Genomic DNA, 72,089 nt, shown 5'->3' on the forward strand with positions numbered 1-72,089 from the left:
AAAGCAGCTGTACAAAAAATAAAGGAACAGAGCGCACACCGCCCTAGTGTAACACCATTTATTTGAAGTTAATAGAAGCCATAAAAACAGGTACTCACAAACAGATAGGAAGTCATGCATGGAAATAAATATCCCCCGATGATGTTTACAGGGCTCTCTCCTCCTAGCCTCGGCGGCTCAGCTGTTCGTCCTGCACTAGTCAGTGAGTATCGTACGGCTAAGCCAACCGCCTCGGATTATTACTCAAGGAGACTCGATGTGGTGAGCCTGCGCACGGTCCAGCCGCCGCCGCACACCCTCCAAGAGCCGGATGCTATAGCCGCTCAGAGAAACTGACAATGCGGTTAAGCAGAGGGAGACTCCACGATCTGGTCCAGAGCTGGCCGAGACCATCCAAGTGCCTGCTACAGTGTGTTCAGGCAGCTTCAGGAGGGAGGAAGGTGTCTGAACACACTGTAGCAGGCACTTGGATGGTCTCGGCCAGCTCTGGACCAGATCGTGGAGTCTCCCTCTGCTTAACCGCATTGTCAGTTTCTCTGAGCGGCTATAGCATCCGGCTCTTGGAGGGTGTGCGGCGGCGGCTGGACCGTGCGCAGGCTCACCACATCGAGTCTCTTTGAGTAATCCGAGGTGGTTGGCTTAGCCGTACGATACTCACTGACTAGTGCAGGACGAACAGCTGAGCCGCCGAGGCTAGGAGGAGAGAGCCCTGTAAACATCATCGGGGATATTTATTTCCATGCATGACTTCCTATCTGTTTGTGAGTACCTGTTTTTATGGCTTCTATTAACTTCAAATAAATGGTGTTACACTAGGGCGGTGTGCTCTCTGTTCCTTTATTTTTTGTACAGCTCCCATATGCTCATGAAAGTGTAAGCACAACAGGGGATACATAGCGTAATTCCATAAAGTTTATTTGAAATACACACAAGTCCCCCAAACCCCTCAGAGTGCTACTCACAATCTCAGTATAACATAAAGGCATTCACGAATGCATAGGAACAGCGCCCATCCGCCTCTGTTATCCACCCGACCGGCCTTTCGGTGACTTGGAAGTCGGATCGAGCAGCGTGGCATGGCATCTCTCGTTGCTAAGGCGACCGCGCACTCACGCCCTGACGCGTTTCGTCATCAAAGACTTCCACTGAGGGCATCTTGATCAGGTTGTAGACGCTATAAATTTTGCGCAACCCAATCAATATTTACGCTTACTTACTGGGATTTTTTTACAAAAATATGAGGCAGAATACAAATATGCCTTAATTGATGAAAGAATTTGACTTTTTACAATTGTGTATTGGATACATTTTATAGCAGAATTATTATTTTTTTCAAAATTGTCTTTTTTGTTTATAGCACAAAAAACAAAAACTGCAGAGGTGATCAAATACCACCAACAGAAAGCTCTATTTGTGAGGAAAAAAAATGGACAAAAAAATGGATTTGGGTACAGTGTCGCATAACTACTTAAGTTTCAGGCAAAATAATGCAATGCCGCATCGCAAAAATGGCCTGGTCATGAAGGGGGTAAAACCTTCTGGTGGTCAAGTGATCAAAGTCAAAATTGGCTAAAATTACTGAACATATTTATGAGATGATGCTCTGTAGAACAATGTGAGGTCCTGTGACCAATATTTGTCTATTGTTTGCCCAAATATCACAAAAGAAAGATCAGGGTTACATCTGTAAAGTAAATCAATACTTGAACAAATATAGCTATACTCCGATCTATGTTTAGATTGCAATCAGAATCACAGGTTATACATGGTCAAAACAGAACTAGGTTATTGGAAAACATAAATCGAGGGGGGTATAGGTAGAATACAAAGCAAAATGATGCCACCAATTAAGTTGTGTAGGCAATGCACAGGTTACTATTAGAGCTCATTGTTGGGCAGGGTACCAGCCTAAAAAACATTTAACCACTTCTGGACCAGAAGGATTTGGCCCCTTAACCACTTAAGCCCCGGAAGATTTTACCCCCATTCCGACCAGGGGGTATTTTGCGATTCGGCACTGCGTGACTTTAACGGACAATTGCGCGGTCGTGCGACGCTGTACCTAAACGAATTTGGCGTCCTTTTTTTCCCACAAACAGAGCTTTCTTTTGGTGGTATTTGATCACCTGTGCGATTTTTTGATCACGCGCTATAAACAAAAAAAGAGCGTCAATTTTGCAAAAATAGCAATATTTTTCACATTTTTTTATATGAAATTCCCCCCCAAAAAAATTTAAAAATCAAAATTTTTTTACTTTTTCGGCCAATTTGTTTTATGCTACCTATGTTTGGTAAAAAAAATCGCAAAAAGCGTATTTTGATTGGTTTGCGCAAAAGTTATCGCGTTTACTAACAAAGGGAAAGATTTCTGTCATTTTTGTTGTTTTTTTTTTAAACGTGTAATGGCGGCGATCTGCGATTTTTTTTGCGGTACTGCGACATTGGGGCGGACAGATCGGACCTTTGACTGACATTTTTGACACTTTTGGGGTTACCAGTGACATTTCTACAGTAATCAGTGCTATATATATGCACTGTTACTGTAAAAATACACTGGTAGTGAAGGGGTTAACTTTATTTGGGAGGGAGGGGCTGTGTGTATCCCTAGGGGCGTGCTTTCTACTGTGATTGGCTGGGGCTTGAGCTGTATGGACACTGATCAACGGATCTACATACTAGATCCGAGTGATCAGTATCCTAACAGCAAGGAGAATGACAGGTGGCTTGTTTACACAAGCTGCCTGACATTCTCCCTCTCCCCCGCCGATCGCCGAGTGACCGGCGGACATCGGGTCCGCCGGTCACACGCGCGGGGGGGTCCGTGACCACGCGGGAGCGGGAGCGCGCCTCCGGGGGCGCACGCTCGCTCCCTAGACCCTCACAAGCTAGTGACGTAGCCCTACGTCACTTTGCCTGTGAGGGGCTGACTGCCGACGTAGATCGGCGTTAGGCAGTCGGCAAGTGGTTAATGACCAGGCCATTTTTGTGAGTTATTTTAACGAACAATTGCACGGTCGTGCGATGATGTACCTAAATAAAATTGATGTCCTTTTTTCCCACAAATAGAACTTTCTTTTGGTGGTATTTGATCACCTCTGCAATTTTTATGTTTTTCCTCTAAACAAAAAAAGAGCGACAATTCTGAAAAAAAAAGAAAACAGTAATTTTCCCATTCTGCTATATAACATTACCAAAAAAAACAACTTAAAAATCTAATTTTTTTTAACATTTTAGGCCAATTTGTTTTCTGCTACATATTTTTGGCAAAAAAAAAATTGCAATAAGCGTATTTTGATTGATTTGCCCAAAATGTATTGCGTCTACAAACTACAGGAAAGATTTATGTCATTTTTATTGTTTTTTTTTTTAACTAGTAATGGCGGCGATCTGCGATTTTTAGCGGCACTGCAACATTGGGGCAAACAGATCGGACCTCTAACTAACATTTTTGACACTTTTGGGGGGACCAGTGACATTACTACAGTAATCAGTGCTAAAAATATGCACCGTTACTGTAATAATGACACTGGCAGGGAAGGGGTTAACGCTGTGGGGGATCAAGGGGTTAAATGTGAACCTAGTGGAGTGATTCAAACTGTATGGGGGTGGGGCTTGTGAAATTATCACAGAGACCTGTGATCCTATATAGAAGGGTCACAGGTGCTCTGTGATCATTTCAGAGAGAAGAACGGTCAGCTGTGTTTACAACAGCTGACCGCCCTTCTCTCTCAGCGGGGAACGATCTCGGGTGTCAGGCGGCAATCAGTGCCGCCACTTGCCCCATGCATTGGAGTCCTCGCTGCGGAGTGGGGGCGGGAGCGTGCCGCCAGTGTCACGCGCTCGCCCCCTAGCTGCAGGGGCGCGACCGACATATACCTACGTCAGTTTGCGCAGGGGTTAAATACACAAAACCTTGTGATTGAGTATCAGCATCATTGGTTTAATGCTACCCTTGGAGGTTCTGTCATCCTTTGCACTGGTTTATATTGTCTATGCAGAAATCTAGCCCTTACTATGGCTCCGCCTCCCTTGCTGTCCCCGCCCCTCCCCCTTATTGGGAGGAGCGGGTCCACCCTTACATCGGCGTCATGCCGCACCTCCAGCGCCACACGTCGGTATCCTTACTGACGTGCCCACGCTGTTGCGTGCCGTCATATCTGCGGGATGGAGAGGTCTGCATCGCAGCGTTCCTCTCACACACGCGATCACAGTTGCCTTGGCTCTGTTAGATCGGCATCCACCCGTGACATGACGTTAGGGTCCCTTTTTGCTGCCAGCCTTGGAGATACCTGACAGGTGAGCCACCCACCATTCCTCTCACGGTTCCACTTTCTCCCTCACCCACTCCTCACAGCTGAGCACTCCTCTTTGACTCTTTATTCACCCACATTTCTCACATCACTTAACCCCTACCATCACACATCACCACTCCATCCCTTGTCATCACCTTATAGCTTTGGTCTTTCCCTCTTTCTATTTTCCCCCTCTCCCCCCCACCCCCTCCCTCCCCCCCTCTTTCCCCCCTCTTTCCCCTCCTCCCCCCTCTTTTCCCCTCTTCCCTTACCCTCCTCCCCATCCCCCCCCATCCCCCCCTCTCCCTCCCCCTTCCCCTTTTCCCCCTTTCCCCATCCATCCTTCCCTCTCCCGCTTTTTCCCTTCCCCCCTCCTCTCTTCCTCCTCTTCCCCCTTCCTCCCTTCCTTTCCCCCCTCCTTTCTTCCCTTCTTCCCCATCCCTTCCCCTCTCCCCCACCCTTCCCTCTCTTTCCCCTTCTTTCCCCTTTCCCCCTCCTCCCCCCCCTCTCTCTTATCTTTTATCCTTTCCCACACTTTCCTCATCCCCACTTGACATCCCCCCCCCTCACACATCTATCACATTAGCCCTTCCCACCCCATTAATATCATACATGTTTAGAATATTGGTAGCCTACACGCTACATTTTGATCACTTTGTTACTTCGTATATAAAGAATAGGTATGGAAGGTCCCCCATCACACATACACTTGCCTGCCAGGAAACCCCCCCCCTCTCTGGCTGCTGTCATATTGGGACCCTTCAGCTCCTGGGTTAGACGAGACGCACCACTGCCATACAAGAGTACATCCTTGCTATTCGAGCTCCGTTGATTGGTGAGTATATAGTACTCCCTTGAGCTCCCATTTTTGATGGAATTCTTTTTATTCAAACTCCATCCCTACTGCAGACTTTAATATATTATATTTTCTATAGAGATACTTTGAACGCATTGGTCTCTGAGGAAGGGAGATGTTGCTCCCGAAACGCGTCAGACTACAATGTACATTCCAATATCTCATATTATCCATTATGGTATTTTTCATCAAGAGGATACACCAAGATGCATACTAAAACTTGTGAACATATCAATCATGTCATATGCCATTCATATTTGAGCTATATCATGTGTATTTGAGCATATATTGCCATGTTTGTTTATAATGCAATAAAATGTTATGTTGTTTTTATTCATATACTGTGTATGTCTGTATTATTTAGCCACTGAGCACGCACCTCATATAAAGTCCCACGGGCCATTTTTTCTTGTTTTGATACATATTTCGGGATGGAGGAGTGCTCTGGAAGAAACCAGCCCATTACCCCGTTTGTACTATGGGGAGGACAGGAGACTTTAAACTCCATCAAAGTGCACTTTCTGTTAAGCACTGCGGTGAACCTTAAAATAATAATTGTGTGCTGCTATAAAGGTATTCATCTTATCCAAACTTGAGTTTAAAAGAACATTATAGTTTAAAATGTTCCAAATATATAAAGCAAATGACTATTTTTCAGTAACATGGTTAAGTGGGAGTGAAACTGATTCTTTTAAATTAAACTCTAGCATAGGATGAGAAACTGCTTGCAGCAAAAATTACACAGGCAGTGACTCCAAAGCAGTGACACTCATAAAAAGAGATTGAGCATTGACACACATAGATCTGTGCCACAGAAGTATTAGCTTGCTCAGCAAGCCCAGCAAGATCTCTACTTAACCTTTATGGCATAATTATGCAGTGCTTTTATTATGTATGCCACTTGTGTTCTCTATTTTGTTATTTAGGTAATGCTACTTTCAGGGAATCATCTGTAGGTCATTTTATGTTACCGAATCAAACTGTTTCTGTAGGATCTTAAATGCATTGCATTTGAAATAGTTATGGTTCCTTTTTTATCCTCTGCTATAAAGTAAACATCAGCGTTTTTTTTTTTTTTCCGAATGAACCAACTCTTAAAATGTTGATGATATTTCTATTCATGAAAATGCAATAGTTATGTCTTTTGCATATTACTAAAAGGCAAAATGAATTTAAAATAAATGAAAAAAACATTTAATATTTGAAAATGATAATACCTAATCTTCTGCCTAAACATAATAACTATAATACATATCTGATGCTTGGGGATATGTTTGTGAAACTCTTCAAATAAGTTCAGTGTTCAAAGCAAGCAATCATTTCACAGTTTTCATAATACAATGAACCCACAGTTTGAATGAACGAGGCAATGTGCACATCAACAGACATAATATTTTTTCAGTAAAAAATGTTAAATAATACCACTTCCTTTTTTATTTTCTTTGCAAAGATTTAACATCCATAACTTTAAGAATTATGTTTACAGAAAATGTATTTTTTTATTTTTACATGAATTGTATTAAAACACCTAGAATGTATACTTTGTTTTATTAATACTAGCACCAATAATCATCATATATAGTTAAATGTTTTAGATTGACATTTAGAGCCCATTCAGAGAGGGGCGACAGGACTTGCTGGGGCGACCTGTGAAGTCGTCGTGCACAGCGTGCACCGCGACCTCAGCACGTCATGCACGGACTTCATATAATTGAAGTCAATGCAAGTCACCTCCAGGTCGCCCCAAAGTAGTACAGGATTCTTTTTCTAAGTCGGAGCGACTTGTGTCGCTCCTATTAGAACGGGTCCTCTGCTAATCAATGGCAGGTGACCGACCGCGACTTGTCAGGCAAACAAGTCGCCTGACAAATAGAAAAAAAGGAGTAAGTAATGAATTACCCACTCACCCAGCGCTAAAAAATATATATACTCTGATAGCAGCCGCTATATATAAACCAATGTAGACAAGGTGTAAAATGAGATTACAAAATGAAAGCTCACATACACTAGCAGCGCTAAAAAACACATAAAAGCCCTAAAGAAATTGTGTAAAATATTAAACACCATAAAATGTCTCATAAAAGTGCAAATAGTCCATGCATGCAATAACTTCACTTAAATGCTGCATAAATGCATAAATGCAAAGAGTTCATAAAGTGCACTGGATCCCAAACTTGAATGCCCATACACAACGATAGTGTCTCTCACGTATCTGGACCACCTCCGTAGAAGTCCGGTGTGACAAAACATGTAAGGGCATGAGCACGCAACCATCAGCTGTCACGTTGTAGTCGGGATTCCCGGTTCTCAAGTTCCCGCTGGTGGACAGAGGTAGCGGTGAGTCACCGACATACAGCAGACTTTCAAGTCTGCTCATTCTACATGCGATTATCAAGTTCTTTCTTTGTGAGTGCATTGTATATGGGGAATGGGGCAACATTAATAAAGTGTGTGTTTACAGAATTACACTATTAGTCCTCCCCTTCTTTCTTCACATGGTCCTATGGGCATTTCTGCTTACATACCGCATTGAGGTTCAGGTGTAATCATACAAAGATTGGAGTTTCCGTTGGATGGTCCCTATAGCCGCATACTATACCACAGAATTGAATCCTTCTGAAGGCTGTGTTTTACCCAGGTTCTGGTGAGTGTTCACTACCAAGGGGGACACGTTTGGAGGTGTGGTGACGGTGGTCCAGATACGTGAGAGACACTATCGTTGTGTATGGGCATTCAAGTTTGGGATCCAGTGCACTTTATGAACTCTTTGCATTTATGCATTTATGCAGCATTTAACCGGTTGCCGACCGCCGCACGACTATATACTGCGGCGGTCAGCCCCGGCCAGGCAGAGTGACGTATGGATACGTCACTCGCCTGTCACTGACTTGCGAGCCTATTGCGCGCCCGCCGCGGCTCGTTCACAGACAAGTCAGTGCGTGTGTCCGGCGGACTCGATGTCCGCCGGTCACACTACGATCGCTCCTGTGAAGGGAGAAAGGCGGAGCGGCTTATGTAAACAAGCCGCCCGTCATTCTCCCTGGTGTAAAAATGAAGATCTGACGGTTCTACTACTATGTAGAACCGTTGATCTTTGCTTTTACACCAATAGCCATGTCCCTGCACAGTTAGAAACACGCCCCTAGGACACACTTAACCCCTCCCTGTCCAATAAAGTTAACCCCTTCCCTGCCAGTGTAATTTTTGCAGTAACAGTGCATATATATAGCACTGATTACTGCAGTAATGTCACTGGTACCCCCAAAAGTGTCAAAAATGTCAGTCAAGGGTCCGATCTGTCCGCCGCAATGTCGCAGTACCGCAAAAAAAATCGCAGATCGCCGCCATTACTCGTTAAAAAAAAAAACACCAAAAATGACAAAAATCTTTCCCTTTGTTAGTAAACGCGATAACTTTTGCGCAAACCAATCAAAATACGCTTTTTGCGATTTTTTTTACCAAACATATGTAGCGTAAAACAATTTGGCCGAAAATGTTAAAAAATTTTGATTTTTACATTTTTTTGGGGGGGAATTTCATATAAAAAAATGTGAAAAATATTGTTATTTTTGCAAAAATGACGCTCTTTTTTTTGTTTATAGCGCATGATCAAAAAATCGCACAGGTGATCAAATACCACCAAAAGAAAGCTCTGTTTGTGGGAAAAAAAGGACGTGAAATTCGTTTAGGTACAGCGTCGCACGACCGCGCAATTGTCCGTCAAAGTCACGCAGTAAAAAATCGCAAAAAAACCCCTGGTCTTTTAGCAGCCAAATCCTCCGGGGCTTAAGTGGTTAAGTGAAGTTATTGCATGCATGGACTATTTGCACTTTTATGAGACATTTTATGGTGTTTAATATTTTACACAATTTCTTTAGGGCTTTTATGTGTTTTTTAGCGCTGCTAGTGTATGTGAGCTTTCATTTTGTAATCTCATTTTACACCTCGTCTACAAGTCGCCTGACAAGTCGCGCTAGTGTGAATGGACCCTTAACATTGAGTTTGCCAAAGCATCGAGTATAATAAAATATTGCCCTTTTTAAATAAAACACTGTTCTCATTTTTTTTTCATCCATTGTTATCTCTCAATGTTGCTTATCTCCTGCAACCATTTTGCAGCCACCTCAAGCCTACATACATGCATTACAGCAATGTTTGCATGGCATTTCCCACCTCCAGGATTCCTGAAAGTGACATCAGTAGACCATGTCTGTATAATGTACATTAAAACAGATGCAGTACTTGTAATCTCCATCAGAGTCCCATAAATCAGGCTGAAATTGCAGGAGTCTGAATTAAAGGTAGTTGCGCAAGTGTACAGCACTGTGATGCCATCACGCATTGTGGGCAGGCACTCGCACACTCGGAGCTAGTGGTATGAATTAGTGCAGCCTGGAAGAGATTGAGCTGGCATACCTTAGTGCTGGGAGAGCACTTATGCTGTGAGTGATTTTAATAATTTTAAAATTTTTAATGTAGCACAATTCCCAGCCATTTTGCTGGATATGGGTCCCCCTGGGTTACCGCTAACAACAACAGCACATTTAAGCATGTTTCTCCAAGTGTGAGCACTGAGACAATGACCAGTCCAGTATCTTTGTGTTTTCGATTTTTTGGGGAATTTGGATGAGAGAAGGGATGAGTGGGATACTCCTTTAACTCAACTATGCACAATTGGGCGGAGACACTTAAGGCCCCTTTCACACTTATGCGACGCGATTTTACCGCGATTTTGCGACGCGATTTTGCAACGCGATTTTGCCGCGATTTTGAGCAATGACTCAGGGCTATATACCTCAAAACGCATTAAAAACGTGCCAAAGTAGTGCAGGAACTACTTTGAAGTCGGTGCAACTTCAAAACGCACTGATATGAATGGGGCTCATTGAAAATAATGGAAAATGACTTGTCATGCGATTTTGCGGTCCAAAATCGCGGGACAAGTCACACTAGTGTGAAAGGGGCCTAAGAAGTACTGTTTGACTCTGGCTTGATGCTGGCTGAATGCCCGCCATTGCCGCCAACACTGACTTGACGCTGGATAACGCTGGCCGGATGCCGGTTAATGCTGAACTATTCTTGTAACTGAGCTTCAACTAAATAAATCCTCTCTTAGCAGCCTTAGGTACTCCTTACTGAGGTTGCTACTTGTAAACTTTTTTTGTGTCGCTAAACGCTTCAGGGCCTACACTGGCACCCCTTTCACTCCCTTTTCTTCAGGGCTTAACACTTGGCACCCGCTTTCTATGTCACCACTACCGGTTAGCTGGCTCCTGGATCCCTTTGACCTTCTGGAGTGGCCCCCCTGTCCTAGGCAGATCCCTGGGCAGATTTTGAGTACTCACAATACTGTTTTTCCTGGAAACATCTGCCCAGCAGCTTCACTCAGTCAGCAACATTCTGGATCCCTTTCTGTAGCCCAGCTCAACATCCGGTCCTTCAGGCCGACTGCCCAAGACACCTTCACTCGCTCTGACAGGAGGAGAGATAGCCATCAGCCTTCTTCTGGGACTCTGTTTCCCGCCAAAGACGCATGCTCACATGCTCCCGCCAGGTTTATACCCAATCCCTGGGAGCACTGCGGAGACCTTCGCCCACTGGGACAGTTATAAACCCTGGTGCGCTATTGGCCAGGTTTCCTCCACTGTCCAACAACCATCCGTCCTCATTGGATACAGTGGGGAGACTCCCCAGACTCAACAGACTACACCTGGAAACACATGACAGCCTAACTAACTGATCAAGGCCCCCTGATAAGCAGACAGGGCCATACATATACTTTTCCTAGCACCTACCTAGGAGGGTGCTACATCAACTTAAATTAAATTGGTCTCCTCTTTCTTCTCTTCTCTCATCCATTCATAAGTGTTAAGCTCCTTTCACACTTGACTTGAAGCAATGCCTGTGTAATCTTGAGGTCTCTGGACCTCAAAACGCATCAAAAAGCATCAAAGTCGGACCAAAGTTTTCAAACTTAAAGTGGCACAGATATAAACGGAACTCATTGGAAATTATGGGGCATGACATGTCAGGCGACTTTGCAGTCCCAATTCATAGGACAAGTCGCACGAGTGTGAAGGGGGCCTTATTCTGAGACCTCTGGAAGAGTATTTCCTGTATTGACATTAGTATATCTATGAATTGTATATAAGAGCCTGTTAAGACCTACTTATTATTTTAATCACTTTTACCCCCTTAATGACCAGGCCATTTTTTGCGATTCGGAACTGTGTTACTTTAATAAAAATTCGCGCGGTCGTGCAACACTGTACCCAAATACAATTGATGTCCTTTTTTTCCCCCACAAATAGAGCTTTCTTTTGGTGGTATTTGATCACCTCTGCAGTTTTTAAAAGTTGCGCTATAAACAAAAAAAGAGCGACAATTTTGAAAAAAGCACCATATTTTTTACTGTCTGCTATAAAATATATCCCAATAAGAAAAATTAAAAAAATCAATTGTTTTTTTTTTTTTAGCAGTTTAGGCCAATTTGTATTCTGCTACATATTTTTGGTAAGAAAAAATCCCAAAAAGTGTATTTTAACTGGATTGCTTTAACCGCTTGCCGACCGCCGCAAGTACATATACTGCGGCGGTCAGCACCGTGCAGGCAAAGTGACGTATGGGTACGTCACTCGCCTATGAGCCAATAGGGGGCAAGCGCGGGCCGCCGGAGGTGCGCTCCCGCCCCCACTCGTTCACGGATACCTCCGCGGATGTATATGTCACCTTCTTTTTTTGCATACCTATTTACTTTTATACATTTAAATATTGGGCTTTAGGTTTTATGCTCTTACACTTTATTCCTGTTTTTACCTCATTTAAAACCTCACTTATTTATTTAATATCCATTTTTTCAAACGTGCATAATAGTTATAATATTTGTGACATCTGTGTTGTCTATACTAGCTTCTACCTTCCACACTTCTAAACGCATATATTGGCAGCGCCAAGCACTTCTTCTTTTTTCCTCTAGGTGATTTTGTGCATGCGGTCTCCGTGGCACGCGCGGGCCGCAGGAGGAGCGGCGGCGATTGCCTCCTGCAATCATCAGAGAAACTGACGGAAGACCCGCCTGCTTATGTAAACAAAGCAGGCAAGTCTTCTGTCACACAAGCAGGGAGAGATCAGGAGTTTAAGCTAAGCTGAAACCGCGATCTGTCTGTGCCTGAAACAGAACCCCCCCACAGTGAGTAAGCACCAACAGGCATACATTAACCCCTTTGATCACCCCCAGTGTTAACCCCTTCCCTGCCAGTGTCATTTACACAGTAACAGTGCATATGCACTGATTACTGTATTAATGTCACTGGTCCCCAAAAAGTGTCAAAAATTTCAGTTAGGGGGTCTGATCTGTCCGCCGCAATGTCTCAGTCCCGCTAAAAATCGCTGATCACCGCCATTACTTATAAAAACAAAAAAAAGTCTGAAAATCTATCCCGTAGTTTGTAAACACTATAACCACTTAAGCCCCGGAAGATTTTACCCCCTTCCTGACCAGGCCCTATTTTGCGATTCGGCACTGCGTGACTTTAACGGACAATTGCGCGGTCGTGCAATGCTGTACCTAAACAGATTTGACGTCCTTTTTTTCCCACAAACAGAGCTTTTTTTTGGTGGTATTTGATCACCTGTGCGATTTTTTGATCATGCGCTATAAACAAAAAAAGAGCGACAATTCTGCAAAAATAACAATATTTTTCACATTTTTTTATATGAAATTCCCCAAAAAAATTTAAAAATCGAAATTTTTTAACATTTTAGGCCAATTTGTTTTCTGCTACACATGTTTGGTAAAAAAAATCGCAATAAGCGTATTTTGATTGGTTTGCGCAAAAGTTATTGCATTTACTAACTACGGGAAAGATTTTTGTCATTTTTTTTATCGAGTAATGGAGGCGATCTGCGATTTTTTTTGCGGGACTGCGACATTGCGGCGGACAGATCGGACCCTTGACTGACATTTTTGACACTTTTGGGGGTACCAGTGACATTACTACAGTAATCAGTGCTATACATATGCACTGTTACTGTAAAAATGACACTGGCAGGGAAGGGGTTAACTTTATTGGAGAAGGAGGGGTTAAGTGTGTCCCTAGGGGCGTGTTTCTTACTGTGCAGGGATATGGCTTTTCATGTAACAGCAGAGATCTACGATCCTACATAGCAGGACCGTATGATCTCTGCTGTTACACAGGGGAGAATGACAGGCGGCTTTGTTTACATTAGCCGCCTGCCTTTCTCCCTCTGTAACTGACGATCGCGAGTGACCGGCGGACATTGGGGTAGAGCGCAGGTCGATATTTGTAGGGATCGCTCCCAAAGCAGAGGGGTACCTGCTTTTATCTTGGATGTTTTTAATAAAAGTCTAGCGGTATTTCACCATTTGGAGGCATCTTTCTTTATTTATATACATGTCCTGGAATGGCTTGGTTGGAGCATTAATGTTGGAACACCCCTACTAACACGCCAATTAGTTGTGACTCGGGCAATTGGAATATTAGAAGTGGACCAGGTGACCGGAAAATACCCCTCTGCTTTGGGAGCGATCCCTACAAATATCGACCTGCGCTCTACCCCTGTAGGGGTAGCACTTTCTGGTAAGCTCGGTATTTACTAGAAAGGGGAGCACCGGACCCACTGAATAGGGGAGCACCATAGTCCTCACTCTAAGAATCATCCAACCGGTCGCACCTGTGATTTTGGCACCTCATCACTATTTTGGACTGATATACCTCTATGCGCTTCTTAAGGACTCAGTGGATGTTTTTTCTTATGCATTTTTGACCACTTTCTTTGCGCATTTTTTCACTAGCACACTATTGATTTTGAGATATTCTGTGTACCAATCACTTAGCCACCATTTTATATATTTTTTTCAGCATTTTTTATTATTAATTTTTTGGATTTATTTTCCTCCATCTGTGGCCCACCCCATTGTCATTTTTGGGGAACCATATTGGGCACTCTCTCTTCCCAGGCTTGGGATTGAGGTTTCTTTTCCTTTTTTGCACATGTCACTTTATGGTCACTCAAGTCACTGTAAAATAATTTATATATACTAATTTTTTCTACTCTACCTTTTTATTATCACTTATACACCTGTGTTATATATCACCTAATAGTCACTGCACTATAATACCATTTTTGAATTTATATATTTATTTATTGTTTTAACACCACCACTTCACCCTCACTTGAAGGGCACTATATATATATATATATATATCTTTTACTAGAGTATATTGTGGATGTATATGTCACCTTCTTTTTTTGCATACCTATTTACTTTTATACATTTAAATATTGGGCTTTAGGTTTTATGCTCTTAAGCCCCGTACACACGTACCGATCGTCGGCCGACGGAACGTCCTACAAATGTTCGCGGCTGGTGTGTTTGTTGTTTGTCTGTTGAAAAGTGCTCCAAACTTGCCCAGGACATTTGTCTTCCGACAGAAAATGACGTCACTACGTTCCACGCACGTTCGCCGCTACAAAAGAGGAAGTGAGTGTTTGGCCGTGACCCTTCTGGGCATCTCGCGCTGATTTCGGTAGCATTTGTTTGGTTGACGACATTTCGCTATTTTCCGAGACATCGTTCGAGAATTTATTATGGCGACCGTGAATTCGTCCGTTGCTGTCGTTAGTGTTGGAGTTTTGGCTCTGAGACGACGTACGAGCAATAGGAAGAAGAAGCGGACCTCCTGGACGAAAAATTGGTTGCTTAACCGTGATCAATTTTCTCATATGTCCTTGCTGAGGGAGCTCCAGGAAAATAATCCTGATGACTTCAGGAATTATTTGAGGATGACGGATCCCATCTTTTACCGTCTTCTTGCCCTGGTGTCCCCCTATATTCTGAAGCAGGATACTTGTATGCGGCTTGCAATTACTCCTGAGCAAAGGTTAATTGCGACGTTGAGGTATCTTGCAACAGGGAGAAGCCTGCAGGATCTGAAGTTCACCACAGGCATCTCCCCCCAAGCACTGGGAGTCATCATCCCTGAGACCTGCTCTGCCATCATCAAGGTCTTGCAGAAGGACTATATCAAGGTATGTTTGATTTTTTACATTACATGTATTACTAGTTTCACCCGAATTATGATGTTTTTGGATGTACAGCAATTGACACAGGCCATTATTTGTAAACTACCCTCTGTCCGCATGCACATAGTAGTAAAGATGTAGATTATCTTTAACCATTTGTAAAATTACCCACTAACCACCCCACCATTCTCTCCTATGTGTCCCTAAACGCATTGCCTGTTAACAGTATTTTGAATTTGGGTCATTTTATTGCTTTCCCTCAAACAATTATTCCTTGGCCAATGTTTTAGTACCTAGTTAATGATTTATCTAAAATACATCAGTCCATCCATTCCCACCTATGATTCTGTATGTTTATGTAATGATGTTAAAACCTTCACTGACCACAAGCCCTAATTGATGTATAAATGCCCAGTTTTACTTACCCATCCCCCCACCCACATGCTAAATCTCAAAGTCAGCATATACCAAAGCTCAAGTTCAGAGGTCTTCAAACTATGGCCCACCAGTTGTTCACGAACTTCAATTTCCATCATGCCTAGTCATGTCTGTGAATGTGAGAGAATTACAAGGCCTCATGGGATGTGTAGTTCTGCAACAGCTGGAGGGCCGTAGTTTGTAAATCTCAGCTCTAGCTGGTGAGTATAATGGGCCATACACACTAGAAGATTGTCAGAACAATTTATCCTTCCGATTTACCAAAACCAAATAATATGAGGTCCAACAAACACTTTCAAATCCTATGCAATCTGGTAGGCCCTTGCACTACATAGAAAAGTTAAATCTGCACGAAAAAGTCTTCAGAGAATCTTCTAGTGTGTATGGCCCTTTACAATATAAGAACAATAGGAGGTTGAAAAGAAATGTATGTAGATGTTACATCCCCATATCCAAACCTTTGCCTTCCTGTTGTATATTTTTTTAGCAAGTTGCATAAGCATTTAACAGACAACTGTGTGTGTAATTAATAATGTGATGTGCTCAAGCACTAATTTTTTTTTTTTTTTTATTTTTTCCCCACAGTTTCCTTCAAACGCAGAGCAATGGCTGGAGATTTCTGATCAATTTCTGGAGAAGTGGAATTTTCCCAATTGTGGGGGTGCTATTGATGGGAAGCACGTCCGCATTGTCCCCCCTCCGAATTCCGGCACATTTTATTATAATTATAAAGGTTTTTTTAGTATAGTCATGCTAGCCATAGTTAATGCAAACTATGAGTTTATTTTTTTGGATATTGGCAAAAATGGCCGCAATTCGGATGGGGGAGTTATTGATCAGACGGAGTTCGCTCGTCGTCTAAAGAACGGCACTCTGAACCTGCCATCCAGGGAGCAAACTGTTGAGGGTATGAGCTTTGTGTTTATCGCAGATGAGGCTTTTGCGCTTGGGGAGCATCTCATGAAGCCCTACCCTCAGAGGAACCTCACCCCAGACCAAAGGATTTACAACTACCGGTTGTCCAGAGCTCGCAGAGTTGTGGAGAATGCCTTCGGGATAATGGCCAACCGGTTCCGGATATTCCTGACGTCCATAAACCTGGCACTGTACAAAGTGGATAATGTGGTCTTGTGTTGCTGCATTTTGCACAACTTCCTACGCAGGAATGCACAAAATTATGTCTTGCAGCAACTGGATACTGACCCTGCTATGCCAGGTACAAGTGGAGAGGCCCAACCTTCTAACCAAGTGGAGTCCATGACGTCAATGGAAGTTGGACGGTCAGCATTGGCATCACACAGGGCCCGTCAGATCCGCCAGGAATATCTGGACTATTTCGTGGGGAGAGGAGCTGTGTCCTGGCAGCAATCACTGTCACACACCCATTAATCTTGTTAAAGATTGGACACACAAGATAAATGTCAGAGATATATTATTTTTCAACACATTAAACAAAAATTGCAATGATTCTGTATTGTGGATTATAATCATTTGGGCACATATGCCAAACACAATTATTTGGGTTAATCATGTGTTATATATGTGTGACTTTGGAAGGGTTAATACATTCATCAGTGTGTTTCTTGACTGTAGTCTCTCACCAGCTGATCCAAAGTGATGATGGCCATGTGTTATTTTTTAGCCAGTGGTGTAAATACAAGGGCCTTCTGCACCCCACAAAATGTACACAAACCCTGTCACATTGAGAACTAGGTCACACCCAAGGTTCATCTAATGTCACCTTACATTGGTGTTCATTGTCCAGAAGTTGCCCATACTATATATTTCATATAATACATTAGGGTATTAACAAAGTACCTACACCTGTTATGTTGTGTTCATTTATGACATCCTTCTCACTGCCCACCAATGTTAGGATATGTCAGTGTTATGTGAAACTTGATCATTGTTCATCTCAAAGTGTTATATATATAGGTAATGGAAAGTGAACTAGAGCAACGAACAAGCAATACACTATAGATTACACTGATCTCCCTACACTGATTTCTACTGCCAATATCAATGCCATATTGAATCCTAGGACTGCTAGTACCTTGAGTGTTGAGTCACACTTATGCGATGCGGGAAGTCTGCGACTTTGCAGCCTTCCAGCATTGCATAAGGGTGACCCGCCACTTACTTTTTCCACAGGATTGTATTCCACAAGTGTTAAGCACTGTGCGATCCAATCCAGATACATCAGAAATAAAGGGTCATGTGCGACTTGTATGCGTGTTCAGTGCGAATGTAGGCATACAAAGTGTATGTCTCAATTCACACTGCACATCTGATGGCATGTAATATCGTAGCGCACTGCTCCTTTATTACATGCGATCAGATGTTCATGCGAAAATCAGCTATACAGTTTGTATGGCTCAATTCGCACTGCACTCGCACAAAAGTCGCACATGATGCATTTATTCAGCCGCATCAGGATAGGATCGCACAATCGTTCAAACTTGTGTGATCCGATCCTGTGTGAAATGTCAGATCGCACTGTGATATGCGTTAAAACTGGGGGTATCTTTAACATTTCATTGACACCTCCAGCAACTCGCATATGGCAGTGTCCAAAATGCTTTCATTAACATGTAAATATGGGAATAGGACAGCCATCATACATTTAGTGCTTCTTTACACAGCTTTAGACCTCGACCCCCCAACTAAAGTCTAATAAAGAATTGAACACACATTGTTGAATGTAAAAACGTTTTAGTATCAAACATTCACAGGGTTAGGGTTAGGGTTAGGGTTAGGGTTAGGGTTAGGGTTAGGGTTAGGGTGTTGTAAAGTGCTTTTCCCAAACTTGGGTACACTCTTTAACATCTGAGTGTAATTAAAATGCCCTAAAACATTCTAAAAAAATTGTAACATCAGGAACATCCCAATACAAACATTAAAAACCTAGTAAAATTGTGGCTTAAAATTTGCCAATCATGTCCACAAAATTGCGCATTTTGATTTGTAATGCCGTTGCAGTCTCCTTTATTTGTTCCAGGTCTGCGCAGCATTGGAGAGCCTCACGGGTCAATTTGGCTAATGTGCAACTATGTAAAACATGGTCTGTAAAAATTAAAAAAAAATGAGTCAATGTGAATCACCTACATGAGGTCATAATAATAGAGAAACATTTGGTGTCCAGGTAATCTTAAATTCCTCTCGAGTTAATACCTACCCTGTTCTTATGCTCTTTTGCCCTAGGCTCTTCTTCTTCCTCCTGTCCTCCTCCGATGCTGTTGCTGATGATTCTGCCGGTCTCCTGAGCTTACTATATATTCATTAGGGGTGTGAACGCATGATGACGTCATTGTGAGGGCATGGTTGTAATGTATATATATTAAGATGCAGAGACCAGAGACGGGCAGAATGCACGGCAACAGCATTGGAGGAGGACAGGAGGAAGAAGAAGAGCCTAGGGCAAAAGAGCAGACAACATAAGAGCAGAAGATTGGACAGCAGAAGAGTGGAGAGGAGAAGATCCAAAGAGCAGAGTGGAGAAGACCGGATGAAGATATTTAAGAACATTTCATAAACGTCTCCTGTCGTTATTCACATACACTTCCATTTATGTGGTTAATGTGTAGGGGTACTATGTACCCCATACCCATTCACATAGTGATTGGGGTCTGGGATCTGGGGGCCACCCTTTGTTAAAGGTTGCTTCCAAAGTCCTAGGAACCCCCTGTCCGCATGACCCCCCAAAACCACCAGACAGGGTTGTGGGGATGAGGCTCTTGTCCTCCTCTACATGGGAGTAAGGTGCTTTTGGGTGTGCGGTGCAGAGGCCCCCTGGCCCAAAGCAACAAAACCCCCCCATGTTGAGGGCATGTGTCCTGCTGTGGTCCAGGGGGTGTTTGTTCCGCTTGCTCGTTCTCTTTCCTGGCCTGACAAGCTGCATGCTTGTATAAGGGTCTGGTAGGGGTTTTGGGGGTAACCCACGCTGTCTTTTTGTTGTGGGCATACCCTCAAACTCAATACCACACACAAAAGGCCTGGTTGTGAACTTGGGGGGACACCCACGGTGGGTTGTTCAATTTTTGGGTGTAGTTCCCCCTCAAAAATCTTCACAACGCAAGTGGCCCCGCAAGTCAGAGCATCCTGATCCGACTTACGGTGCCACTTCCATTCAAATAAAGAGGCTCCCATAGGGAACTAGTGTTGTAAATTGGAGGCTAAAAATAACACTGATAAAAATCATTCTGAAAAAACCTACGTGGGCACACAATTGGCTCTTGGACACTTGGTCCTGGTTCCTCCACAGTTTCTGAACTGGCTTCCATGCTGCTTGGCACGTTGCCAGGAGATCGGGCTTCTGACCTGGCTGGGGATGCCACATCCTGGCATGATGCAACATCTGCAATGTAAATTTGTAAGGGAATACAAGAATATAAGGTTAAACAATCATTGCAAATACACATATTTCTATGATACCACTACACAAAAATCTGTGCCTACCAACCTTCATGTTGCTCTGATGTCTGGTCACTTGTTGGCTCCACCAGTATTATTTCTGGAATAATGTCTTCATCTACATAATACAAAACATTGGCCATATCATAAAAGTCACCAGAGGTACATTTGTTAGGACATGGTGCCCTGCTTGATAGCTCTTTTAGTAACAAATATGAAGACATGTACATGGTTATCTACGAAAAATATGGTACATTAATGTTTGACAGTGCATAGGAACCAATTACCTTTAGTGGAATCTGTGCCACCTTCTGTGCCCATGTCCTCCTCTTCTTCCTCCACTGCAGATGGAGCTGCCAAACCTCTCCTCCTCCTTTCCCACTGTTTGGCACGGAGTTTACGTTTTTCTCCTATTTAAAGGTTTGAATAATAATCTGTGATTAATAGGAATGTTTGCTGAGAAGATTCGTGCAGGAAAGAACGTTCGTTGCAACACAATACATATATTTTTCACTATGGCTTCCTGACTTTTAATGTCATATACTAAAACATCAACAATAGATCGATCAAATCACGACATGACAACTAAAATGAGTAATCTAACTTTTTACATAGACATTATAATCTAGACATGTTAATACAACATACACCAAATTATAAAAAACATATTGCATGATTAAAAAAATAAAGAAAAAATAAAACTTACTTTTTTTCAAAATCCGATGGATTTGGGAAAGCTGATCCTGCTCACGGTGTTTGAGGTCAGACCATCGTTTCCTAATCTGATCTTTCGATCGCTCGACACCGAATTTTCTGACCAAACAGGCCACCACCTTGTCCATGATGCCATCTTTCCTGGCATTGGGCCGCTCGTAATTTGCCAACTTTCCATCGTAATCCGTTTTTTCTAAAATGGAGACCATCTCCACCATTTCTGCCTTTGACATGGGTGTAGCCCTTGATTTTCGGGTGGCCCAATCACTTCGGCCCCCACTAATTGAGCTCCCAGATTGTTGAGACATGGTTCGTAATTAAACAATGATTATTCCACTGCTTCAGGTGTGAGTGTCGCATGTAGGCCTGATCTTCGGCACGTACACACCCCTGCACAAGCCCGCCACTGGAGGAGGAGTTGACGCCTGCGCTGTATTTAAAGGACGCCAGATCGTTCGGCCGACGATTCGCTAGCGGACATATCGAGAGTTGGAGCACGATCGAGCGGCGAATCACGACTTTTCCCCACAAACAAAGGTACGACTCTTTTAATAGAAAGTGTGTGTTTTGGGCCCTATACAGCTTTTATTAGGAATATCTTTATTATGTGCCAAAATACATGCTATTTTAATATGTTTTGTGTTGTTTTGTGTCTTGCAGGCATATACTGTCCTGCAATATGGTGGACAATTTCACCACCCACAACTTTTTAATAAGTTTTATTGATGAGTTCAGGCAACTGCCGTGTTTGTGGCAAGTGAAGTCCGCGGATTATAAAAATCGAAAACTCCGAAAACAGGCCATGGAACATTTGGTGGCCTTCTACAAGCCCGTCTGTCCTGGGGCAAATTTTGATTATATCCGCAAAAAAATAAACAGTATTCGTACTGCCTACAGGCGGGAGTTAAAAAAAATAGAAGATTCCACCCAGTCTGGAGCAGGGGCACGGAATGTATATGTACCACGGCTGTGGTACTTTGATAACATGCGGTTCCTGGCAGACACCATGGAATCCAGGCCGTCAATTTCAACACTGCCTTCTACTTCGGCAGAGGGCTCAGTGTCGGTAGATCCAAGCCAGGATGAGGATTTCCTGGAGGAGAGTTTTACTCAGGTATGGCATTTCACAATATATTGTCTGCTAAAATGTAATCATGTAACAAAATTATAAGCTAAACCATAATTGACCCTTTAGGTAAACGGGCATAGCAAGGGGTTGGCATGACAGGCAACCGCCAGGGGCGCAGGCCAAGGGGGGTGGGTCACAAAAACATTGGCATTGTTTTATTGTTTATTTTAACAATCCACTCAGCCTGCACACCCCAGAACCCCCAGTTTGCAGGCGGATTCATGCAGGTGTAAAACATTGAGAGCAGCTTCATGCAGGTGTAAAACATTGAGAGCTGCTTCATGCAGGTGTAAAACATTGAGAGCTGCTTCATGCAGGTGTAAAACATTGAGAGCAGCTGAGCCAAAAGACCAGGAGACTGAGACTGCCTCTCACTGCATCCCCAGCACACCTCTGGTCTTACAAACACTGCTGCATCCCCAGCACACCTCTGGTCCAAAGAAACACTGCTGTAGCCTCAGCATTCCTCTGGCTCAACCTTTTTTAATACAAAACTAACAGCTCCTGCAAATGATCCATCCATCCTTGCTTCCATGTCTCTGGTCTCTCACTCTGGGTCAGCAAGGCAGGTGGCTTCCTTATTCATGTTTCCCTGCACTGCTTCACCCTCAATGCCCTACATCAAGCCCTCTGCAAGTTCAGGCCCCTCTCTCTCTGCAACCCCCTCCTCTCTCTCTCACACCCCCTCTTTCTCTCCCTCTCTCTATCTCTCAACCCTCTCTTTCTTTTTCACACCTGAGACAATGATTGCCCACTAGAGAGCTCTACACTGGGCAAACAAGGGGCAAATTAGAAACTTTTAATGCCCTTTAATTTTTTTTTGGGGGGGTGGGTTACAGTTTTCCATTGATCTTGGGGGGGGGGGGGGTTGTTGCCAAATACAGCTCCTCAACAAGGGCACTGGAGACCCTAGATACGCCACTGTATGTAAAGTCTGCTATTTGTTCACAATAATATAACAAACATGACTTTTTATATACACTATAACATTCTAATCAATTGTTCATTTCATCAACAGGGAAGTGTCACTGAGGAGGAGCCAGGTTGCAGCCAGGAGCCTGGGGAGCCTGCGGAGCCTGAGGAGCCTGCGGAACTATTTCCACCACCACCTCCTCCTGCCAAACGGAGGCAAAAGAGGAAGCACGTGGATGACATCACCGACGAGTTTATCCAGGAGGCCACCATAGCCCTACGTCGGAAACCGGAGGCCAATGAGTCCTTCGGGAATATGACTGCCAAAATCCTGGATAAGGTGGACCTCAGGCAGTGTCAGTATGCCAGAAAAATTATTCTGGATGTGCTGCAAAACGCTGAAAACGGCATACTTAATGAGCACAGCCATGCATGCCAGGAGCACCCGTGCCCTCCACCTCCACCTCCACCTCCACCTCCACAACACCCACCACCTCGCCAAATGCCACATGGCCAGTGGCAATATGGCCAGCAGGATCCAAACCTGCCCTCATGGCAACCTGATTATAGCTATCACCAACTTTAATTTGTGTAACCCCCTATTATTTATTTTACCCCTGTTTGCCAGTTTCTAGTTTAATTTTGTCCAAATGGACCTTTTTTATGTTTAGTTTATTATACGGAAAGTATTGATGTTTGCTTTGTTTTTTTTTTGCTGAGATCCAAAAAATAAAGAAAATGAAAATAAAAAATGGCCTATCTGAATTTGTTAACATGTTTAATATTGTACATAACCTGAAAAATATGTTTTAGACATTAATTCATAAAAGAATAAAGGGTCATATCAATAGTTAGATCTTTGGTGTGAAAATACAAAAATAATGGTGAAGAGTTCAAATTATTTAATTCTAAAATTTGATAGAACAGATAGAATAGACAAACATTATCTTCATCATAACAGAACACATGCCTTTTTATTAGAAAAGTATGGCATTATGAGCAGCATCTTCCTTCTTCTCACATTTATCAAGATGAGCATGTGCTCCGCATTTCACCTATTTCTTGGACTTCCGCGAGCCGAAAGTTCTTTCTGAATAAAATGTTGAGTTTACTAGAGAAAATTCTTCCGGGAACTCATTTGGTTTGATCATGCGTGTTGGGATTTGTAGCTGTGTGTCGGCAGAATTGCGTACTGACAGGCGAACAATCGTCCGTTCTGGTGTCGGCATACAAATATTTTCATGTTTGCAAGAAAGACTTTTGTCCGCGGATTGTGCGCAGACATCTGTCGGAGGCACCATACTAACACGCGTACAATCGGCAGATCCTTCGTCCACCGACGTTTGTATGCCGACGATCGGTACGTGTGTACGGGCCTTTACACTTTATTCCTGTTTTTACCTCATTTAAAACCTCACTTATTTATTTAATATCCATTTTTTCAAACGTGCATAATAGTTATAATATTTGTGACATCTGTGTTGTCTATACTAGCTTCTACCTTCCACACTTCTAAACGCATATATTGGCAGCGCCAAGCACTTCTTCTTTTTTCCTCTATATATCTAATATAATCTCTAGTGGGTTATATTCTGAAGTGGGCTGCAGCCAATCGCTTTTTTCTACCCCCTCCCTTCGATATTATCCTAAGCGCGGATTCTTTTCCACTCTTGACAAAATCACCTAGATCTACGTGATTTTGTGCAACCAAGCCGCCCTGCAGCAGTATATTTGCGTGGGGTGGTCGGCAAGCAGTTAGGAGGTCATTTTGGATAGGTAAAACTCTGTCTATGGGTAAGTATGCCTGTGTGGTGGAGAAGTTATATAAGGAGTTATATAAGGACTTTGTTCCCACCTAATGTCTATGCACTTTATAAATTGGACATTATGTGAACAGCCTAATGCTACTATCAAAAAAATACTCAAATCAAAATCCCAAATGGAATCACGAAAATAGTATTAGTAGCGCAGACAGCTCGCATATCATTCCTTTATGACACACAGATGTAAAAAATAGTCCTTTAAATGTTCAAATATGCATATATATAACTTCACATATAAACGTCCATAACTATGCATAAAGGGTAGATGGTCTTGCAACAATCCTCTCCCCCAAGTAGGGGTCACCAGTGTGTATCGGGGTCACCAGACAACAAATCCTCCACCGTTGTGACATAAAGGGGGGGTGGCAACTCACCAGAAGTTATGGCCCACCTATTCTCATAGGAAAGGCTCACAGGCATATATACATACGTCTCCCTCTCGGGTCAGCTGCAGCTGCAGATCTAGGCATTCATCCCTGGCGATCTTTAGGCTGTAACATGCATCCCTTTTCCTCACTATAATTCACCCATCCAGCAGGTTTAGGGAAAACAAAAGGAGTCGCACTAGTGTAATACCACCTTCACATTCAGATAACACTAAACAGTGAGCCTTATTGGTGAATAGGCACTTTCCACATGTGAACAAATGAAATCAAGTGAGGTGACACCTCGGTGGTAGTGCAAACTTCTTACCAGAAATATGTAGAGGGTAGGCATAAACCACTGTTGCTTATACGGATGCACCAGATATAAGGTATCCAATGGCGGCTTCAATGCGTGGGCTGAATGTTTCTCCACTCCCCCATATCCAACTCACCGATGTGGCTGGCGATACTGTACTCTAATGTGGCTCCTCCATAAAAGATATAAAGTGCCAATAGTGCATTATCCTTTTAAAAAAATTTTATTAAAAAAGAAACACATTTACATGGCAAATGCAAGGAACTGGGCATAAACAATGGTTCCAAATGTACCGAACGTGATCGCCTGCAGTGCGGAACACAAGGTGTGGCGTGACGGTGTGGCTACTCTTCCGACGCGTTTCTCCTTATCAGGTTTATCAGATACCTTCTATCTGCTGCATCCGTATAAACAACAGTGGTTTATGCCTACCCTCTACATACTTCTGGTAAGAAGTTTGCACTACCACCGAGGTGTCACCTCACTTGATTTCATTTGTTCACATGTGGAAAGTGCCTATTCACCAATAAGGCTCACTGTTTAGTGTTATCTGTGTGAAGTTGTGAAGGCAGTATTACACTAGTGCGACTTCTTTTGTTTTCCCTAATCCTGCTGGATGGGTGAATTATCGTGAGGAAAAGGGATGCATGTTACAGCCTAAAGATCACCAGAGATGAATTCCCCAGATCTCTGATCCAGAGATGAATGCCTAGATCTCCCTGATGCAGCTGACCCGAGAGGGAGACGTATGTATATATGCCTGTGAGCCTTTCCTATGAGAATAGGTGGGCCATAACCTCTGGGGAGTTGCCACCCCCCCCCTTTATGTCACAACGATGGAGGATTTGTTGTCTGGTGACCCCGATACACACTGGTGACCCCTACTTGGTGGAGAGGATATGTGAAGTTATATATATGCATATTTAAAGGACTATTTTTTACATCTGTGTGTCATAAAGGAATGATAGGCGAACTGTCTGCGCTACTAATACTATTTTCGTGATTCCATTTGGGATTTTGATTTGAGTATTTTTTTGATAGACTTTCCTTTTAAGTAGCTGCGACAGGTCTTTAATAAGACTTCTTTGATTGATTTTTTCATGTGCGCAGGGGATATATTATATTGCTGTTCAGTGATATTTACAGTAATCCCCCGCTACATCGCGGTTCAGTTTTTGCGGTCCCGGTAATTCGCGGTTTTTTTTGTAATGTTATTTTACTATATAAATCATTAAAAATGAAAGATTTTTGTGTTTTTCATAGCTCTTGCTCTGTCTCTAATTATCTTTTATGTGTTTAAATGAGTTTCTATTGTTTTAAAAGTGTGTTTAAAGACCTTAAAATGCTTCTACACATACAGTGACAGTAAAAAAATCATGCCTACAATGCATTTTAATAGGGTTTTTCTATTTCGCGGAATTTCACTTTTCGCGGCTGGGTCCGGAACGTAACCCCCGCAATGGAGGGGGGTTTACTGTATATATATTTTTTAGCCTAATGCTACTGTTGTACATGATTTTCACTTCGATGTGAATTACTGCATTGAGAGAGTTGTACTCCTTAGGGTGTTTTATATGGATGTTTTTCATTTAGTGTCCATGTTCCATGTACATTATGTTTTTGAAGTATTTTATCACAAATTTTGCACTAAGATTTTATTGCTAGTTTTATTTAGAACTGTATAATTCAAATATATTCATGTTATTTATTTTATTTTAACGAATTGTGCATTTTTTCGTTGTCCTTTAACCATCTTCCTACCACCCATTGTGCTAAAAAAAGACACTAGGAAGAGAAGTTACATAGTCAGTTTTTCTACGTGGACATGTAAAACATCCCTACTTGTTACTCTTAGTTTATGCACCCAGTGCACATACAATTTTATCCCACGGCCATTGGGCAGCAGATACCTTAGACTAAAAGGCATTGAGCCAGCAAGATTGTCTCTGTTTTTGATTGCTGTGATTGGCCAATTAAAGGGATCAAAAAGTGCCACTAAGACAGACGAACGAGTTTATAGTGCCACTGATGCCAGTGATTGTTAGAATGTTTTGGCGGGGGGGGGGGGGGGTAAATGTTTTGGGTTTATCCATGGCTGTACGCTACAATTTCTTTCTCCAGGGAATCTTCTTCCACTAACAATGGAAAACTGGAATGACTTCAGAGAGTAACTTTTAATGGCTAAGTGCACCATACCTATCTCAATACCAGCACGTGTTTTCATTTAAAAAAAGTTTCACTATTTTGGGGGTGTTCGTAATATTTTTTTGTGATACGTTTATAACAGAAAGTAAGGGAAACTGTTTTTTTTTTTACATTTTATAAATAAAAAAATTATTTTAAAAAGCTCTATCTGTCTAAAAAGATATTAAATTCATTTGGATATACTATTACATCACTGAGTAATTGTCAGTCAAAATATCGTAGCGCTGAAAACCAAAAAATGGCCTGGAAAGGAAGAGTATGCATCAGCACTTATGCACTAAGGAATTGCACTGAGATGTAACACACATGGACTAGGTACTAAAACGGTAATTCTCATACATTTATGACCTTAGAAAGCCTGGAGGCAGTGATTGGTTTTCGGGGTCCTATACGGTGCTAGTACTGCCAAAAAGTTTCACACATGGGGTATCCCCATACTCAGAAGCAGCAGAATGTATTTTGGGGTGTCATTTCACATATACCCATGGCATGTGTGAGCAATATATCATTTTAATGACAATTTTGTGTAAAAGGTTTTTTTATTGCCTTTTTTTTTTACACCTGTGACAAAAAAAAATAAATATTCAATGGGCTCAACATGCCTCTCAGAAAATTCCATGGGGTGTCTACTTTCCAAAAAGGGGTAATTTGGGTGTGGGGGGGGGAGTTGTACTGCCCTGTCATTTTAGAACTTCAAGAAATGAGATAAGCAGGCAGAAAGTAAAAGCTGCATAAATTCCAGTAAACACACCATTTGTAGAAGCTATAACTTTTGCACAAACCAATAAATATACGCCTATTGCAATTTTTTTTATCAAAGACATGTAGCTAAATACATTTTGGCCTAAATGTATGAGAACAATGTAATTTTTTCTCAAACTTTTTGGTCTTTTTTTGTTTATATCGCAAAAAATAAAAAACGCAGAATTGGTCTAATACCAACAAAAGAAAGCTCTATTTGTGGGGAGAAAAGGGGCATACATTTTGTTTGGGTAGAGAATTGCATGACTGCAAAATTACCAGTTAAAGTCACGCAGTGCCAAATTGCAAAAAATGGCCTGGTCATTAAGGGGGTAAAACATTCCGGTCCAGAAGTGGTTAAGGCAAAAAGAACATCTTTATTGAGTCAAACCCTCCGGACCAAGATAACTCAAATTTGGCCAAATGTGAAATTTCTTTAGTTAAGTTGTCTATGAAGTTATCATTGTTGCGTGCCAACGATACAGTCTGTGGAGTTAAGATAATACCCAGATACTGAAGGAGACATCTGCATCATTAAAGGTGTATAGAAAGGTCTGTTTAAGATACATTTAAGCGGCAGAATCAACCCCAAGATCTAACAAAAGAGATTCAGAAAATTCACTTTGCAAAATTTGATGTGCTATAGTCAAGAATTAATTTGGTTTTGCAAGCACCAAAAAAGACATAAAAACTTGACTGAGCTCAACCCCAATTGTACACACTATGTGCTGTATCCAAGTTGATGTAACAAGACCCAGTGATCTGACACACATATAGAAATATAGAAATTAGCTTTATTAAACACAAATATCTGAACAACACAGAACCCACTATTTATCTCGTAAAATCATAATTGGCCAATTTTGAAAAACACACACACACACAACCATAGCAGCTGCAGGGAAGTTGTATGAACAACCTCCTCTCCCAGAAAAAAAAAAAAAGAGGGAGAAAAACAAAAATATTAGCACATGTTTATGAATCTATATGCCCCAATAGGGGGTGCGATTTGTGTCAACTAGCTCAAAAAAACATATAATTTTGCTTCCTCCATGTTGTAAAATGGTAATGTACTGTATATCCTTGCATATGCACTTCCACTACTCCTACTGTATATGGGGCAGTAGGCAAATATTATCTCTGATTTTTTATATTTAATTTTCTTTTTTAGTTGGAGCCTGCCCGTCCCCCCATGGACCGGCTACTTCTTCATAAGTTTGCCAAGTTACCAATAATAGATTCCTGACTTGTGTATTTTATTCCAGCTTTACATTTTGCCACTAGAACTCATTTAACTACCTAAGGTAATGTTGGTGTGATAAATGTGGAGATTCTTTCCCCCTAGATTTCACTCATTCACTTACCTAGTATTTTATGGGTACATTTTTTGCACTGTACTTGTCCTGTTTGTTTATTTCTTTTCATAGGTTCATTCTCACCAGTGTAATGACACCGTCACTCTTTCGAAACACTAACTTGTTTGTGCACTGATTACTGCATATCAGGCCCTATAGGAGGAGGAGCTTAGCAACTTGCCCTGCCCCTAAATAGTTTGTAATGACCAATGGGTTATTCATGTAAAAATCCAGTAGACACCTTGTAATTCGTTCGTTTCTTTTGGTTTAGGGAATCTCCATTTTTCCAGTCCACTTATTGCACCATTTGTAATTTTTCTGCACCATTTCAGTGTTCACACACACACATATGCTGTCATTCACCACCACCATGAAAATTGCTTATCTCAGATGTTTTCCCTCTTTCCCTCTTCTTTGATCACCCATTTTGCACTTCCTGCATCTCTTGTGCTAATGTCGATATCACTACAATATTGTTACTTATTATTAATTATTTTTGGGAATTATCCATCACAGGTGGCCCCTCTCCGTCCCCCTTTTTTGAGCATTTTGAGTATGGCTTCTTACAAGCCAGATATACTGGACCTTGCTGTGTGGACAACTGGAATGTTCTAAAGGGCAATTTGGAGCAACAACCTGTTTGTTGAAAGCTTCTGGTTTCAATGTTGGTTCCTATCTATTGGAGGTAATTATACCTTGTACAAACATATTATTGATCGACCGATATCGTTTTTTCGTTGCCGATACCGATATTTTGGCCAATGCAAATCGGTATCGGCCAATATTGGCCGATATTTTTGTAAATTTAAATATTTATTTATTTATTTTTTTGACAGGTACTTTTGTGGAGGGATCCAGGGCTCTAAAAGACCCCAAACCCATCCTCTGCACTTAAAAGAATTCAAAACGCCAAGTGTGGCTGTTTTGAATGCTGTCATTTTTTTTAATCTGGCGCCAGACAGTACCCAGAAATGATGTCACTCATGACATCGCTTCCGGGTTTTTGCATGGAGACCCGAACAGAGCCAAATGTTGCTTTGATCGGGTCTTCGGTGGCCGTGCAGGCTGGTTGCCCGGGTCTCCCAGTGGGATGGGAGGCCCGGGCGAGCTGCAGAAGGCGGCGGGAGGGGGGGACTTCCCCTTCCGCTTCTTGTAATGCCAGCCGAGCGGCTTCTCAGCTGCATCGGTTGTCAATACAAGACAGCCGACTGTCGGCTATGGACACCGGTACTGGGGTGATGCCTCTAGCTGCAGGTATCACTCCAGTACAAGCACTTTCCTGAAATATCGGCAATATCTGTCACCTTGGTGGCCAATTCTGATATATCAGGGAAAGTGCATGTCGGCCCTAGATATAGCGGCTTTGCCGGTAGTCGGTCAATCCCTAAAACAGATGGATAATTCCAAATGTTATAATATTATGTACAACCCAATTCCAAAAAAGTTGGGACACTGTACACATTTTGAGTAAAAAAAGAATGGGCTAATTTACAAATCTCATAAACTTATATTTTATTCACAATATAATATAGATAGCATATCAAATGTTGAAAGTGAGATATTTTGAAATGTCATCCCAAATATTGGCTCGTTTTGGATTTCATGAGAGCTACACATTCCAAAAAAGTTGGGACAGGTAGCAATAAGAGGCCGGAAAAGTTAAATTTACATATAAGGAACAGCTGTAGGACCAATTTGCAACTTATTAGGTCAATTGGCAACATGATTGGGTATAAAAGAGCCTCTCAGAGTTGCAGTGTCTCTCAGAAGTCAAGATGGGCAGAGGATCCCAAATTCCCCCAATGCTGCGGCGAAAAATAGTGGAGCAATATCAGAAAGGAGTTTCTCAGAGAAAAAAATGCAAAGAGTATGAAGTTATCATCATCTACAGTGCATAATATCACCCAAAGATTCAGAGAATCTGGAAAAATCTCTGTGCGTAAGGGTCAAGGTACTGGATGCCCGTGATCTTTGGGCCCTTAGACGGCACTGCATCACATACAGGAATGCTACTGTAATGGAAATCACAACATGGGCTCAGGAATACTTCCAGAAAACATTGTCGGTGAACACAATCAACTGTGCCATTCGCCGTTGCTGGCTAAAACTCTATAGGCCAAAAAAGAAGCCATATCTAAACATGATCCAGAAGCGCAGGCATTTTCTCTGGGCCAAGGCTTCTTTAAAATGGATTTTGCAAAGTGGAAAACTGTTCTGTGGTCAGACGAATCAAAATTTGAAGTTCTTTTTGGAAAACTGTGATGCCATGTCATCCGGACTAAAGGGGACAAGGACAACCCAAGTTGTTATCAGCGCTCAGTTCAGAAGCCTGCATCTCTGATGGTATGGGGTTGCATAAGTGCGTGTGGCATGAGCAGCTTACACATTTGGAAAGGCACCATCAATGCTGAAAGGTATATCCAAGTTCTAGAAAAACATATGCTCCCATCCAGATGTCGTCTCTTTCAGGGAAGACCTTGCATTTTCCAACATGACAATGTCAGACCACATACTGCATCAATTACAACATCATGGCTGCATAGAAGAAGGATCTGGGTACTGAAATGGCCAGCCTGGAGTCCAGATCTTTCACACATAGAAAACAATTGGCGCATCATAAAGAGGAAGATGCGACAAAGAAGACCTAAGACTGTTGAGCAACTAGAAGCCTGTATTAGACAAGAATGGGACAACATTACTATTCCTAAACTTGAGCAACTTGTCTCCTCAGTCCCCAGACGTTTGCAGACTGTTATAAAAATAAGAGGGGATGCCACACAGTGGTAAACATGGCCTTGTCCCAACTTTATTGAGTTGTGTTGATGCCATGAAATTTAAAACCAACTTATTTTTCCCTTAAAATTATACATTTTCTCAGTTTAAACCTTTGATATGTCATCTATGTTGTATTCTGAATAAAATATTGAAATTTGAAACTTCCACATCATTGCATTCTGTTTTTATTCACAATTTGTACAGTGTCCCAACTTTTTTAGAATCAGGCTTGTACGTACCAGGTTTGATATATACCTTGTATCTAGATAAAGCAGTCCTCCTGAATAGGGATGATCGAACAGTTCGGGTCGACCATCGGTTCGACCAGAACATTGACTGTTCGAGGTTCGGCCAAATTCGGCAACCAGAACCGACCAAAATGCAATGGGACAGGAAATGGGCTTTAAAAGCCGTTGTTGGACCAGAACCATCAGTAAAAGCCAGTTGAGGGGGCAGGAGAATGCTAGGAATGTGATTGGAGTGACTAGGGGGTCCAGAGGCCAATCATTAGTGAATACGCCCCCCAGTATATAAGATAGCCCCGCCAAATTCCTAGCATTGTAGTACAGGGACGTGGAAGAGAGTGGAAGCAGTTCTGTTACTTCTGCTTCAAAGTGTCATTTAGCAATTATTAGTGTGAGGAAAGGGATATCTAGTGTAGTTAGGGTAATATTTTCCACTATAGTTAGCTTTAATAATCTAGTTTTTGTAGGGAAAGTGTTAAGTTTAAGGGGACCGTAGTGTAGTGTAGGGTTAACTGACTGTGATTGCTATGGCAGGGTGACAAAACCCTTCCATGTCAGGGTGACCGCTATAGAGAAAAGATTGTTTCTCTTAGTTTCTCACTTATAGAACAGCGATATGGCTTCTCACCTGTCAGCCTGCTTTTTGCTGCAGGCGTTTATAGGGCTTTTTTGAGGACATGTTTGGAGTCAGGCATGACATCACTTATATGTATTTATACACATACACACATATAGGAGTGATAGGAGCGGAGACATATGCCTGTTAATTATTTCATTAGCGCAAGCATAGTGTTCTGCTACTTTCACACCTATATATGTGTATGTGTATATATACATACATGTGTGTGTGTATATATACCCCTACACAGAAGTTCTGATGTTATGCCTGCCTCCAAAGACCCCCAAAAAATGCCCAAAAAAACGCTTGCTACAAAACCGGCAAGGTGTGAAAATAGCGGAGCCATATCCCTGTTCTATATTAATTCTAATACAAACAATCTTTTTTTTTCTGGTTCTGGACATGCTACAGAGCTGAAACTTCACAGGTACACTTTTTAGACCCCCCCCCCCCCCCCCAGACACTAAATCCAAAGAAATCTCATTTTTTTCCAATAATTTTTTCAATAATTGGCTCTCTATCAAAAATGACAATTTTTAAGAACTTTTTTTGTGTGATTAATAGTCCCTGGAGCATGACCCAGAACCCTAGGCACTTTTTAGGGGCATTTATTGGGTTTTAGGGCTTCAAAATTGTGTTTTTTGATTCCAGAAGTTCGGGTCCCATTGATTTCAATGGGGTTCTGAAATCCGAACCGAACTTTCAGGACATTCAGGTGTTCTGGTCGAACCGAACTTTTCAAAAATTCAATCATCCCTATTCCTGAAGAAGACTACAACTTTACTGGTCGAAACGACCAGTTTCCTTTGTAGTCTTTTAACAGTTGTTAAATAAAGCAATCTTTTTATACATACTTAAATTTGGTTGATACTTTTTGCTATCCTCTCTTCAGTCTATCATAAATGCTGCTGCCAGACTCATCTACCTTAGCAACTGCTCAGTGTCTGCCACCTCTCTCCCCCAATCCCTACACTAGCTTACGATCGCCCAGCTTAATAAATTCAAAATACTAACTAAAACCCATTACAGCCCAAAGCTACATCACTAATCTTGTCTCCAAATATCACTCAAACTGGGAACTCCTCTCAAGACCTCCTGCTCTCAAGCTCCCTTGTCTCCTCCTTCCTTGCTCATCTCCAGGACTTCTCCAGAGCCTCTCCCATCCACTGGAACTTTCTACCTCAATCTGTCCAGTTATCTCCTACTCTGGCTGCCTTCAGATGATCCCTGAAAACTCATCTCTTCAGGGAAGCCTAGTATGCCTCTGACTAATCATTTTTCACTTCCATCAGCATTCCCCACAGTTACATCCTTTTGTACCACTTGCCCCACCCTATTAGATTGTAAGCTCTTCTGAGCAGTGCCATGTTAACACTCTTGTATTGTATTGCTGTACTGTGCACTATATAAACCCTGTGTAATAATAATAAAATAAGGTATGAATGAGCCATTCATTTTGAATAGCTCAAATTGCACTGCATCCGCATGCTAAAGGTGCAGGCAGGTTATTTTTGTTCACATTGGAACCGTATTGCTTTGGTATTTGCAACCTGCTTTTGGGGGGTGTCATTAACTTTTTAGCAGATCACAAGAACACAGTGCGATTTTTATGCAGTGTGGAAAACACACAGGAATCGCTGCAATTCCAGTACAGCATCAGTGTGAACCAGGGCACAAGGTCAAAATTCTAAGTATTAAAGTCAGAAGTCAGAGATTAAATTTCAGTGAGCATTTTTTCGATCATACTCATTTTTATTTGATGTTTTTAGACCATCATTAAAAGACTCATATGCGGAAAGGCAGATTTTTTCCTACAACCTAATAAGGTAACTGAAGCTGTGCTTGAGTGTCATAGCAACCAAGATTGTTTATATGATTCACTACCTTATGTTTGCTGCTAAATCAAATTACCAGTCACTGGAGGAAATTATTACAACTAAAAAAAATGCTTTTCCTGCAACCTTTCCAAAACCTAAAGTATATCTAGTCTAGCAGAAGGAGCAGACTGCCAGTTTAAAAAGCCTCAGAATGTATTGCTGACTTGTGAAGGTGTCTGTGCAGTAGAAAGTGACTTGAGTGCAAGGGAAGAAAAAAGACTGTAAAGAAGGGACTCTTTGTAGGGTAAAATATAGGGGAAGAAAAAAAGACTATGAAGAAGGTATTTTTTTAATATTATCTCAAGTATGCCAAACAAAAATATGCACATTATAAAATATTTTATGTAAATGGAGATGAAAGTATACACGTATCTGTTACAATTTTAACTGCACACTGCAGCTTACCATAATGGATAGTGTCTATAGCATCTTCATGTTTTTACAGTGAGGAATTTATGCACTTCAATGTCTTCTTCTGATTCCTGTGCTGACAAGAAGCATGGTGATAGGAACAGTAAGCAGAGACAGAAAGGTGAATGAGCTCTTCACCTTGCTGCTTCGGCTTCACTATCCAGTCACTGGCTGGATGTGGTCCAGGACAACCTGGGCTCAGAAAAAGCAGGTTGAATGATGAATATCATTAGACTAAGGACATTTATTGGATAAAAAAAATAATGCAGGGGAAATCTCTAGACTAAATTTGAATATTGCAGGAACAGCTGGTTTTTGTTATTTTATCTTTTCACAGGATTTTCCTTTTTATCTTGTTTTTTTTTTTTGTTGGGGTTCTGCTTTAAATGCTCCTAGAAACACAGCTAAAGGACACTTTGGGGGCTTTATGTCTTTTATAGCTCCATGCCTCACAACCTTAAAACATGAGAAAGAATGACAGTTTGGCGAGGGGGGAGATACAGTATGCTGCAAGCACAGAATGCTATAATGAAAAATTGTGCTATATATTCCCTACATTTCCCCGTGCAATAGAAATGATAGTAGGAATAGTTTGGAATAAAAAAAAAAAGAAATGATAGTAAGAAGGCATGTTTCAAGCCCAGTTTGGTTGACAACCATTGTACCCTCCAAAGATACAGTGGAGTGAGTGAGTGAGTGAGTGAAGGAATCATAAGACAGGAAGTGTATTATATTTAGCATTACTTGGTAAAAATAACACTTGAAAACTAAAACTCATGAAGCCACTACAACTAAGCTTCAATATATAAAATTTTGTATAAAAAGAGAAGGTGTCTGAAGATAAAACCACATACACCCGCCCGACGCTGACGGTCTTCAATGTAAAACACTATTAGTGGTCTTAAAATAATCTTAAATAAATAAATATTTAAAATGTATTCAAGTTAAAATTGTGTATAGCATCTGTGTGTACACTAGCAGCCACTGTAAAATGATACAATATAAAAGATGTAAAAAATGCAAATCTCAGTGTTCCAGTCACAATGAAAGCATAAATCACATTCAGCGGCGCTTAACCACTTGCCGACTGCCGCACGACTATTTACATTGGCAGTCAGCCCCTCACAGGCAGAGCGACGTAGTACTACGTCGCTAGCCTGTGAGGGTCTAGGGAGCGAGGGCGTGCGCCCCCGGAGGTGCGGTCACGGACCCCCCCCCCCCCCGCGGGTGTGACCGGCGGACCCGATGTCCGCCGGTCACTCGGCGATCGTCGGTGCAGAGGGAGAAAGGCAGGCGGCTGATGTAAACAAGCCGCCTGTCATTCTCCCCTGTGTAGAAACAGTGATCATACGGTTCTACTATGTAGGACCGTTGATCACTGTTCCTACACCTCAAGCCACAGCCAATCACAAGAAGAAGGAAAATGATTTTGGGTGTATAGCGGGACTTTTGATATAGGGTGCTTGGTATGTGTGTGGTACAAGAGAAAAAAAGAAATATATATAAAAAAAAGTCAAAAGTTTATTAGGCGAAATGAAGGGAATTCATAAAATTGTATGCTGTAACAACAGGATACAAAAGACAATATATACAATATTGCAATTAAAAACATTTGCAGTAAACAGACATGTTTGCATATGTATCAAATTACAAGTGAATTACAGCTCCTACATTGGGATAGATGATAGATATCATATACCCTAGACTCATCCAGAAGGAGGTGTCTATGCAGGATAGCGATGAGACCCACAATATTAACCCGACATGTTTCACGGCCTTATAGCCGCTTCCTCAGGGGTATTTTTCTATGGGGTATCACTTTATAAATGATTCAATTCACAACACTAAAGTAGGGAAAAAACAGATAAAGAATATGTATATAGAAAAACATCATATATAACACACCATACAAAGTTATACACAAATCTATATATATTTTGTGCTTATTATTGGTATATCAAACTTGTCATAATAGCAGATATATTAAAACATCTATAGTCTCGCACCTGTCTGGTAAACCATCGAGCCCACAATGATAGAGGTCCTGGACCACAAGGTAGGGGGAAGACCCCCCCCCCCCCCCGGGGGGAACACGGGAGCTCAAACCAAAGAATCAAAGATAGCACTGCAATTAATGGATGTCACTGTCTGAAAATTAAGAGAAAATAAACCATACATAAGTGTATATCCGGGTATAGTGCATGTGGGGTGTCTCCACCCTCTGGTGGTGGATCACCCATAATGCAACCAAAACCCATATTTAAGCTTTGCAGAGTTAAAGGAAATCTCAGATGTATAGCCTTTGATATAAGTAGGGTAAGGAGATATAATCTTACCCGAGTGACTCCGGATAAGAAGTATGGACAGGGAACGGGTGTGATAAATAAAATGAACCTAGGACCATGTAGCATCAAATATCCACAGCGAGATCCTTTACATGTAACCTATGGGGTATAAGTAACATAGTGGAGAAGACAGATTCCAAAATGTAGCTCACTTAGTGAGAAAATACAGTATCATCTTAGTGCAAGAGTGGCCATATAGAGCAAACAAGAAATTTACTTGTGGTAGTTCATATATCAGCGTCCCGTCCCTGCAGACTGCACGGAGGGAACGCCGAGTGGCCGCTATATATGGTGGTTACTAAGCTCCACCCGAGATGACGTGCAAGCGCAACGCCTTGCCGTGCATCCGGGCTGGCGTCAGGGATGCGCACCGCTAACTGCGCAGGCGCACCCGCCGGGCGTCCACCCGTCAAGCCTACGGCTGCAACGTGCGTCGCAGGGGAGCGTCGTCACGGAGCTAGGCCGGAAGTGATGGTGTTGGTCCGGCGTATCGCCCCAATTCCCAAGGGGGAGTGAGGGGCATACCCAACGTCACGTGTCTTCCATAGGGGGAGGCACCCGAAGTGGTCCCTCCCGAAAGAGGAAATGGGTCCATTCATTGGTGCACAGGGGAGGCTGAGACCAGAACAGTGCGAGACATAGACCTAAATGAAAAAACAAACAAAAATAGATATAAATCATTTCATATACATATGAATCTGGCAAGTATAGCAGTAATTTACATGCAAGAACATATATAGAAAATAGACAGCATATGCAAAAAAATATATGTAGACATTTTATTCAAACATGGGAATTACTCTCATGAAAAAACCTGGGTGTTGCCATAGTGATTATATCTAAGGAATCCAACTCCCAGGGTGTAAATCAGTATTGGCATATTGTGGGCATGGGTCTATGGTGGAGGGCAGAATAAAAAAAAATGGAAATCATGAAAAAACAAGAGAAACTGGGGAGGGGGGAAAAACGGGAAAAAGAGGGGGGGAAAGGGGAAAGAAAAAATGAGTAAAAAGGGGAAGGAAGGGGGAGGGAAAAAGGGGGGGAAACGGAAAAAAGGGAAAAAGAACGGGGGGAATGTTATTGGGAGAAGGAAACAAACGACAAGTAAGACAGGAAAAATGAGGGACAAGAGAGAAAAACAAAGAATAGTCCAGCTGACGGCGTTATATCACAAAAAAAGATTTATATGAATGGGCTTCATTCAGTCCAGGGGGAATTGTGGCATTAAGCCTTTCTATCCACAAAGCCTCCCTTTGTAAAATACGTTGGTCCCAGTTGCCACCTCTAGAGTCTGGGGGTATAATCTCCAAAACCCTAAAGGAGACACATGAGCTATCAAATCTGTGATGTAACCCGATATGTCGAGTCACCAGGGTGAGGATTTTGCCACCACCGGAATAATACACATGGTCACCTACTCTTTGTCCAAGCTGTCTAAAAGTTTTGCCAACGTAGAACGCTGAACACTGGCATTGAATCAGGTAGATCACTCCACGCATGGAACAATCCGCATAGCCAGAGAGTCTGTGGTTGTTTCCATTTGGCAAGTATGTGATGGAACCCTCCTCAATCCAAGGACAGCGGGCACAATTCCCACATTGGTATGTCCCAAATCTTGCCCCGGGTTGAGGGGGGTTGAGAGTATATTGGCTCTTAGTAAGCAAGTCCCGAATCGAGGTTGCTCTTCTAAATACCACTTCCGGAAATTCCTTGACATATTTAGACAGTGTGGCTTCCTCGCTGAGGAGATGCCAATGTCTCTGGATAAGGGCTCTCAATTGTTGATGGTTATCTGAGTATTGAGTAATTAGTTTTACAGTTTGATTAGCGTTAGTCTTATTTTTCTTTTGCAAAATGTCACCTCTGTCCAGTCCTTTGGCCTTATTAAAGGCCTTTCTCAGAATTGTCCGAGAATAGCCTCGTGCAAGTAGTCTGGTTTGTAATTGCTTAGCCTCCCGAAAAAAGTCTGTGTCCAACGAACAGTTTCTGCGTATGCGCAGATATTGCGCATACGGAATGCTGTTCTTTAAGGGCACAGGATGAGCGCTCGATGCATGCAACAGCATGTTGCCGGCGGTCCGTTTTCGGTAGAGGCAGGTAGAAATGTAACCATTGGTGTCCTTTCTAATTTCGACATCCAAGAACACTATGTGTTCAGGGTGGAAATTGTAGGTAAATTTAAGATTAAATGAGTTGGTATTGAATGAGGATAGCATTTCCTCAAGTTCAAACTTAGAGCCTGTCCATATAAGGAGTAAATCATCAATATAGCGGAACCAGTGTGTCACATATTTGAGCCAAGAGGCATGGGAGTCGTCAGAGAAGATGTGCTGTTCCCACCTTCCTAGGAACAAGTTCGCATAGGAAGGTGCCCAACATGTTCCCATGGCGACTCCCTGCCTTTGAAGATAGGTAGTATCCATAAAAGTAAAAAAAGTTATGTGTTAGGATGAACCTCAACAGGGACAGAATGAAAGCATTATGTGCCCGTGTGTGTTCATGTTGATCCTGTAGAAAAAATTCAACCGACCGGATGCCCTCCTCGTGTGGTATGCTTGAGTACAATGCCTTAATGTCAACCGCCACGAGGAGGGCATCCGGGGGGTGTCTGGATCCCCTCAATGTGTCTTAGTAAATCCGGAGTATCCTGTATGAAGGAGGGCAGAGACTGGACAAAGGGACGCAAAAAGAAATCGACATACTTGCTAGCATTTTCTGACAAGGAGCCAATACTGGAGACAATGGGTCTCCCTGGAGGCTTGTTAGGATTTTTATGCACTTTGGGTAAAGTGTATAATGTGAGGGTGCGAGGGTGTTTGATCATTATGAAATCATATATATCTTTATCAATTATGCCCGACCACAAGGCTTCAAGGCACAGGTTCTTTAATTCTTCATGAAAATGAGTGGTAAGATCCGGATGGATAGGAGTATACCATTGGCGATTATTTAATACATCTAGGCACATAGTTTGATATTGATTATGTGTCATTATAACTATGTTACCCCCTTTGTCGGAGGGTTTTATCACATAGTGAGGGTTATTTTGAAGATGTTTTAGTGTTTGCTTTTGGGAGGGCGTTAAATTGTTGACAATTGGTTGCCACTGCGTACGTTTTAGGTCTCTTATGGTTTGACATACGAATACCTATATATGTGGGCTGGTAGTCAGATCTGGAAATTGTTGCGATTTGGGTTTAAATATTTTTTGTGGAGGGTCGATCTGGATCTCAGGCTCAACCGAAAGAGGAAGGGGATCAGGTCCCACAGGGTCCGTGGATCCCTCCTCATATAGGAGAATGAGATCCCTTAAAGCTCGAAATTCCTCCATTGTGTAGTGTTTTAGGCGTTCTGTAAGCTCGATTTGTAGTTTTTTCTGTTGCCGGTTTTGATCAAAGATGAACTATTGTGAGTTCGGATTCAGATAGTGAGGGCACCAGTAACTTAAAGAGAGATGCGGCATATTGCGGTAGCTGATCCGTGGCGATCGATTCGGGTACAACCCTTAACTTAATATTGTTGCGCCTGGAGCGATCCTCCAGGTCCGCCACTTTATTTCTTAGCCATGAAAGTTCATCCGATTGTTTATTAAGCTTGTCTATGACTGAGTTAATGGTGTCAGCGTGTGTTTGCACCGAGTGTTCCACTCGATCGATCCTGGATCCCAAAGCCGAGATCTCTGCAGTAATGCGATCTGTATTATGCTGCATATCCACTTGCATGGACGTTCTTAGGGAGAATAGCATTTCCCGCATGGAAGCTTCCAATATGGGATTCCCCCCTGAGGAGACAGCGCCAGATGTAGCAGTGACAGGCAATGCTTGCATCTCTGGAAGTGAGTGGGGATGCGAAACTTCCATACCTGGGATGCCTAGAGGTCCTGGCGGCGAGTCTCTCCTCTGCCTGCTTTTCGCTGGACTCCGGGATGTAGGCGAGGGTGGTGAGGGTGACCCCGAGGACTGACCGCTGTCAGGGTTCCCGATGATCCTGCACTGTGGATGCGGAGGCGGGAGTAGAGGTAGCTTGGCAAGCGGCTCGTTTCCCTGCTTGGAGCTCCGTGCTTGTCCTTTCCCGCCGGCGCCATCTTGGTGGAGACCATGCGCCTGTGAGATGAAGAAACCGGACAGTTTGTTAAGCTGTCCGGTGTCCTTCTTCCTGCGGGTCATCCTGGAGTGTTCAGCGGGCTATCAGGTATCAGCACGGCTGTCCGTTTAGTCGGTAGGCGCCCTTGTCGCGGCTCGTGTCTCTGGTGGCTCACGGAGCTGACTTACAGTGCAGCCATCTCTCGTGCTGGCAGCCACGCCCCTAAAGATGAACTTATAGGTCAGATTTCGGGCAAATAAATAGACGTCCTTAATAGTATCATAGACGTCTAATTGCTGTGCCGGACAAAAACCCAATCCCAGTTGTAACACTTGGGTTTGTTCAGAGGTGAGAGGAATATCCGTGAGATTAATAATATTAAGTGTGTTGGGATTATCTTCTAGGAGGGTGTGACTGTTGTAGGATTTTGACTGACAAATCCTGTTAATTTTGTTTGTTTTTTGATTTTCGGGGTGGCACCCAATTGTGGGTCTAAAAAAATACCATCATCGTTGGAAGGAGGGTGGTGAAGTGATAGTGTAGAAGGGGGATTAGTGAGGATTTTTTGAAGTGCAGGGGTGAGGTCACTAGTCTGGGTAGATTGAAGTGAGGGGCGTCTCTTGCCAGTGGGGTTATTAGGTGATCCGCCAGCATGTCGCGTGCGTTTTTGGGCTCGAGTGCGTGGGGCCGATGGTCTAGTGTTAGGATGTGTGTAAGTGGAAAGGGGATTGGATACATTGTATTCGAAATCCCCGTCCAACTGGGGATGTTGGCCTGGATTGTTGGATTTGTTGGGTTGGGTGGGGTTGTTTGCTATCCATCTATATGCATAACCGCCCATAAAGGCGAGTTTATCGCGGTTAAACTTGGACTGCTTCTTAAAGAAGATGTCCTGGTTCATACTTTCTAATTTAGTTTTAATGTCGAGCCACTTGGCCAAAAAATCTGGGTGTTCTGTGACATGTTTGTATTGTAGGTTGAGATCATTGATCTCATCATCCAATACTTTCATGTCGGCTTTATATCGAGTTATCAAAAGATTCATAAGGTTTTTTGTGCAAGCATCCAGAGCTGACTCCCAGCTTTTTTTAAAAGTATCTGTCGGATTTTTCAGAGTAGGGAACGTGTGAAGACGTAGGCCCTGCGGGCTTAAGTCTTCATTAACGTATTTTTGTAGAAAATCTATGTGCCAAAAAAGGTGAGATTTCCTTTTAAGTAGGCCAAAAGGGTAGACAAGCTCACAGAAATTGTTTAAAAGTTGAGGAGCACCATGTCCCTATCTGAATGTCAAGAAGAAGGAAAATGATTTTGGGCGTATAGCGGGACTTTTGATATAGGGTGCTTGGTATGTGTGTGGTACAAGAGAAAAAAAGAAATATATATATAAAAAAAGTCAAAAGTTTATTAGGCGAAATGAAGGGAATTCATAAAATTGTATGCTGTAACAACAGGATACAAATACAATATTGCAATTAAAAACATTTGCAGTAAACAGACATGTTTGCTCCTCAACTTTTAAACAATTTCTGTGAGCTTGTCTACCCTTTTGGTTCTATTAACAGGTGGATAACACACCAGGGGCGTTTCTTTGCTCTATTGACAGCTCCATCCCATTCCTTTTTTTCTTCTTATACTATCTTTATTATTTATATTTGGTACTAAATCTCACACTTGCTGGCATGGATCTCTCTGGTGAAGCCTGGACAGCCTATGTCAGGGGTTTAGAAAATCTTTGGCCTACTTAAAAGGAAATCTCACCTTTTTTGGCACATAGATTTTCTACAAAAATACGTTAATGAAGACTTAAGCCCGCAGGGCCTACGTCTTCACACGTTCCCTACTCTGAAAAATCCGACAGATACTTTTAAAAAAAGCTGGGAGTCAGCTCTGGATGCTTGCACAAAAAACCTTATGAATCTTTTGATAACTCAATATAAAGCCGACATGAAAGTATTGGATGATGAGATCAATGATCTCAACCTACAATACAAACATGTCACAGAACACTCAGATTTTCCGGCCAAGTGGCTCGATATTAAAACTAAATTAGAAAGTATGAACCAGGACATCTTCTTTAAGAAGCAGTCCAAGTTTAACCGCGATAAACTCGCCTTTATGGGCGGTTATGCATATAGATGGATAGCAAACAACCCCACCCAACCCAACAAATCCAACAATCCAGGCCAACATCCCCAGTTGGACGGGGATTTCGAATACAATGTATCCAATCCCCCTTCCACTTACACACATCCTAACACTAGACCATCGGCCCTACGCACTCGAGCCCAAAAATGCACGCGACATGCTGGCGGATCACCTAATAACCCCACTGGCAAGAGACGCCCCTCACTTCAATCTACCCAGACTAGTGACCTGACCCCTGCACTTCAAAAAATCCTCACTAATCCCCCTTCTACACTATCACTTCACCACCCCCCTTCCAACGATGATGGTATTTTTTGAGGCCCACAATTGGGTGCCACCCCGAAAATCAAAAAACAAACAAAATTAACAGGATTTGTCAGTCAAAATCCTACAACAGTCACACCCTCCTAGAAGATAATCCCAACACACTTAATATTATTAATCTCACGGATATTCCTCTCACCTCTGAACAAACCCAAGTGTTACAACTGGGATTGGGTTTTTGTCCGGCACAGCAATTAGACGTCTATGATACTATTAAGGACGTCTATTTATTTGCCCGAAATCTGACCTATAAGTTCATCTTTGATCAAAACCGGCAACAGAAAAAACTACAAATCGAGCTTACAGAACGCCTAAAACACTACACAATGGAGGAATTTCGAGCTTTAAGGGATCTCATTCTCCTATATGAGGAGGGATCCACGGACCCTGTGGGACCTGATCCCCTTCCTCTTTCGGTTGAGCCTGAGATCCAGATCGACCCTCCACAAAAAATATTTAAACCCAAATCGCAACAATTTCCAGATCTGACTACCAGCCCACATATATAGGCATTCGTATGTCAAACCATAAGAGACCTAAAACGTACGCAGTGGCAACCAATTGTCAACAATTTAACGCCCTCCCAAAAGCAAGCACTAAAACATCTTCAAAATAACCCTCAATGTGATAAAACCCTCCGACAAAGGGGGTAACATAGTTATAATGACACATAATCAATATCAAACTATGTGCCTAGATGTATTAAATAATCGCCAATGGTATACTCCCATCCATCCGGATCTTACCACTCATTTTCATGAAGAATTAAAGAACCTGTGCCTTGAAGCCTTGTGGTCGGGCATAATTGATAAAGATATATATGATTTCATAATGATCAAACACCCTCGCACCCCCACATTATACACTTTACCCAAAGTGCATAAAAATCCTAACAAGCCTCCAGGGAGACCCATTGTCTCCGGTATTGGCTCCATGTCAGAAAATGCTAGCAAGTATGTCGATTTCTTTTTGCGTCCCTTTGTCCAGTCTCTGCCCTCCTTCATACAGGATACTCCGGATTTACTAAGACACATTGAGGGGATCCAGACACCCCCCGGATGCCCTCCTCGTGGCGGTTGACATTGAGGCATTGTACTCAAGCATATCACACGAGGAGGGCATCCGGTTGGTTGAATTTTTTCTACAGGATCAACATGAACACACACGGGCACATAATGTTTTCATTCTGTCCCTGTTGAGTTTCATCCTAACACATAACTTTTTTACTTTTATGGATACTACCTATCTTCAAAGGCAGGGAGTCGCCATGGGAACATGTTGCGCACCTTCCTATGCGAACTTGTTCCTAGGAAGGTGGGAACAGCACATCTTCTCTGACGACTCCCATGCCTCTTGGCTCAAATATGTAACACACTGGTTCCGCTATACCGACCGCCGGCAACATGCTGTTGCATGCATTGAGCGCTCATCCTGTGCCCTTAAAGAACAGCATTCCGTATGCGCAATATCTGCGCATACGCAGAAACTGTTCGTTGGACACAGACTTTTTTCGGGAGGCTAAGCAATTACAAACCAGACTACTTGCACGAGGCTATTCTCGGACGATTCTTAGAAAGGCCTTTAATAAGGCCAAAGGACTGGACAGAGGTGACATTTTGCAAAAGAAAAATAAGACTAACGCTAATCAAACTGTAAAACTAATTACTCAATACTCAGATAACCATCAACAATTGAGAGCCCTTATCCAGAGACATTGGCATCTCCTCAGCGAGGAAGCCACACTGTCTAAATATGTCAAGGAATTTCCGGAAGTGGTATTTAGAAGAGCAACCTCGATTCGGGACTTGCTTACTAAGAGCCACTATACTCTCAACCCCCCTCAACCCGGGGCAAGATTTGGGACATACCAATGTGGGAATTGTGCCCGCTGTCCTTGGATTGAGGAGGGTTCCATCACATACTTGCCAAATGGAAACAACCACAGACTCTCTGGCTATGCGGATTGTTCCACGCGTGGAGTGATCTACCTGATGCAATGCCAGTGTTCAGCGTTCTACGTTGGCAAAACTTTTAGACAGCTTGGACAAAGAGTAGGTGACCATGTGTATTATTCCGGTGGTGGCAAAATCCTCACCCCGGTGACTCGACATATCGGGTTACATCACAGATTTGATAGCTCATGTGTCTCCTTTAGGGTTTTGGAGATTATACCCCCAGACCCTAGAGGTGGCAACTGGGACCAACGTATTTTACAAAGGGAGGCTTTGTGGATAGAAAGGCTTAATGCCACAATTCCCCCTGGACTGAATGAAGCGCATTCATATAAATCTTTTTTGTGATATATAACGCCGTCAGCTGGACTATTCTTTGTTTTTCTCTCTTGTCCCTCATTTTTCCTGTCTTACTTATCGTTTGTTTCCTTCTCCCAATAACATTCCCCCCGTTCCTTTTCCCTTTTTTCCGTTTCCCCCCCCTTTTTCCCTCCCCTTTCCTTTTTCCCTCCCCCTTCCTTCCCCTTTTTACTCATTTGTTCTTTCCCCTCCCCCCCCCCTTTTTCCCGTTTTTCCCCCCTCCCCAGTTTCTCTTGTTTTTTCATGATTTCCATTTTTTTTTTATTCTGCCCTCCACCATAGACCCATGCCCACAATATGCCAATACTGATTTACACCCTGGGAGTTGGATTCCTTAGATATAATCACTATGGCAACACCCAGGTTTTTTCATGAGAGTAATTCCCATGTTTGAATAAAATGTCTACATATATTTTTTTGCATATGCTGTCTATTTTCTATATATGTTCTTGCATGTAAATTACTGCTATACTTGCCAGATTCATATGTATATGAAATGATATATATATGTCCATTGATTTATATCTATTTTTGTTTGTTTTTTCGTTTAGGTCTATGTCTCGCACTGTTCTGGTCTCAGCCTCCCCTGTGCACCAATGAATGGACCCATTTCCTCTTTTGGGAGGGACCACTTCGGGTGCCTCCCCCTATGGCGGACACGTGACGTTGGGTACGCCCCTCACTCCCCCTTGGGAATTGGGGCGATACGCCGGACCAACACCGTCACTTCCGGCCTAGCTCCGTGACGACGCTCCCCTGCGATGCACGTTGCGGCCATAGGCTTGACGGGTGGACGCCCGGCGGGTGCGCCTGCGCAGTTAGCGGTGTGCATCCCTGACGCCAGCCCGGATGCACGGCAAGACGTTGCGCTTGCACGTCATCTCGGGTGGAGCTTAGTAACCACCATATATAGCGGCCACTCGGCGTTCCCTCCTTGCAGTCTGCAGGGACGCGATGCCGATATATGAACTACCGCAGGTAAATTTCTTGTTTGCTCTATATGGCCACTCTTGCACTAAGATGATACTGTATTTTCTCACTAAGTGAGCTACATTTTGGAATCTGTCTTCTCCACTATGTTACTTATACCCCATAGGTTACATGTAAAGGATCTCGCTGTGGATATTTGATGCTACACGGTCCTAGGTTCATTTTATTTATCACACCCGTTCCCTGTCCATACTTCTTATCCGGAGTCACTCGGGTAAGATTATATCTCCTTACCCTACTTATATCAAAGGCTATACATCTGAGACTTCCTTTAACTCTGCAAAGCTTAAATATGGGTTTTGGTTGCATTATGGGTGATCCACCACCAGAGGGTGGAGACACCCCACATGCACTATACCCGGATATACACTTATGTATGGTTTATTTTCTCTTAATTTTCAGACAGTGACATCCATTAATTGCAGTGCTATCTTTGATTCTTTGGTTTGAGCTCCCGTGTTCGCCCCGGGAGGGTCTTCCCCCTACCTTGCTGTTCAGGACCTCCATCATTGTGGGCCAGACAGGTGCGAGACTATAGATGTTTTAATATATCTGCTATTATGACAAGTTTGATATACCAATAATAAGCACAAAATATATATAGATTTGTGTATAACTTTGTATGGTGTGTTATATATGATGTTTTTCTATATACATATTCATTATCTGTTTTTTCCCTACTTTAGTGTTGTGAATTGAATCATTTATAAAGTGATACCCCATAGAAAAATACCCCTGAGGAAGCGGCTATAAGGCCGTGAAACATGTCGGGTTGATATTGTGGGTCTCATCGCTATCCTGCATAGACACCTCCTTCTGGATGAGTCAAGGGTATATGATATCTATCATCTATCCCAATGTAGGAGCTGTAATTCACTTGTAATTTGATACGTATGCAAACATGTCTGCTTACTGCAAATGTTTTTAATTGCAATATTGTATATATTGCCTTTTGTATCCTGTTGTTACAGCATACAATTTTATGAATTCCCTTCATTTCGCCTAATAAACTTTTAACTTTTTTTATATATATTTTTTTTTTTCTCTTGTACCACACACATACCAAGCACCCTATATCAAAAGTCCCGCTATACGCCCAAAATCATTTTCCATCTTCTTGACATTCAGATAGGGACGTGGTGCTCCTCAACTTTTAAACTATTTCTGTGAGCTTGTCTACCCTTTTGGTTCACAGCCAATCACAGTTAGAATCACACCCCTAGGGACACACATAACCCCCTCCCTCTCAAAAAAAAGTTAACCCCTTCACTGCCAGTGTAATTTTACAGTAACAGTGCATATGTATAGCACTGATTACTGTAGAAATGTCACTGGTAACCCCAAAAGTGTCAAAAATGTCAGTCAAGGGTCCGATCTGTACGCCGCAATGTCGCAGTACCGCAAAAAAAAACGCAGATCGCCGCCATTACGCGTTAAAAAATAACAACAAAAATTACAAAAATCTTTCCCTTTGTTAGTAAACGCGATAACTTTTGCGCAAACCAATCAAAATTGAGGCTCTTTTTTTGTTTATAGCGCATGATCAAAAAATCGCACAGGTGATCAAATATCACCAAAAGAAATCTCTGTTTGTGGGAAAAAAGGACGTCAATTTCATTTGGGTACAGCATCGCACGACCGCGCAATTGTCCGTTAAAGTCACGCAGTGCCGAATCGCAAAATAGGCCCTGGTCAGGAAGGGGGTAAAATCTTCCGGGGCTTAAGTGGTTAAATCATACCATCAAATGCATGACCTTAGTCCATAATACTGATAAACTGTCCACATATTATGAATCTTATATCATTCTGAATGTCCAATGTATTCACAGAGAAGATATGGAAATGCAGTATCCAAGGCTAAAATGTCACCAGTGTTCTTTTGACAATTACTTAGTAGCCTTCACCACACCTTCCATGCTCCCCTTAGAAATGGACACTCACCACATCTCACATTAATCTGAGCATGTATGCATAAGCCCTTGCCCCCGGATCTCCAGCCACTTCCAATGATTCAGATAGCCAGGACACCTTATATGCTTCCTCCAAAGCCGGGGTCAGGAACCATATCACAGCTGGTAGCAGCCATGGATTGTATAGGGACAGATATTGTGCAAGAGCAGGAAACCGCTTCCAAACTGAAACCATGGATCATAGGAAGGGGCCTTGGTTATGGTTAAGAGCTACTTTAAGAATTCAACTCTTTCATGACATTCTTTTTTTCTAAACAGAATAAAACTTAGTGTGAGCTGCCATTTTTAAAAGCTGCAGGGGGTAGCAGATGTTGTTATCACAGAAAAAAAATAGTCTAACAGGAAAGCACAGCAGAGATTTCTATCCTTCTTGATAACAGGTGCAATGTAAAAAATATCAGTGGTCTGCCATACTATATATACCTTTTTACATCTATTTATTGATCTCTTCTTAAAAAAAAAAAAAAAAAAATGAAAGCTCTGAAAGAAACATTTCTGGGAGACATTTTGAGTGGGTCTTCTATTAAAAACTTTGCACTGAAAGGGACATTTCTAGGAGACTTTTTGAGAAAAAAAAATCAGGGATCAAACATTCAGTGTAAACCTTACACTATAGTATGTTTCTTGACAGCAGGTATGCTTCAGTGTAGGTGTGCTGCTGGGAAAGTGCTTCCTTTTATGCAGAAGGCTCACACTTAACCCTTTGATCACCTCTGGGTTAACCCCTTCCCTGCCAGTGTCATTATTACAGTAACAGTGCATTTTCTTTAGCACTGATTACTGTAGAAATGTCACTGGTCCCCCCAAAAGTGTCAAAAATGTCAGTTAGTGGTCCGATCTGTCCACTGCAATGTCGCAGTCCTGCTAAAAATCGCAGATCGCCGCCATTACTAGTAAAAAATAAAAATGGCATAAATATTTCCCCTAATTTGTAGACAAGTTAACTTTTGCGCAAACCAATCAAAACGCTTATTGGGATTATTTTTACCAAAGATGTGTAGCAGAATGCGAATTTGCCTAACAGGGTGAAAAAATTGGATTTTTACTTTTTTTGGGGGGGGGGGGCGGGAGGGGGGGGTTATATAGCAGAAAGTGAAAAATATTGTGTATTTTTCAGAATTGTCACTCATTTTTTTGTTTATAGCGCACTAAATAAAAATCACACAGGTGATCAAATACCACCAAAAGAAACATTTCTGAGAGACATTTTGAGTGGGTCTTCTATTAAAAACTTTGCACTGAAAGGGACATTTCTAGGAGACTTTTGGAGAAAAAAAATCAGGGATCAAACATTCAGTGTAAACCTTACACTATAGTATGTTTCTTGACAGCAGGCATGCTTCAGTGTAGGTGTGCTCCCGGGAAAGCGCTTCCTTTTATGGGTTTCAACTATTGTAAGGACTTTAGCATATTGCTGTTGGCTTCAATTGCAGCCTGCAGAAGTACCCACACTCTTCCCTTAGATATCCTCCCCTGTCAGCTCTCCTTGTCCAATGGCAGGGTGTGGAAGTGCCTTGGCAGTACTTAGCTGGCAGGGCATAACAGCAGGTGAGTTTTTTCTTGAAGAACATAATTAAAAAATGACTGTCCATAATTGATTGAGTAGCTGGTGTCACAAATTTTATAGGACCTTAATTTAGGACCAATATTCACAGATTCAGTGTTATTTTGGGTAGACCAGATTCCAAAAATGGGGGTTACAATGTTAAAACAGCGCTACCAGGTAGGTAAGTGTAAACAACATAAGGTGTATCTGTGCAAAAATACAAATATTAAAATGCACTATAACATATTAATATAAAAGTGCTCTCGTGTACAAAATATATGCTCATAAATATATGCTGTGCTTATAAATAAATACTGATATAATAACACATATATTTTTAAAACCACAAATACATGTAAAAAAGTGCCAAATTGTGCAAAAAATAAGGTGCAGTCCAAAATAGTGAATAGTCTACTAAAAGTGCTGATAATCGTGCTCCACACAAAAAAGTGCCAAGTGCTTGCAACAGGCCCTCTTGGGGATCCACTCACCAGATTTTGGTAATTCACAAGCCTTTAAGAATACCAAGCAGACACCTCCAAACCAGCCTCCAGTCTCAGATAAGTAGTGCTAATGAGCCTCGGTGTCCCCAGATGGACAGTGGGAATAAGCCTCCAAAAATTCCTCCAAGATAACTCTGCACATAAACCCTCAGGCAATTTGTGGTTTTAATCATATATGTGTTATTATATCAGTATTTATTTATAAGCACAGCATATATTTATGAGCATATATTTTGTACACGAGAGCACTTTTATATTAATACATTATAGTGCATTTTAATATTTGTATTTATGCACAGATACACCTTATGTTGTTTACACTTACCTACCTGGTAGCGCTGTTTTAACATTTTTATTCTTAGTATTATCTAGTACAGCTGCTGCAGGTAGTAATTGCACTTATTATTTTTTAGCGCGGGTTTTAATTTTTTTTTCTCACAGATTCCAAAAATGTTCTGGGAGAAAGGGGCCAAAGGATGCTTTTAAAGCAGTTTTTGCTTTTTATCTAAATCGGCCATTGCCTGAAACCCTTAACTTCACTGCCAGGGCCATCAGGACCACCCATGTTTCTTAATATCTCTGGTAGATTTTTTTAGTTTCAATATTTTTTATTAAATATTTTCACAAATAACAGAGGTTAGTGAGTGTAAAGTGTAGACTAACAGTTTCTTAAATGTAAGGAAAGTGGAGAAAAGTCCTAATAAAAAGATTAAAAGATTTGTATTTTTCTTTTTTTTTACCAACCATGGATTCCACATGTGGGAAATGCGTTCTCTATTTTTGTTCCTTAATGCTAAGATTTGTTTGTAGGGGTAGTGAAGGTGGGTCATATCCACTACGTCCCAAAGTGTAGGTGAGTCAGGATTTTTTCCATTTTCTGGTGATATTAAGTCTGGCAAACATAAGAATATGAGCTATGTGTTTCATTTCAAGGGATAGGAGTGCTAGGCTAGTCTGAGGGAGAATTATTAGTTGACTTCTGAAATTAGATAGAAAATTGACTTCCAGTAATTTGTGAGCTTGAGACAGTCCCAGAATGTATGGAGCATATCCCCCCTCTGTCCACAATGTCTCCAGTATTTATCATCTAGATTTTTATAGAATCTAGACACTTTGTTGGGAGTAAAGTACCAACGTCGTGTCAGTTTGATGGAAAGCTCCCATAGTGTGGAGTAGCATGTGAATTTACATGAGGAGTTGTAGGCTTTAGCTCATTGTTCCTCAGTGTATGTGTGACCAAAGTCGTACTCTCATTTAAGTAAAGGGGCTGTTTTAGTGAAGACACTTTTTTTTTTGGAGGATTGTAAAAAAATGAAATCTCTTTTTGATGTGCTTTAGGAGTGTTAAGAAAGATCCAAGCTGATTGGGGTACATTACAGGGCCACAATGGAAGTGTGATTATACAGTGTTTGGTACAAATGTATAGATAAAGGTTTGTTTAGGTAGCTTGTATTCTTCTTGTAGAGTGGTGAAGGGTTTGAGTACTTCATTATTGAAGAGGTCGTTAATGTAAAGTATTCCCCTTGTTTGCCACTCCGTAAAGGATATTGATTCCATATTATGGTGCAGAGCTGATATGGGAATTTTGATAGTATTCTTGTTGGGGGAATAGGGGCCATGTCTAACAAATGCATTCCAGGCTTTAACTGTTGCTAAGATAGTTGGGGGGGGGGGACATAAGAGGGGATTTGGGCACCTAGTGTTACAGAAAATAACCAGGTGGATAGGGTACCTCCTGGGATGTTGGATGCTTCAATATTACCCACACTATTATTAATATGGAGGGGCAGGGTAGGAACCATTCTTTGAGTTGTGTGAGAACTAAAGCCAGGTAATGATCATAAAAATCCACATAACCAGTTCCTCCAGCTAAGCGTTGCTTAATCAATTTTGCGTAAATGCATCTGGCTTTCTTACCCTGCCATATGAAACTAGATAGTATAGTTTGTAGGGATTTAAAGTAGATAGTTGGTATCGGTATTGGGAGAGTTCTGAAGAGGTAAAGGATCTGGGGAAGGTAAAGCATTTTAAAGGCTGCCAAACGTCCCATCCATGAAAATTCAAAATACGATAATTTGTTAGGGTTCGCTTGAAGTTTGGTGCCGAAAGGTAAGTAATTGCATTGAAATAGTGCTTTAGTTGATTTGGTCAACTGGGCACCAAGGTAAGGTATACTTTGTTCTGCCGAAGTGTATGGGAATTGTTGTTGAAATAGATTGCTGGTTGTTGCATCTATACCTAGTTTCAGGATATATGATTTTGTATCATTTACTGTACCCTGTAGTAAGAGACTCTGCTGAACCAGGCTAGTGTTTTCTGATCAGTAAATAAGCTGATTTTATGTTCTTGAGCCGCAGTGGAAATACCTGGGATTTTTTGGTTAGGCCATATATGTTAAGCTAGAGGTTCCATTACTAGGTTGAAGATTAGGGGAGGGAGAGGACACCCATGTCTCGTCCCAGTCAAGACTTGGAATGGCAATGAGAGGGTGTCCGCTGTGTATACTTGTGCTGAGGGGACAGAGTACAAGGCAATATTGGCATTGAAGATTTGTCCTTGGAGCCCAAATTTTGTTAAAACGGAGGAAAAGAAGCTCCAATGCAACCTATTGAATGCCTTCTATGTGTCAAGAGAAAGAAACAGAGAAGGAGTTTTTCCACATGGTGGATGGAGTTAATTACCCTTCTTGCAGCGTCTGAAGATTGGCAACCTTTTGTAAAGTCTGATTGGTCTCTACGAATCATGGATGGGAGTACGTTAATTAGTCTATTTGCTATTAGCTTTGCAAATAGTTTTAGATCTATGTTGAGCAAGGATATGGGTCAAAAGTTCTTGGGTGAAGTTGGCTATTTTCCCGGTTTCGGGAGAGTTACTACCAATGCACTTGAAGTGTTTGTTAACCCTCCCCAAAAAAAAGATCATGTTCTTTTAAAGCATGTTACACAGCACAGTGCTTGTGCTGTGTAATTTGGCCCCCTGTATCACCTAAAAAACCTGGTTGATCCTGCCTGGCTATGCCTTCTCCTCTGTAAACTGATTACAGGTTATCATGACTGCTGAGCCCTGACAATGTGGTCAGTTTTAATGCCTCCGTCATCTGAAGATCTCCTGTTCTCCTCTGTGCTCAACTCCATCTTCTCCCCCCTCCCCTCCCCTCCCCTCCCTGCCTGTCTGCTTCTGTGTCAGTGCCCACCCCCTCCCCTCCTGCTACTAAAACAACTTTTTTTGTCCTATATAATACTTCTTGTTTCCTAATGACAGTTGCTCCTTTATGTTATGTTATAAAAAAAAATGCTTTCTTTACCGGATTTCAGAACGTCTGCTGGCGATCATGTGACTGACCGACTCTCTCTCTCTCCTCTCCTCTCCTCCCCTCGTCCTGACTGACGTTAGCAGGGGGGAATCTCAGCCCCATCAGACAGGGAGAGGAGAGAGTCAGTCAGTCACGTGAGCACCGGGAGACGCTCTGAAATCCAGTAAAGAAGGCATTTTTTCCATAAAACTCAGAGACAGGAGCACCTGTCATTAGGAAACAAGGATTATATGAGGTTATCAAAGTGGGTTAACAACCACTTTAACATTTTGGGAGGGAAAGACAAAGAGGAGGCAGAGGAATTGAAGATCTTGCATAGCATGGGGGCAAAGATTTGTTTGAATTTTACTTTCAATAAATTTTTATTGATTTTAGAGCATATAAATGAACAATACAATCACGAAGAGAATGTAATCATAGTCAATAAACTACACAAAACAAAACAAAACAATACAGAACAATACAATAAGAGAAATAAAAAAAAAACATGGGTATGCAGAAACTCGATACAGAACTTGAACAGGTATCGTATAAACGTGGTCGAAAGTACAAGTAGTAGCTCATAAACAATATTGCCTAACTGTTAGTCCAGATACTGTCTCAGTAGGGCAAGTGCTGCCGAGCAGCAAACGAGCAGTAAACAAGGAACAAGGAAACAAAGCATCAACCTCAAGTGGCAGGAATATAGTATCGGCTATGGGTCCATATGTGCCAGTCTTTATGGAACTTAGCTCCTCGTGCAACTGAGTAAGCGTAGGCTTTTTCCAAAGAGTATTGGAGATTAACCAGCTTTACCACCTCCAGATGAGATGGGGCCACCGGTTGTTTCCAGTGTCTTGCAATGGATGTTCTAGCTGCAGTGAGAACATGGCAATATACCGTTCTCATATCTAGAGGGATACCATCCATCCCCAGAGAGAGAAGGGCCATTGCCGGATTGGGTTTGCGGAGGATCCCAGTGATGTCGGATAGAACTTCAAATACCTTTCTCCAGTAGCTTGTCAATCCCAAGCAGGACCAGAAAATATGTAGTAGTGTGCCTGGTCGGTCACAGTTGCGCCAACATAGTGGGCTATGGGTTGGGTATATTTTAGAAAGCCTATAAGGCGTGAGATACCATCTGGTAATAATCTTTTGCGTCTGTTCCCAATGATTGACGCATTGGGAAGTATTGTAGGAGGACCGGATAGCTATTTGCCATTGCTTATCAGAGAATGTCAGTTGAAGTTCCTCCTCCCACTTAACCATGTGTGGAGTCTTCACAAAGTTAGTTTTGCACCCAAACATATTATAAAATAAGGATATACCTTTAGTGGGGACTGTCGGGTCCGTAAAAAATTTCCATACGGATACAGGGATGGAAGGGGCTGGCGGGGGAAATTTGCGTAGGAAGCTGGATATACTATTATATGTGTATGCAGCTTTGGCGGGCAAGGCAAACTCCTGTTGGAGCTCCTTGAATGGACGTAGGGATCGTCCTTGGTACAGTTGGGAAATCTGTAATATACCCACGGACAAGAATTGGGCAACGGAAGAAAACGGAATCAGCACATTGAGTACCGCCATCGGGAAAGGAATTGTTAAGGTAGGAGTAACATGTGAGAAGTGGGTACACAGGAGTCTCCAGGACTGGATAGAAGCTCTAATCGTGGGGGGCAGGGAGGACAGGGTCAGGGGCCTCCATATGTCGGCTAGCAAGAGAAGGCTAAGGTCTGCCACGTTGGACAATGCAGCCTCCACTGGGATCCAGGGGAGAGATTGGGGGTTGGAAAACCAGTTACGGAGTGGTGCTAGCCTGGTTGCGTGATAGTAGTCTACAATATCTGGCATACCCAAGCCTCCTACTTGCTTATGACGTAGCATATGGGAGTATTTACATCTTGCTCTTCTTTTCTGCCATACAAACGCTCTTAGTAGTTTAGATAGCGGGTCCAAGAACTTTTTGGGAATGGATATGGGAAGCGTACGGAAAATGTAAAGAACTTTCGGAAGACATACCATTTTAAAGGCGGCTATTCTGCCAGCCCAAGAGAGCTCGGAGGGCCTAAGCGTGATTACGTCTTTGGAGATGGATGCTGACAGGGGTTTTAGGTTGGAGGGAAGGAGGGTAGACAGCGGGAACGAGATCTGGATGCCTAGGTAAGGCAGGGACTGGGAGGTCCACGTGTAAGGTAGTGTAGTCTGGAGATGGTGGAGGGTAGAGGAGTGAACATTCATATTAAGGATAACAGATTTACCAAAATTTACCTTGTAATACGACACTGCACTAAAATTTTGCAATATTTGATGTGCTGCAGGGAGGGACACGACAGGGTTCGTCAGGCTTAAGATGACGTCATCCGCAAATAATGTAATAACATGGCTATTATGACCCAGTTTAAAACCAGATACCAATGGATCCGTTCGGAGTGACTCAGCCAGGGGTTCAATCAATAAGTTAAAAATAAGGGGTGATAATGGGCATCCCTGCCTCGTCCCATTAGTGATGGAAAACGATTTGGACAGCGTCCCTGCCGAGAGCACTTTGGCCGATGGTGTGGAGTAGAGGGCTAAAATTGATGAAACGATAGGACCTGCGAACCCAAATTTATGTAGGACCGCCCGCATGTATTCCCAGTGCACTCGGTCAAACGCCTTCTCTGCATCTATGGATAGAAACAGAGAAGGCGTTTTGTGTTTTTCAGCGTGGTGTAACAAGTTTATAACACGCCTCGTAGCATCAGGTGCCTGACGTCCCCTGACGAACCCCATCTGATCGCCCCCGAGCAGTGAAGGCAGAAATTGTGCCAGGCGGTTAGCTACGAGCTTGGCATAAAGCTTAACATCATTGTTTAAAAGCGAAATTGGTCTAAAGTTGGCAGGGGTAGTGGGGGGTTTACCAGGTTTGGGGAGGGTGGTGATGTTGGCCTGTAACATCTCGCTTGGGAAGTGTCCTCGAGCTGTTGCTTCAGCGAAAACATTAAGTAGGTGCGGGGAAAGTATTTCTTGTAGGGATCGTAGGTATTCATTGGTTAAACCATCGGGGCCCGGCGATTTGTTCATGGGAAGGGAACGAAACGTCTTGGTAAGTTCCTGTAATGTAAAGGGACTATTTAGATAGGAAAGAGCTTCACTCGAGATAGTTGGCAATTGCAGGCGCTGGAGAAACGCCTGAATGCCCTCATTTGTGGGTTGGGGGGTGGAGGGGTCTGAGCTAAGATTGTATAAGGTGGCATAGTAGTCAGCAAATGCGTCTGCTATTTTTTGGGGGTGTGTTAATTTTTGATCATTGTGCGGATGGAAGATGTGATCTATTTTGGTCCTAGTCCGTTTGGCCTTAAGTCTGGAGGCCAAAAATTTCCCAGCCTTGTTGTGTGACGTATAGTATGGTAAACGAAGGCGTGCCAGCATGATATCATGTTTTTCTGTCAGGAGCCTACGTAGATCCAGTCTAAGGGAGGAAAGTCGGGTAGCATTAGTGGCAGAGGGAGCCTTTTTGTTGGAATCATCTAGGTCCTTTATTTGGGTAGTCAGTTCAGTGAAGCGAAGTTGAAATTTCTTTTTCAACCTGGAGCCCATTTGAATAAGTAGGCCTCTAGCGAACGCTTTATGAGCGTTCCATAGAGTGAAGGGGTCCATGTCAGGAGTGGCATTGATACTGAAAAATTCTCGCAGTCGGGTTTGTAAATGTGTGAGGGAGTCTGGGTCTGAAAGAATAGAATTATTACACCTCCAAATGAATGTAGTCGGGGAAACAGGTTTGAATGACAAGGACATATGAATGGCAGCGTGATCCGACCAAGTAATGGGGGAGATAGACGTATGTAGGACATGGGGGACAGTTGAGGTGTCTACCAGAAACATATCAATCCTTGTGTAAGAATTATGGACGGCCGAGAAGAAGGAATAGTCCCTCTCCTCAGCGTGTTGGTAGCGCCACACGTCGTGGAGTCCCTCGGAGTGGATAAGGGATGCAAGGGATGGCGTGGATGGACTCCTCTTAGAGGACGAGTCCACGGCGTGGTCCGCCACCAAATTGAAGTCTCCACACACGATTAGTCTGCCCGTTTTGATTTTGTTGACCTTACAGCAAAGCTTGCGCATGAACCTCAATTGGTGTACATTGGGAGCATAGGCATTAACCAAGGTATACATACAACCATCTATGGTACAGTTAATGATTAGATATCGCCCCTCGATGTCCTGCACCACCTTGGAGTAGGTGAAGGACACCGAGTCGCGGACAGCCACCATTACCCCCCTCTTCTTCTCAGAGGCCGAAGCCTGGAAAATGTGTGGGAAGTTCTGGTGCGTACATTTGGGAATATGTCCCTGTTTGAAGTGCGTCTCCTGTATAGCCAGGATGTCTACTTTGTGTGCCTGAGCCTCCCTCCACATGGAGAAGCGCTTCACCGGGTGATTTAAACCCTTAACATTAAGGGACAGCAAATTTAAAGACATCATAGCATTAGCATGGGAACCAAAATATTGTGTACATCACTGCAGTGGGAAAAAGAGATCTCAATAGCGTGTAGAAAGGCTAGCAGCTGAGGCGTAAACTCACGGTACCATGTTGACTCAGCGAACGCATATGTCCGACATTGTCCATGTAACAGCAGGCATGGAAGAGTAGAATGTCCAACTTGGTGGTGGGAAGTAGCCGCATCCGAACGATGCAATTGGAGGTTGATCCATGGGTCGGTAAAGAGTCCTGTTCTGTAAAACGACAAGTGACAGGAAAAAAAAAGAGAAAAAGAGAAAAAACACAACAAACAAAACACATAGGAGATAAAAAGGCATGACCCTGACGGGTCAAAGGCGCAGCAATAACTGCGATGGCGGTGGGGTAAGGAGCACGGTGGTGAGTGCTACTAAAGGCAGGAGGGTCAGGCGCACCCGGCTAATGTTCACATAGCCATCCTCACTTGTTATGGCGTGAGGACTTGGAGGGTCCGGGGACAACATGCCATTCCTGTTGAAGGCGAGAAGGTGGGGGTCCCGCAGTTGGGCGTTGCTGGTCCGTCGGTTCAGGGATGACGTTCCACTGTCGGAGGAGGCGGATGCCTTGGTCCACGGAGACTATGTGAGAAGTAGAGCCTTGGTGGGTCACACAGAGCTTCGCTGGGTACTTCCACTTATACATGATCTTGTTGTTCCGCAATGCTTTCGTGACGGAGTTGAGGTTCCTTCGGAGTTGGAGGGTATATTGGGAATAGTCTGGCATGACTTGTAATGGTATTGCTTGCTCAGGGAGGCGATCTTTGCGACGGAAGGCTTCTAGAATCCGTTCCTTTGCCTGGAAGAAATGGATCCGCAACAAAACGTCACGTGGAATCTCTTGTGGAAGGAATGAGGGCTTAGGGATCCGATGGATGCGATCTATTGTGAGATCTGCATTGGAAAGATCAGGCACTGCTTTTTGGAATAAGTCCTTTACATATAAGGGCAATTGGGCTGGAAGAACTGATTCTGGTATGCCCCTGATCTTCAGATTGGTGCGTCTCGAACGGTCCTCGAGATCTGCAAGTTTTGCCTGTATGTGACGGATGTCCTCCTGATGGGAGGTGTGGGCATCTACCATAGTATTGTAAGAGACGGTAAATTCTTCCATTCTTGTTTCAACAGCATTGACTCTATCCCCCATGCCATGCAATTCTTTATGGCAATAAGATATGGAGGCAAGGATATTTGTTTGCATAGAGGTGTGAAGCATGGAAAGCATGTCCTTTAAACTGGTGTCAGATACAGGCTGCCCAGTTGTAACTAGGTTGGCAAAAGGATCAGGAGGAGGGGTGTAGGCCCAAGGTGTACAGGGCGCAGTGCTGGGGTTGCTCACCTCCATGGATGCCAGATCGAGAGGCGGTGGGCTGTCTTCCCTTCTGGGCCTGGACTTGGCCGGGCTTTGGGTAGAAGGAGTCGAGGGAGAGGAGTCTGTGGACCTCTCAGACCTCATCAGCGCGGGTATCTCCGTTCGTGCGGCGGGATCGCTCCGGGTGACGTCATCCGCCGGCGACTCTGCCCCTAGAGGGCGAGGCGGCTGGTGATTCGAGCGGTCTCCGGCGCCATGTTGCCGAAGACCGTGAGTCGCCGGGAGGAAAAAGTCCGAGAGTTTCCGGACGGTGGGTGCCGCCGTTCGTCTCCTAGCCATCGTGGCTGTGTGGAGCAGGTGTTCCCCTACCAGGATCGGGGTAGTTGTTGTCCGTGAGGACGCTGTGATGGGCCGTAGATATAGTAGAAGCCGGATGCCGCCTGGAGCTCTCAACCTATGCGGCCATCTTGCTCGGCGGTCGCCACGCCCCCTGATTTGTTTGAATTTTTTATAATATTCTCCAGTGAACACATTTGGGCCTGGGGATTTAGAGTTCAGAAGGCTATTGATTGCCTGTTTGATCTATTCGTGGGGAAAAAAAGGATATAAACTTTATTGAGGTACAGTGCCACGTGACCGCGCAATTGTCTGTTAAAATAACGCAGTGCTGAATTGCAAAAAATGGCCTGGTCATTAACCACTTGCCGACTGCCTAACGCCGATCTACGTCGGCAGTCAGCCCCTCACAGGCAAAGTGACGTAGGGCTACGTCACTAGCTTGTGAGGGTCTAGGGAGTGAGCGCGCGCCCCCGGGGGCGCACTCCCGCTCCCGCGTGGTCACGGACCCCCCCCGTGGGTGATGTCCGCCGGTCACTCGGCGGTCGGCGGGGGAGAGGGAGAAAGGCAGGCAGCTTGTGTAAACAAGCCACCTGTCATTCTCCTCGGTGTAAAGACACTGATCACACGGATCTACTATGTAGATCCGTTGATCAGTGTCCTTACAGCTGAAGCCACAGCCAATCACAGTAGAAAGCACGCCCCTAGGGACACACACAGCCCCTCCCTCCCAAATAAAGTTAACCCCTTCACTACCAGTGTATTTTTACAGTAACAGTGCATATGTATAGCACTGATTACTGTAGAAATGTCACTGGTAACCCCAAAAGTGTCATAAATATCAGTCAAGGGTCCGATCTGTCCGCCCCAATGTCGCAGTACCGCAAAAAAAATCGCAGATCGCCGCCATTACGCGTTAAAAAAAAAACAACAAAAATGACAAAAATCTTTCCCTTTGTTAGTAAACGCGATAACTTTTGCGCAAACCAATCAAAATATGCTTTTTGCAATTTTTTTTACCAAACATAGGTAGCATAAAACAAATTGGCCGAAAATGTTAAAAAATTTTGATTTTTACATTTTTTTTTGGGGGAATTTCATATAAAAAAATGTGAAAAATATTGCTATTTTTGCAAAATTGACGCTCTTTTTTTGTTTATAGCGCGTGATCAAAAATCGCACAGGTGATCAAATACCACCAAAAGAAAGCTCTGTTTGTGGGAAAAAAAGGACACCAAATTCGTTTAGATACAGCGTCGCACGACCGCGCAATTGTCCGTTAAAGTCACGCAGTGCCAAATCGCAAAATACCCCCTGGTCGGAATGGGGGTAAAATCTTCCGGGGCTTAAGTGGTTAAGGGGGCAAATCCTTCCAGTCCAGAAGTGGTTAATACGAAAAGCCATTACTTTACCCACTTTATTACCTGTAGTATAGGTATTTGCTTAAACTTTGCTGTACATCTTTTTGCATGACTCTAGAAGTAATAATGATCATAATTTGTGGCATAATGAGAAGATTTTGGATTGGAGGGAGGAGGGATTGGTTTTGTTTTGAGATTCAGTGGCTTCAATGTCAGCTGTAAGTTCATCTATTTGCTGGGTCCTCTTTTTCTTCCCCCAAGCCCACAATTTAATAAATGCGCCCCTAGTAACGGCTTTGTAAGCATTCCACACCACCACGAGTCAGACACTGAGTCTGAGTTAATTGAGAAAAATTAACTCAGACTCAGTCCTTGTAGGTTTTTAGCTATTTTCAGAGTGTTTTAAAAGGAAGGAAATTTAAATTGTTTATAGTATAAAGTAAGATGATGTAGCGCCTTCAGGATTGTTAATGCACTTATGAAGTAGGAAAGAGATGGTGTTCCATACGTCTATCATCACCCGTCTTTGTTTCTGCAAGTAGCAGGCATTGAATATATGGGGAAATTGTTTATGATTGCACTGGGGAACTGCATCCTGGGCAAAATGCCTTTCTTGGACGCAGAGTATATCGCAATTCATCGATAACACTGATTTCCACATGAAGGCTCATTTGGGCGGGTGATTCAGACCTTTCGTGTTTAAAGATAGTATAGTAAAGGGCATGTTTATGTGTGTTGGTGTTTGGTCAAGGAAGAAGTAACTTATGACTGGAAGAGACTGTTAGAGAGTTCCTCAGGAATGTGTTGGCTGCTACTGGAGGTGTTCTTCGCTTGGCAACTCCAGATGGAACAGAAAAGGAATTAGGTTGTCAAGGGGTCTATTAAATGATAAATAGCATGTTAGATACTGAACTGCAGGCACTTAGCTTCTGGGTTCTGAGATTTGTTGGAAGCTGAGTGTCAGTAAGGGTTTGACAGTTACTAAAGTAAAAAAGTAAAATAAAACAGACAAACTTGTCAGCAGTGTGCAACTTTTGGAAAGTGCTGACCAAACCTTAGGGGGAACATCCAAGAGCAATATTTGGTTCAGCATAAAGCCTGACCGGGAAACTTAAGGCTAAAGCATAGTGTACAAAGGGCAAGGTCACTCATTTGTACTTTGATATGTGATCCCCAAGGTTATGCCCATATTGAAAGGAAGTGGGCTTCCTTGAAGCATCAGTCATGTTACGTGTAATCTCTTGTATAATACCCCACGAGTGGAGGAGATTCATTCCTCCTTCAATTATGGATATTGCGTGTGAACCCCATTCTGAGTAACCAGAATAGTAGCTGGGTGGTGCCATTTGTAGGTTAGCTTATAGTTGGTGAGGGCTTTAGTTACCATTTTCAGTTTTCTTCTCATTTGCAGGGTAAATTGTGAACTGGATATCTGAATAAGGTGCTGGCAATGTGGTTAATGCTCTTGTTTTGGACAAGATTTGTTCTTTGGCCTGGTAGAAGTAGATGCACAGGAGTATATCCCTGGGAACTGCATCTTCAAGATGGTGTGGTTTAGGGATTCTATGTATGTGATTAATAGTGAGCTCTATTGGAAATAGCTATGGTAGGAGCGTGGAGAACAGCTTGCTGGCATATTTGTGCAGCTCTGGAGAAGGGATGGATTCAGGTATACAGCATATTTTAAAATTATTGCAGCCAGAGTGGTCTTCAAGGTCTGCCAATTTTGCTTTGATACACGTAGTGTCATCTTTTTGCTCCATATAGGCATCCACTAGGTCATATACTGTGTCAATGGACTCCTCCATTTTATTTTTCATATACTGCACTCTTTCACCCATATGTCTCGTATCAGCTGAAAACTTGTGGATCAGGGAGGATAGGTTGGACATGAGAGAAGATTGCAATGATAATAGCATGTCCTTCATTGTAGTATCTAGTACAGGCTGACCTGATGTAGGGAATGCAGCTATAGATGATTGCAGGGAGGAGATTAATGTTCATGATGCAGGTCTGTACTCACTGTGGTCCTGGCCGGGTGTGTAGGATCCATCCTAATCTTTGCTTTAGCTGGGCTCTTGGAAACTGAGGATGATGGAGGAGAGTTGTGGGGAGAAGAGGATGCCAGTCCGCCTGCTATTTCTCCTGGATCTGTGTCTGGGAGATCAGTATATGATGAGGATAATGGTGCTGTGGCTCCAGCGGCTCCATCTTGTCTCCTACCCTGCTATGGAGCAGGCCTGAGGAAGAAGGCTTTAAGCTTCTTCGGGCACCGCTCTTCTTTCCTCTTGTGGGACCACAGAAGTGTAGGGGTTGCCCAGGGGTCTCCATGAGGCTGAATTCTTGCCCTTTTGCTGTGTCAGCTTTGATGATTTAGGCTGCCATCTCTTGCGTGCGCAAGCCATGCCCCCATAGATTTTTTTTTTTTTTCAAAAAGTGTCTCAGTCTGTTTTTTGGCCCCATCTTCTCAACCTGCAGGGCTGCCAGGAGCTGCCCATAACTATACTATCCATACCTAATTTTGCATCATGTGCTGCTTTGTAATACACATATTTGGAGCCTGGTTTGGATTCCAATTGAATTCAACAGAATTTACGTTTGGAAAATCAGAATTTTGGGGAATCGTATTGCTTGAAACATCCAAGTGGTGGTCTGACACGATATTGAAATTCCCGCATATTAAGGGATGTCCTCATTGAATCTGTTTAATTTTCAATAGAAGCTTGTTTATAAATGTAATCTGGTGGAAGTTATGGGTGTTCTGTATATGTATCACGTACCTGGTGGAGACCAAGCTGTAGAGAGGGCTTCTCTTGCACCTCCTGGCCAACACCCCTGGTAGAGATGACAGGCGATGTAGGACACAGAGTGGCACAAGGGCCGGTATAGCAGGTGGTGTCTTGACAGGAGACTGATGGCTGTGGATCTCCGGAACACCTGGAACTGGAACTCGGTGATGCTGGATGAGAAGGCAGGAGCGAAGCTGGAACACAAGCCAAGGAGTCGTCAACAGCCGGACAGCACAGGTACAGGAACGTGAGACAGGAGAGGAGTCAGGACACAAGCCGAAGTCGGTACACAGTCTGGCAGCAAGGTACAAAAGCATAAGGCAAGATCAGGGTCAGACACAAGCCGAGGTCACAGGTAGGAAGACAGGAAGCCAGAGGAGAGTCAAGTGCAATCCGGGTCGGTATAACAGGTAATCCAGAAGCAGGTCAGGGCACAGGTAAACAGGAACAAGCTGAAAGACCACTCAGCAATATGCTCCTGTCACCGCTCAGTATAAATAGGCTGTTTGGCACCAATTACGTGCGCACGTTGCATACGCACATTCGCGCATGCGCATACGCACGTTCGCGCATGTGCATACTCTCATTTCTACCTGTGTACCTGGGCATGCACCCAAACGTCTGTTTGGGTCCAGCTAAGCGTTTCTTACATTGTCCCCCCTCCCCCCAATGGGCAACCTCCGGATGCCCATCTGCAACATCTTCTCAGGATGAAACTGAAAAAAAGTTTGTATTAGATTTGTAGCATGAAGGTTAGCTTCTGGTTCCCATGAATTTTCCTCTGGGCCATAGCCCTTCCATTTAATCAGGTACTGTTCAGTAACTCCTCTCTTCCTACAGTCCACAATTGTTTCAACCTCATACTCTTCGTTGCCATCAATTGTTTCAGGTGGAGGTGGATCCGACTCCCGGTCAGGAAATGGATTATGTCTTGTAGGCTTTAGTAGGGATACATGAAAGACAGGGTGAATCTTGTATGTTTCACCCTGTAAAGTTCATAAGCTGCTGGATTGATTTGTCTCTTAACAGAGAATGGACCAATATACCTAGGCCCTAGTTTCTTGGATGGGCACGACAGTTTCAGATTAGTGGTGGATAGCCAAATCTTGTCTCCTTGTTTGAGGTTTAGATCTCCCCTTCTCTTTCTTTGAAAAAACTTTTTATTGTCTTGTTGTGCCTTGACAATGGCCCCTTGCAATAATCTGTTGTTGGTTTGAAGAAATTTGGCTCTTTCCTGGACTGCAGGAACCAATGAATCGGGCATCACATCAGGTAAATAGGCTGGGAAGTACCCATAGTTTGCAAAAAACAGGGCTTGACCTGTGGCTGAATGCACTGCGTCATTATATGCAAACTCTGCCAGAGGTAAAAGCGATGTCCAGTCGCTGTCCAGTCGCAGTGAAAAACACCGGAGATACTGTTCCAGGGTCTGGTTTGTTCGCTCCGTTTGACCATTCGTTTGTGGATGATAGGCTGAAGAAAAGTAAGTGTTGATTTTCAATGTTCTGCAAGGGCTTTCCAGAATCTGGAAGTAAATTGCACCCCCTGATCTGAGGTGATATTGCTAGGTACCCCGTGGAGCCAAACCACTTCCTTGATGAAGGTATGGGCAGTTTCCATTGCTGAGGGGGTTCCCGACATAGGGATAAAATGGGCCATCTTCGTTAATCTGTCGACCACCACAAAGATGGTAGTGAATCCTTCAGAAGGAGGGAGCTTGACGATAAAATCCATATTGATCATCTCCCAAGGCCTTTTGGGAATGGGCAAGGGCCTTAGTAGACCCCAGTCTTTGGTCTTGTCATTCTTTTTCCAGGAGGAAGATTCCACAGGTTCTGACATAATCCCGGCAGTCGGACCTCAGACCAGGCCACCAAAAGGAACGTTGTACCAGGTCGATCGTCTTGGATATCCCAAAGTGCCCTGCCAAGGGATGATCATGGCACAGGCTGAGGATTTGGGCACGTAGACTCAGAGTTACAAACACCTTTCGGTTAAAGAAAAACAGTCCCTCTTGTTCTTGAAGGCACATACCTGATGGTAGAATAACCCTTATGGATGCCTGCTTCAGCTGTGTTATCAGATCCGTTTGCAGAAGTAGGAAACTTTGGGCCGGCAGGATTATGTCTACTTGGTGACATTCTTCGTCCTCTGGGTACATGCGGGATAGCGCATCAGGTTTGCCATTCTTGGAGCCTGGTCTGTAGGTGATGTGAAAGACAAAGCGAGAAAAGAACAGTGCCCATCTGGCTTGACGTGGTTTTAGTCTCTTAGCAGTTCTGAGGTACTCCAAATTTTTGTGATCAGTAAAGATCAGAATAGGGTGAGATGTCCCTTCTAATAGGTAGCGCCATTCCTCCAAGACCGTCTTTATAGCCAGCAGTTCCAGGTCCCCTACGCCGTAGTTTCTTTCTGCTGAACTGAGTTTCCTGGAAAAGAAGGCAACAGGATGAAGAAGGGACTTTGTACATAAGCGCTGTGACAGGATGGCACCTACGGCATTTTCGAGGCATCTACCTCAAGAACATAGGGCAATGCAGGATTTGGGTGTCATAGAACAGGTGCTGTGGTGAATAGGGTTTTCAACTGATCAAACGCAGCTTGTGCTGCCGGTGTCCATTGGAAGCGGGTACCTTGCCTCGTTAGCTGGGTGACTGGAAGGATAATGGCAGAGAAACTCTTAATAAACTTGCGGTAGAATGAACCTCTGCGTGCTCTTCCTGTCTGTGGGAGTGGGCCATTCGAGGATCAATTTAACATTCTGGGGATCCATGGAGATCCCAGAAGTGGAAATGACAAGTCCCAAGAATTGGATTGATTCCCTTTTAAACTCACATTTCTCGGCCTTTGCATACAATCCATGGTCTCTTAGGCGGCCGAGAACCTTTTTGACATGTTCACGATGCAATTCGATGGATCCTGAAAAGATAAGAATGTCGTCAAGGTAGACAATCATAAACAGATCAATAAAGTCTTTGAAAATATTATTCACAAAATGCTGAAAGGTGGCCGGAGCATTGCACAAAGGGCATGACAAGGTACTCGAAGTGGCCAAATCTTGTGCGAAAGGCGGTCTTCCACTCGTCGCCCTCGCGAATCCATATTAGATTGTATGCTCCTCGTAGGTCAAGTTTTGTGAATACCGTGGCTGCCCTGAAACGTTGAAAAAGTTCAGAAACTAAGGGCAGAGGATATCTGTTTTTGATAGTGATTTTGTTTAACTCCCGATAAGACGGAATTGATGCCATAAGGCTGCATCATTCCAGCCTGTATCAGAGGCCCATCTACGGAATTCTGCGACATAGTCTTCGGCAGGGCGGCGGCCTTGTTGTAGTGTATGTAGGGTTGCTTTGGCTGTAACAGATCGCTGGGAATCGTCATAAAGCTGCGCCATTGCTTCGAAGAACAATGATATGGTGTTCAATGCTGTACTATTTTGTTCCAGGAGATGGTGGGCCCAGGATTGCGGCTCTCCGAGAAGTAGAGAGATCATGAGCCCCACCTTGGTGGATTCAAGTGAGAAAGTCCGTGGTTGCAGGGCAAAGTACAGCTTCCTGAAGAATTCCTGAAGGCCGTTCTGGAGCAGGTACCCGAGCTTCTGGTGGTGGCAAAACCACTGCAGGTGCGGATAGGGCCGTTCAGGCAAGGAGGACCCAGGTGTAGGGGTTGCTGGGGTGGAGGCCATTGATTGAATGCAACCCTCTAACTGGAAATAGCCCTCTTGCAGGGATTTGACTGCTTGGGTAAGCGAGGCAAGTTGCTGGCATAATGTCTCTAGAGGTGCAGCCCCTCTCTTGGTCTCTGACATCTGGCTGAGTGGTACTATCACGTACCTGGTGGAGACCAAGCTGTAGAGAGGGCTTCTCTTGCACCTCCTGTCCAACACCCCTGGTAGAGATGACAGGCGATGTAGGACACGGAGTGGCACGAGGGCCGGTATAGCAGGTGGTGTCTTGACAGGAGACTGATGGCTGTGGATCTCCGGATGAACACCTGGAACTGGAACTCGGTGATGCTGGATGAGAAGGCAGGAGCGAAGCCGGAACACAAGCCAAGGAGTCGTCAACAGCCGGACAGCACGGGTACAGGAACATGAGACAGGAGAGGAGTCAGGACACAAGCCGAAGTCGGTACACAGTCTGGCAGCAAGGTACAAAAGCATAAGGCAAGATCAGGGTCAGACACAAGCCGAGGTCACAGGTAGGAAGACAGGAAGCCAGAGGAGAGTCAAGTGCAATCCGGGTCGGTATAACAGGTAATCCAGAAGCAGGTCAGGGCACAGGTAAACAGGAACAAGCTGAAAGACCACTTAGCAATATGCTCCTGTCACCGCTCAGTATAAATAGGCCGTTTGGTGCCAATTACGTGCGCACGTTGCGTACGCGCGTTCGCGCATGCGCATATGCGCATTTCTACCTGTGTGCCTGGGCATGCATACAAACGTCTGTTTGGGTCCAGCTGAGCGTCTATTACAATATGTTTGCCAATTTATAGCAAATATTGTCCAAACTGCAAACCAGAAGAAATATGAGCATCTTCTTTATGGTTGTGTCCAGAACTGGCTGGCTTGATATAGGAAAGGTTGCTATGGATGAACGCAGCATGGTGTGTGTGTTTCCCCATGTCATATAAAAGGCTCACCTCAATCTCGGCTGTCATCCAGTCTCATCCATCCTTTAGCTGGGCCACCACTGAAAGGACTGGTCGATGGAGAGTGAAGGAAGCCAAAGGCCGCTTCTAAGATCTCGGCAGTAGGAGAGGAGACATCTGGGGGGATAGGTGTAAGAGAGGCAGTGCTGCGATCTTGATTCCCTCTTTTGGCCAGCTAGGTAAAGAACGAGGTGAGTTTTTGTTGATATCACACCTCTTCGTGTTTGCGGGACATTGCCCTTTGGGTGTCACTGATTTAGAGCAAGGAAGAAGGCTGCTTGTATTGCCCAGGGAAGGCTCTTGATGCATTGTGTCACCTGTCGTCTCCGGGAGCATCAAATTCAGGGATCATTCAGCTTGTGTGCTATCTACGCCCCTGGTTTCCATGGAGCTCTGCCTGTTTCCACTCCCAGCAAGCAAGGGACTCAAGTCCATAGCGTGCTTCTGTTAGCAGCAGTTACCAATTACAGGCTTCCCCTCTAACTATTATCCATCCATGCACTGTGTGTGCATTGCAGGCCTCCTCTGACCACCAACATGCAGAGCACTGTGCATTTAAGGGCATCTCTCCAACCTGAGACCACCATCCACCACTGTGCAGCATTACAGAACTCTCAGAGTCAGACCGCCATCCCAGAGCACTGTGCATCACAAGCCTCGCCTCAGACCACCATCCAGAGCACTGTGCAGCATTACAGGCCTCTCATACCACCATCCAGAGCCCTGTACAGCATTACAGGCCTCTCATATTACCATCCAGAGCACTGTGTAGTATTACTGGCTTCCTTAGCCCACCATCCAGAGCACTGTGCTTCATTACAGGCCTTCTCAGACCACCGCTCAGAGCACTGTGCAGCATTAAAGGCCTGCTAAGGCAACCATCAAGAGCACTGTGCAGCATTAAAACCACTGTCCGTCCAGAGCACTATGCAGCCTTACAGTTCTCCTCAGACCATCCAGAGCAACTAAATGTGTTGCTGTGAGTTTGTTCAAACCTTAATACCATAAATAATACCATAATATTAGATTTTTTGGAGTTGTAGAGAAATGCCTAAATAATGCATCACAATTTAACTAAACCCATTAGATTTTAGACAACTAAAATTAATTTTAGTCAAGTAAAATGTAGGACATTTTAGTCAACTAAAATGTATTGGATATTTTAGTCGACTTAAATGTACTGGACATTTAAATGTGGCTGCCTTGGTGTTAATGAAATTAACAACAGGTGCACTAGATGGGCAACAATGAAACAACCTCCAAAACAGACATAGTTTTACATGTTGAGGCCACTGACTTTTTTTTCCTATTCATCTTTTCTTAATGTTTTTCACTAGTTTTGCATTTGGCTAGGGTTATTGTCACTACTGTTAGCATGAGGCGATAACTGGACCCTATAGAGGTTGCACAAGCAGTCCAACTCCTCCACAATGGCTCATCAATACATGCCATTGTCAGAAGGTTTGCTGTGTTAAACAGCACAGTTTCAAAAGCATGGAGGGGATTCCAGGAGACAGGAAGTTGCTCTAGGAGAGCTGGACAGGGCTGTAGAAGGTTCTTAACCCATCAGCAGGACTTGTATCTGCTCCTTTTTGCAAGGAGGAACAGGATAAGCACTGCCAGAGCTCCAGCAGGCCACTGGTTTGAATGTCTCTCACCAAACAATCAGAAATAGACTTCATGAGGTTGGCCTGAAGGCCCGATGTCCTCTAATGGTCCCTGTGCTCACTGTGGAGCTTGATTGGCATTTGCTATTGAACACCAGAATTGGTAGTTCCGCCACTGGCGCCCTGTGCTTTTCACAGATGAGAGAAAGTTCATCCTGAGCACATGTGACAGAGGTGAAAGGGTCTGGAGAAGCTGTGGAGAATGTTTTGCTACCTGTAACATTGTTCAGCTTGACCGGTTTGGTGGTGGGACAATGATTGTCTGGGGAGGCATATCCATGGAGGGACGCACAGACCTCTATAGGCTAGACAATGGCACCCTGACTGCCATTAGTTATCAGGATGAAATCCGTGGACCCGTTCTCAGACCCTACGCTGATGCAGTGGGTCCTGGGTTCTTCCTGGTGCACGAAAATGCCTGGCCTCATGTGGCAAGA

The 72,089-nt window shown here is 43.3% G+C and overlaps 1 protein-coding gene across 1 annotated transcript; it reads left to right on the forward strand.

Moving 5' to 3' along the window:
* Positions 1-4,088: 4,088 nt before the first annotated feature.
* On the forward strand, positions 4,089-29,463 carry LOC309556464 (uncharacterized protein; the record flags this gene model as incomplete). Its single annotated transcript, XM_082258922.1, has 3 exons — positions 4,089-4,115; positions 16,219-16,849; positions 29,420-29,463. 3 exons carry the CDS (start codon positions 4,089-4,091, stop codon positions 29,461-29,463), a joined length of 702 nt encoding a protein of 233 aa, XP_082115048.1.
* Positions 29,464-72,089: the final 42,626 nt, after the last annotated feature.

The sequence above is a fragment of the Pelophylax lessonae genome (assembly GCF_965119305.1).
Source record: "Pelophylax lessonae genome assembly, chromosome: 5".
In the NCBI taxonomy this organism is placed as follows: domain Eukaryota; kingdom Metazoa; phylum Chordata; class Amphibia; order Anura; family Ranidae; genus Pelophylax; species Pelophylax lessonae.